A 72,089-nucleotide genomic window follows, 5' to 3' on the forward strand; every position below is an offset into this window, starting at 1 on the left:
TAAAGCTCTCAGTTGACTTGAGAACCAATAAACGTAATACAATAATCAACGCAGTCGTTTCACTCGGGTCAACCGTGCTCTTAAAAGCTTAGTACAAACGCCTGGCCGTAACAGGAATAGATCCTCCGAATGGACCCATTGTACCAATACATAAACTGTTCATGCCGACACTGTCCTGTGTATTTTAAGCGGAATCTTTCCATTCTACAAATTTAGTTAAAAGGATCGAGTGCATCATTTTGATTCTACCCGCTGCGGTACCGTAAAATGTGTCACCCATTGACTCACCCAAGCAAGTATAACTCAACAATTTTTCGGAATATTAAGAGTTTTAAAAGAATTTAAGAATAAAGCATTCTTCTGGCTTCTGGCACACCTCCACTAGAGTTGGTAATGTATCGTCTTTTACTTGCTGGTTATGAAAGAAACAATGTGTAACCTTTGAAGGGAACACAATTCTGATAATTTTTATGTGTCGAATTTCGTTGAAATGAACCTTGGCATTTTTTCTATTGAAACTTTACTTTCTGTCTTACCACGAATCGAGTGAGACTTCAACTTTAAACCTTTTTTATTTCAATAATTCTTCATTACATACTTTATAGAGAAAAAAAAGGTTTCTATAAAATCATGCATAATGAAAAATAAATAGAGAAAAGGCCACATTAAAAGCTCCCCAGAGTGGTAATAACTTCTAATTTGTTCTGACATGAAAATTGTGTGTGTTGGTGTGTTGATATAAAAGCAAAGGCTTTTCGCACTTATATCCTAATTTAAGTGCGATGTAGACAGAGTGCTGTGGATATGAAGTTCAAGATGACTTTCACAAGCACATAAAGATGAAAATGGCAAAGTGGAACTAACAAAAATAAAATTATGATTTTATTTTTACATTACACTGAGCGAGCATCCACCACACATACAGCATTATGAGGAGGTTTTTCGTATTCTGGGACATGGGGCCATAAAAGGATAATTTGTGATGGAACAGATTTGCTCTGTAGAGGAGGTGTCGCTGGTAAAATATGGAAATTGAGGATAACGGATTGATTTTAAAAAAATGATTAAATCTGTTCTGGAGATAGTCAGTTGACGCTTTTACGACTCGGATCGACAAACTTCACTCATTTCATTTGTCTCATTACGTGTACAGATTCCGGTCAAGTTATATAGGGTAGATTCACCTAGAGGGACACTCATTTCCGTTAAATAGCTGTATTAGAGAACAACGTTCGATTTAGTTCTTGTTGATACATGTGCCACTTCACAAGTAGACTTATGGAAATGGGATGGTTATTCACTTGCAATTTTTGTTTCCAGTACTGAATGACGCACCACGGTGTGCGTGAACCAAATTTAATCACTTTTTAGGATCATAACAAACCACTTTAGTTTGAAGGGTAGAGTGTCGCAGACAATATTCAATCGACAGATTTCATATGAGGAGATTTATTTTCCCAAGGCAATTCCATGGTGTTATCATGAGGGGATCGGCAAGTTATCTTGGAAGTACAGAAGCTAGAAAATTAGAACCAAAAAAGCTTTTGTTTATGAATCGAGTATCCCCAAAAACATTTTCGAAGATAAGAAAGCCGTAGGACACCGGAAATACTCCATACAAAACACAATTGCATAGTGCATTTGGTGACAAAGGTCTGAAAATTTGACCATCCATCGGTAAATATGGACTTTGAGAGTCTAATGCGATGTGGAGCCCAAAATTTTAGCCCCTCCCCTTCTCCTCACACCTCTTTAAAGTTTACGGTGCAGAGGTACGTTTGATGAATTATTGTGAAGCCGTCATGACTCCTACCATAGCTATTTATAGCTCAAATGAAAGAGGAAGGTCCAAAATTTTTTTGTGTCACTTTGGTTTTCCAAATTTTCCATTTTCATTGGACTTTTCCGAGCTTTTTCGAAATGTCAGAAAAAAAGTTGAGTTTCAAAATGAGATAACTCCTGAAATTTCATTTTTACAAAGAAACGATGTTCAGAAGGTTTGTTCGTCATTAAATTCTCTACGGAAATAAGGTATCACACTCTTTCCTATCTTTAACGGTGGCGGGTCTGGAACCGATTTTCCGCTTTCCTACCATATAATGCTAGAAATGAAAAAATAATAATTTTCAAGATTTTCACAAAAGTTAAATTTTTATTTTGTTAAGAAACTTGCTGTTGTGATACAGAAAGTTGTTTATGTTGTATATGATGTCCACAGTTCCTCATCCTGAGGGTTCTCCAGTCAGAACTCTGGAATTTTACGACTTTTCAATGTAATTTTTGATTGTGTTCTGGATTTGGAAATTTCAAAAGTTCTCCAGCACAAAGTACCCAAAATTTCATGATTCGTCAATAAACCCTGACATCCTAGCTTATTATTTTGATAGGATATAGCTAGGAACAGCGTTGGAAGTGTCACATGTTTTTAGTTTTTCAGGGATTTCTTGAAAGAACTACATTTGTCAAGTTAAATAAGGAAGAATTACAAACCAGTATAGTCCTGGCCTCTTTCTTCCGCTCCCAATTCTAGAACTGAAAGCTTTAAAGGACGTACCTGCATTTTTTTGGGTTTCCTTTGGTACTTTTATGATTGTTGTCCTGGTAGAGTACTAGTTCCTAAAATTCAAACACTCCACATGGTCCAGCATCTTCCCAGTTCTAGAACTCTGGGATTTTAATGGATAACTATGTATTTTTTGGATTCTCTTCTGGCCCAATGGGATCACGAAGGTAGTAGTTGGTTGGTTCCTAAAATTCCACCATTCTACAAGGTTCAGTATCCTCCCGGATCAAGAACTTCAGCATTTGCCGGGATCTCAAAAGCCTTTGAGAGTGTTATTTTAATTTTAGGAAACTTTAGAGTAATAGAAAGTAAATTCCCACAATTCCATGACACAACAGCTGCAACAGCACAAAAATTCAAGACGTGCGCCCATGTCTTCCTGTCAATAGGAACAGTAGGGGCTTCTTACCTACTTCCTTTATACCTTGGTTAAGTTCTCATTAAACTTTCAAAACTCAATTTTTTCAAAAAGGTGATTAACCGTTTGTTGAACCGAAGAGTGTGCGGTCAAACCACCAAACGGACATTTCCAATCATTACAACATTGCTCTCCTACTGACATTTTTCATCACATCTGAGTGAACTTAAGCTAAACAATCAAAATGAACACAGCAAACCAAAGTATACAAAGTAAGTAAATGAAATGGAATAATTATTTCCCCAATGGGCTTCCCACAAACTTTTACATGGACAATTAATAAACAATAGGAAACCATTTACCGAGCACTGAACGAAAAACAATTACATTTTTCGGTGCTGTTATCCACGTATATTTAGCAAAAGTTTTTCGTTTTACCCCATTTATATTTCTTTCAATATTTATACTCTCACGTTCGACAAAAAAGAGTGAAATTATGAACGATCGAATTTAATTAATTTTGATGAGTTCTTAGCGAAAAAGTTTTTGTCAATCCCACACCCCGTTTTTCAGTTAGACGAACTGGAATTGATTATAATTTGGTTGGAACATTGTGCGTATACCAGACACGCAATTATTTCGAAAATAAATGTTTTCTGCGGTTACAAAAGGAAACTTAATTGAGAGTTAATCGAAGATCAAAAGCTTTTGTTGTCTTTTTACCGAATATGTTCACACTTAAGCGGGGAAGTAATGTCAAAGGCGATGTTGTCGTTTTATTCAGAGCCGTAATTGGCGAAGTCTTCTCGAAATTCGAAGTTAAAGTTGGTTTTCCCGCTTGAACTTCTTGATAAGCACGTATAAGAACACATGTTGGAAATGAAATATTTTCAAAGTTAGAAAGACAAACAAAAATATTGCGGCGTGTAAAATTTGTAATCCTTCCATCTATGATTAACCCGATAAATGCGAATCTTAAACTCAACCGCCAGTCCTCCATAAGAGATTTTTACCAGGGATTGTTCACTTCAGTAAATCACATCATATTCGAAGTGAGTCGGACTTCGATTTTCAGGCTGAAAATTTCAGCTTTAAGGCCCCCGTCATTGGGAAATGACAGGACAGTTTCCCGAAAATGTATGGAAAATTTTATCACAAAAATTCACCGAAAAGATTCAAAGAAACTCACCCATGATGCTTTCCATTGCATTCGTGCACCGTCTCTTTATGTCCCCAAGGCACATTTAAACACTAAAACACTTTTTACTCGATGCAAAAACAAAATTTTGTTTTTTGTTTTGTCGCGATAAAACACAGAAAATATTTCGACACAACTGTGACACTCCGCTATTATAAGGACTAGAATGAATGTTTGCTGTGTTCACTTCGGCGGTAAAATATTTTCATTCAAAAAAGTGTCCGACACTTCAACGATGGTAGACATTTATTAAAATTGTAACCTGTCCCACTTCTTTAGTAAGCTAACAAGACTTCGCTGAGTCTAATTATGCCACCTCTTCGAACAAAAATATCGGCTGAGGTCGAATAATTCTCCGCTGAGCTTTAACAAACCTCCGCTGAACTCTAATAATTCTCCGCTGAGCTTTGACAAACCTCTAATGAGTTCTAATAATTCTCCGCTAGCCTTCAGTAAAAGTCCGTCAGACCTTAGCACGTTGCAGTAAGGCAATGAAGCTAAGCGAACACTCAATAAGCATCAGCGGACACCTAATAATTGTTGATTTAATAAGACTCCACTTAGCTTTGGCAGATCTCCGCTGAGTGTTCGATTCGCTCTATTAAGCCTTCCTGCAACTTGCTTAGGCCTAACGGACACTTCCTGAAGCCTAGCGGAGAATTATTAGAGCTCAGCGGAGGTTTGTTAAAGCTCAGCGGAGAATTATTCGACCTCAGCCGATATTTTTATTCAAAGAGGTCATAATTAGACTTCGCGAAGTCTTCTTAGCTTACTAAAGAGGAACGAACATTTATTTTCGCTCAGCGCTGTCTTACGAGAGGCTAAATTTTTAATAAATGCTCTCCCATCGTTGAGAGAATGTCCGCTGAGCTCTCGTAAAACTTTAAAAAATGGTCGATGAGCATTATTAAATGTATACGCTACCCTTTGTCAACCGTTTGATGATTGTTTTTAAATGTCCGACACTTTTTTGAATGAAAATATTTTATTGCCGAAGTGAACACAGCAAACATTCATTCTAGTACTTATAGTAGCGGAGTGTCACATTTGTGTCGAAATATTTTCTGTGTTTTTGTCGCGACAAAACAAAAAAAAACTTTCTGTTTTTGCATCGAGTAAAAAGTGTTTTAGTGTTCAAATATGCCTTGGCGACCTAAAGAGACTATGCCCGAATACAATGGAAAGCATAAGAGGTGAGTTTCTTTGAATTTTTTCGGTGAATTTTTGTGATAAAATTTTACATACATTTTCGGGAAACTGTCCTGTCATTTCCCAATGACGGGCCTTAAAAAAGAGCTTTTACATGCTATTGCTTTCCCTATGGTCGAAAGTGGCTTATTACACACCTAGGGAAAACAGAAATTCGGTTCATGTTTCAAGCACTTCTTTCGACGCCCTTAGCATGTAAAATCCATTACATAACTCGGGATAAAAAGATGAAAAGTCTCGTTTTCGTGTGTTTATTGACCTCGGCTTCGCCTCGGATCAACAAAATTCACACGAAAACTCTACTTTTAATCTTTTTATCGCTAGTCATGTAAACTTCATTACACAAGATAATAGTTGAAAAGTCTAATTTTTGTGTGTTTATTGACCTCGGCTTCGCCTCGGACAACAAAATTCAAATGAAAACTCTACTTTTCAACTTTTTATTCTTTGTTATGTAAATAACTATTGAAAACTTTCAAAGTATTTCCAATAGGTTTCTTCCAAGGTGAAATGAAATGTCAAACTGTCATGCATAGAGCCATAACTTCAAAACAATTGTCAAAATAACAAAGAAAAATAAGTTGTGGTTATGGTTCTATGGACGACATAGGTTCGTGTTCGGTTAATTTTGTTCGGCTTAACAATTGCTTGGACGAAAACTATTCTTTCTGGAACAGAACCTTTTCAAAGTTTTCTGATATAAAATTACTTAAGCTATTACGGCTAGAGACTAGACACATGGCTGCTTCCGTGTAGATTTGTTGACAGCAAAGCCTACTACAGTTAAAGAACCAAGGAAAAGTTTCGTTCCGTGTCGCTATGTGAAGCTGCAATTACCATGCCAACATTTTTAAAGAGGTTGTCGACAATGTTTGAGGATATATGATTGCTCTTAACTCTGAATCTCTTTTGCGTCATTTATTATTCATTCATAGAATCATGTTTGACACCACAATCGATGGTGTCAAGTGTGCATATCATTTAAGGGTTTTGTTCTTTAACGTATATTCACACACTGAAATGTTGTGTCGAAGTGTTAGTGCTGGCAGTAAGACAATATATCAGGGTATTTTCTCCGCTGATTTTTTTCCGCTCTTTTTTTTGGAAAATCACTTTCATAAATTAATAAGAAATTTTTCTCGGAAATATTTTATTACTTAGAGTTATTCGGATATATTTATATACACATGGATGGATGGATGTGTAATATTGTCTTATTCTTTTGACTTTGCTTTATTTATGAGCTATTTTGAACTTTTTATAGCTCTGCCTTTATATTATGGGAATCCGACATGTTTAGATTTAGTTAAGTTTACTTTTCGGTTCATTTTTGTTGCTTCGTGAACATATACGATCTGGGTGTGAGAGTGTGTGTATGTGTATGTATTTGGTAAACCAAAAATGGTAAAACAACTTTCTGACGTATTCTGATTGCATTAGTCAATTTATTTTCGTTTTAAAGCCACATGATCATAAATCAAGTTTTAATGAAAACATTCCGTTCTGTTGTTTGTTTTAGTTTCAAAAATTAATTTCAGTTATAAACTTCTGCTATATTATGTTAAGACCCTCACTTGGAAGAAATGTCATTTAGCATTTAGAAAAATGTCAGGATTTGACTCATTCCAAGTTAGCGTCTTAAGCAGACAATAAAAACTATGCCACAACATAAAATGGATTTCGGTAAGTGCTTCCATATAATATGGACAGGGCGTGGGATGTTGGATGGGCTGTAAAGAACGTCCGCGATTTTGGTGATTTTTTCGACACTCCCTCCCTCGGTGTACGCTCACTTTTAAACAAAATATATCCATAAAAGTAGTACATTATGGTACTAGGAACAAAAAGGTTTGTTTTTGACCCAGGTGGTGAAAACATTGAAAAAAAATGGAAATAATTGAAATCGAACAAAGTGAGGGCGACAAGCGAAAGTGCCTAAAATAAAACGTCCACAACAGATGCGTATACAAATTTTCATGCTGAAGTCCTAAATTAAGAGAGAAATTACGTAATTTATGCCCAAGGAATGAAAAAAAAATTACTTCTACTACTTTTTAGCCCCGTACGAAGTACGAAGGGGCTTATAGGATTACGATGCCGTGTGTAATTGATGGAATTCGAAGCAGACGGTAAGGGCAAAGTGTTTGCCTATGTTCATAGATAACGAATCCGCAATAAAAATTTTGTCTGTCCGTCTGTCCGTCTGTCCTTCTGTCCGTCTGTCCGTCTGTCCGTCTGTCCGTCTGTCACGTCGATATCTTGAGTAAATCAAACCCGATTTCAAAAAAAAAAAAATTCCCTGAAAGGTAGTTGAAATAGTGAGGCTAAGTTCGAAGATGGGCGATTTTGGGTCGACCCCTCCAGAGCTGGGGCCCCATAAGTGCTTTAACGTTTTCCAAAGATTTCTCTGGCCATTTAAAGGCTACACTTGTAAGTGATACATCAAATGAAAGGTATTTACAAAAAAAAAGTTTATGGAAATTGGATGACCGACTCGTGAGTTAGACCCCTTGGTGTGAACTAGGTACAGGGCGGCAATCCGTTTTTGCTTGTAGGTTAGTCAAATTTGAACGGATTTAGATAGATTTTGATTTATTAGATAGGTATTGACCGTACCAATCAGGGGAAAAAAAGTTTATGAAATTCGGTTTACCGGAGCGTGAGCTAGGTCTCTTGGAGTGAGCTTATATGTGGCTACTCGGCCGTACAGTGAAGGTGGTGTTTTTTGTTAATATCTCGAGTAAAATTTAACCGAATTTCATGAATTTTTTTTTGTTTGAAAGGTACTAACGAATGTAAAGCAGCCGTTGTACTTTCCACCTCCTAACAAAATGGCCGTCGGCCGCCATTTTGGATTTTTGTAAAATCAATATAAATAAATGAAAATGATAATTCCAAAATCACTGATCAGTGGGAAGTGTAGTTTGTGTTACTTTTGAAAGGAACGTCGTACGGGGCTTCGTAATTGCGCTATGCGCAATTTTTAAGACGTACACATTGCATAAGAATTTTACGACGTTTACGGGCGCAATAGGCTTACGGTAAGAGTAGGGCGACGGACGAAGTAGGGTCACGTGCGCAATAGATGTACGGGTTTGTACGAGGCTCAGTCGCAGCAAACGCTCCGACTGTTCTGACGGCTCGTTTTAAGTCAAAATCATTAATTTATTGTTGATTTCTTTGAACCTTACACACATTCGTCATGACATTAAGAAACGTCAATCTTCTCTGCGAACAACGCACTCCAATAGATCTCTTCGTTTGGTGAAACTGATGACGGAAACGTGAGGAATGGTGGGGAAAAGTGTGCAAACTAATTGAAACCAACTTCACAATTTCACATAGTAATGAATAAGTGAGTGCGTCCAATTCTTTGAAATGAATGTAAATGAACTAAATACGGGGAATTCCCTTAGAAGTAAAGTTGGTTGTCATTAGTTTGCACACAAAACCGAACCGTCGATCGTCACGCCAGCGGTCATTTTAGTGATCTATAAAAGGCACAAGAGCAGATTTTTTAACGGTCCTTCGGCCTCTTATTTTGTATGGAACATCCGTAACGCAGTGGCCTATATACCAACGTAAAAAACTGAATTTATATATGAGAATTTTGGACTACTGCGTCGTTTAGGTCGCTTAATTAAATTCTGTTCTTGGAGTGCGTCGCTTTGAAAGAACGCTCTAAGAAAGCTCAAGTGATACAATCAGAAAAATCCCGCTCTGACTCTATGCTAGTCGGTTTAGTGAGCAATAAACAATCATAAAAGCATTGTAACATTGCATAACTGTAGGTTCGTAAGGCAAAAACGATTTTTGACAAGCCGAAAACGAACGAACGTATCCACAGAGCCATTACCTCAACGCTTTTGCGCATATGTGACATTACCCCCGCCCATATGTGACCTTGACACTTACCTTTCATACATTTCAAAATTTGCTTGAAATTGGGTTCCAGCATAAATCTCACATCGCAAGTAAAAGGTGGAGTGTGTGGTGTCGTTTGAAAGCTGAACGTAGAAATGCACTGTTTGTAGATGCTTATTCAGCTGGTGCTTATTCAGCACATCGAAAAAACGGAAAATTCTTCATAATTTTGTGTGCACAATCTTTAAACCTTTAACTTTCATTTGAACCCAATATCACCTATGTAGCTTCGAAAGGGGTTAACAGAAATTTAACAGTTCCCTCTGTATTGAAAACTTCAACCGCATGTAGATGGCGCTAGAGGACACATTTTCAAAGTCTCCAAATCGTTTTGGAATCCTCAAACGAATATTCACCCATGGTAAAAAAATGCACGTTTCCATAAAAAATGCACGAAAATACATCTAGTGGAGTACCAGGCTTTGCTCGGCACTACTTTTATGACAAAATATTTAAATATTTTCTGGTGTCAAACTTCTTTCAAAAATGTTTTCACGCATCAGAAATTTTCACGCGTCAGAAATTTTTATTTGTCAGAAACTTTCACGCGTCAAAAATTTCTACGTGTCACAAAAATGTTTCTCGTTCAAGAAACACATCCACGACGTAAACAGTCAAACAAATTTCACGCGTCAGCTAACACATGAAAGCGACAAAAATTTCGCGCGTTCGTCACAGCTCATTAGTCCTCATTAGTCGGTATGTTCAGTTTCAAGTCTTTAGGAGTTTCCATCTGGGCTCCTGCGGAGAGACAAACAAACAAACAAACAAACTTTATATTATGGATATATTATAGATTATAGATGAAATGTAGAATATAATAGATGGATCAATTGTGGAATAAATCAGGAAGAACAAAAGAATGATTCAACATTATAATTGAGCTGTTCCACATCTGATCATCATCTGCATAATTTGCGTTACATTTAAGCAGTAGTATGTTTGTGTGCTAGTGTACTACAGACTAATAACAAGAATATCAAATGCTCACTTTCTCCTCTTACTAGATACTCTCTAACTTACTCACTTACAGTAAATGTGAGTACATGTTGTGACTTATCGAAACGATCATTTATATTGATGTCTAATATACACGAAATGGAAATGAATAAAATGAGTAGCAGCAGACATACAACGAATAAACCACTTAAAATGCCAGGAGTAATGAAGAATACACAGTCCTGTACATCGTTAAATTTCAGTAATGGCTCTATTGCACTACTATTAAAATTTGGTTGCAGTTGTAGGTCAGCCCAGGTTATTTGCATCGTTTTATTCATCGGGAATTCGATCAAATAATTCGTACAATGGAACGAGAAATTGGACGCGATGGATGTTTGTCTACTCAGAATTAGACTTTGGTTATTCCAGTTAGCCTCGTCAATCCACCAGTAATTGTTTTTGGCAACAATTTTAAATTGGAAGCAATTACGCTTTTCGGTTGCGATCATTAAAACATTCACACTCACGTCGGTGGAACTAGAATTCGATCGTGTAGCGTTTGTATATTTCGCTGTGACTACATCAAAAACCACCGTTTCTGTTACGTTACGGAGACCATCCGATACGTTGAAATAAGAGTAGTACAACAGGAAATGGGGGTTTCGACAGTATCTTCCAGAAATTGTTCCATTTTTTTTAGCATAAAAACATGACGTCCTGGAGCCCCTTCCCGTATAAATTACCAAAACGTTCCGATCCTTCGATGACAATTCCTTGTAAAGATTTGTAATCAACCGGTCGTGATGTGTGAATAACGTGGATCTTGTTTTAATCTTGTCATTATTTTCGAAATTAACGAACACATAGCCATGTAGAGTATCAAGTGATTTATTCAACGAACCATCTGCTAAAAATTCAACTTCAGTCGAATTCGGGCCTGCTTTATGCTCCAAAATCTGCATAGGGTCTTCAACGCTAGCAAAATACTGTTTGTTTTCGATCTGTTGGATTTCGGGGAAGCATGAACCAGTTTCAGTTTTACATTGTGTGATATCCTCCGTTGATAGCTGAAATGTTAAGTTGGAAGCTTAGGTAAAACATCTTCAATTTTAGTACAGATTTTTAGTCTGACATGACGTATGGTTTTTTAATTCATTTTTAAGAATTGCCGGTACTTCAGTATACCAAACACAGTAAAGTTAACATGATTCGGCATTCCCTTCGTAATCAAAAAACATAATTAAGTGCGATTATCACACACTTGTCAGACTGGCTGGCTAATTGCCGTTCAGTACGAATAGTCATTCGGAATTAAAAACAAGAATAGACCGGCTGAAGCCTGGTGAGGTCTTTTTTCATATTTTTTTAAATTCTGTTTACTACTAGCTTGGTACTCATTCAAGTACCACTTTGGTATTCAACTACCAAATTTTCGAATTATAAATAGGCAAGCAAGCCGCCTTTTTTTATCAGTCTGTGTGCAGATCTCAAACAGTAAACATCTCTACAACGTCCGTATTAGTTTGGTAGTCAACTACCACTTTGGTTGTCAACTACCACTTTGGTAGTCAATTACCACTTTGGTAGTCAACTACCACTTTGGTACTCAACTGCCACTTTGGTACTCAACTGCCACTTTTGTAGTCAACTACCACTTTGGTAGTCAACTACCACTTTGGTAGTCAACTACCACTTTGGTAGTCAACTAACACTTTGGTAGTCAACTACAACTTTGGTAGTCAACTACAACTTTTGTAGTCAACTACCACTTTGGTAGTCAACTACAACTTTTGTAGTCAACTACCACTTTGGTAGTCAACTACAACTTTGGTAGTCAACTACCACTTTGGTAGTCAACTACCACTTTGGTAGTCAACTGCCACTTTGGTAGTCAACTACCACTTTGGTAGTCAACTACCACTTTGGTAGTCAACTGCCACTTTGGTAGTCAACTGCCACTTTGGTAGTCAACTACCACTTCGATAGTCAACTGCCACTTTGGTAGTCAACTGCCACTTTGGTAGTCAACTACCACTTTGGTAGTCAACTACAACTTTGGTAGTCAACTACAACTTTTGTAGTCAACTACAACTTTGGTAGTCAACTACAACTTTTGTAGTCAACTACCACTTTGGTAGTCAACTACAACTTTGGTAGTCAACTACCACTTTGGTAGTCAACTACCACTTTGGTAGTCAACTACCACTTTGGTAGTCAACTACCACTTTGGTAGTCAACTACCACTTCGATAGTCAACTGCCACTTTGGTAGTCAACTGCCACTTTGGTAGTCAACTACCACTTTGGTAGTCAACTACCACTTTGGTAGTCAACTACCACTTTGGTAGTCAACTACCACTTTGGTAGACAACTACCACTTTGGTTTATTAATAAACCAGCAAGCCGAATAATTTCATCATTCGGTGTGCATCTCTCGAGTAAGAAACATCTTTGCTGCTAAATATTTTGGGGGTCCAACTACCAACAACTACCAAACTTTCAAATTGCAATGTCTGCTATGAGCGATCGGTTACCAGATAACAAATCATAATTGATTTGCCTGGTGTTGGTGTTGGTGCATTGCAATTCTAACTTTTATCAATCACATTTGTGACACAGACGCACGGACGGATGAAGTGCCCTAAAAAGGAAGAAACAAAACTGCACCACTGTAGAGTAAAATAAACCTGGCAGGAGCGATTTAATTTGGAAACGTCAAATAAGGGACCTAATGCAATGTATGAAAATGAACTCAAATGAACACTGAAAAAGTTGAAAAATTTGGATATCACAAGTCAAAACAAGCGCTACTGCCTGGTTTACCTTACTCTGCCGTGTTTGCACCGTTGTGAATTGAAGTAATAGCTAATCCACTAATGTAATTTGGTGGTTCTTATTTGTCAACACACTCACCTCATCTTCTCCAACAACAACAATAATTGTATCTGGTGTTGTTGCATTGCTTATTTTATCGTAGAAATCACTGCTATGAAGGTGTTGCAAGGCAATAGTTGGTTCGTATCTAAATTTATGAATAGACCACAGACCAGTTATTTTACACATAAAACTTACACAAACAAAAATCGGTTTCGATGTATTTAAATGAACTCACTTAATATTTGAACCCCAAATCAAAACGGGAACATTATCGGCAGTAACTAATCCACACAAGAACACAATGAAACACTCAACTGTTATTTTCGTCATCTTAGCTTTGAGATTTTTCCACAGAAATTGAATTGAATGAAACTGAAAAATGATCACCGGTTTTCTAATAACTCCATTGATTCATCCCTTCGAAATGAAATCAAATGAATAAGAACAGACTTTGCAAAAAAAATCGTGCGAACCGTTTTTCTTTTTATCCCGCAGACTAAACCCGAGTGAAAACTATATCCGTAATTTCTTAGACAGTTACAAGGCATTAAAATATGAAGTTTTTTGCTTTTTACTAAATATATCGAGGGTACATCACTAAAGGGCACTTTCAGGAAAAGATATAATTATCAAAATAGGCTCAGTAGTTCCTGTGATATCGGAGATATGTTCTTTAGTGATGTTGCCCTTGATATGTTGCTCTACGAAAAGTATCAATAAATTCTAGTTTCTTCGGAACAAAATATCGTCACTACCAAAGTGAGAATCAATATTGTGGGACTCGTTTGAACCGCATTCAGCTATAGAAAAGTGGATGACAGGAATTTAACCTATTGCCTGATGCAAACCGATGCGAGCCACAATCTATCCCATTTCTTTTTCTAGTAATAAACATCGTATTTTTTCACTTGGGAAATGAGGGAAATGGCTATGAACGCATACACACACGCGTAGTATGAAAAGTGAAAGTGCTGTCAAAAATATAGTCGACTTGAAGGCGCCACATAACAAATGAATATAATATTTAGGTTGAGATGCGAAACTACTGCAGAAGTAGTTAAACAACTGATGTTGAGAGTAAAGAGACGAGCAAATTCTTTGAAAGTCAGTAGAATGATGACCATACCTTTCAGTATAGGTTTGCTCAAAGGCCGTTCGAATTATCAATTTTTTGTCCGTATAGACTTAACCTCATCAATATTTATATAAAAGCCGATCTCTACTTGACTTGACTTGAAATTACCACCGTTTTTACATCCGCTTCGTGTCGCCCCATCCTTGGACGTTTTCATCACTTAGGTCTAAAACACACCTTTTTGATACTAGTTATGTAATATCTATATTATGTTTCATCTAAAATTCAAATCCCAACAAAAATCTCTTCGAGAAAAGTGTAACGCAGTCTTTGAAGTACAATTTCTACAATTATTTGGCAGATGATGAGAAAACCTAAGCCAGCTTGTTTGAACTAATTGGGTGTAAAATTTAATTTTTGCGTAACGAAGCTGAAAGCGTCAACTCTAGCGATATCATTCATTTTAGAAATTGTACTTCAAAGACTGCGTCACACTTTTCTCGAAGAGATTTTTGTTGGGATATCAGTCGTTTTAGAAGTTTTAGAACACTGCTTTTTATAACAGTTTATAACAGAAATTCGAAAATTTGACGAAAATCGAAAATTTGACGAAGAAAGTAATTCTCTATCTGCCACCATTCAAGAAATATCTACAAAACCCCAATTGACCCACCCATTTCCAACTTTCGACATTTTTCACATATGCCCCTCTGTTTTACTCGTAAAACTCAGAGACTTTGCCGAAGAAAGTAATTCTCTATCTCTCATAACCAAAAAAAATATTAGTCCTTTCATCCTACGCTCGAGTAGCTCAAAATTTGGTCACTCTAATCACTCTAGCTCAAACGAATCTGCCCCGATTTTTTAAATTATTTTTTTGTTCGAATCGTGTTACGAATACCTTTCATTTGATGGGTCGCACGCCTCTGTAGGTTTCAATACAGCTAAGCTACAGCCGAAAACGCGTTTCCGACCCTCGAAAACCACACTCAGAAACCACTTCGAGGCCAATAAAACAAAATTCTGGTTTTTCCTGGGGTAATGGCGTATCACATTTTCATTTTTATGCCCACCCTGAGGTTCCTACAAAATTTCATGGAGATTGGCTGATTAGTTTCCGAGATCGACCGTCGATAGATAGATAGAAACATACAGAGTAAGTTGAAAGATTTTGATTGTTTGGGAAAAGTCAAGTTGGTGTATTTTGTATGAAAAGTGACCAATTTCAAAACGATGTATCTCCGGCAATTTTAAACCTACATAGTCGAGTGATAGCTCGTTTTGCTCGTATTTGAAGCGAAAATATGATAGAATAGGTTTTGTGGGGATATAAACCAAAGGGTAGAAACTGAAGTGTTCGGCTATATATAGTTGCCGCGTCTCGAAAAAATTTCTTCGTTCTTTTTTTGGAAGTTAGACTGCGTCAAGTCCTCCGCTATCGCTCCGGACATGATTACCAAAAAAAAGTGTCGTTCGTCCTCTTCTCGCGTAAACTGTTTCCAATGAAAAGTCGTCTTCTTTCGCCATCTCGCCTAACTGTTATTTACGGGTGTGTCTTGAACAATTAATTTTAGGAAGTTTCGCGAGAAACTCGAAAAAAATCCAAAATTGATGTTATTTTCGTTACCGAAACATGAAAATGTCCTTTTGTAAATTTTACAACATCGATCTATCGGAACATAAATGAAATATGCAGTATTGCACTCTATGCTGCAATTCATCTGTTGTCGGTGGAGAGGACGAAAATAAGCAGTGATCTGAACCGCTGCATCATTATTATATACACAAAAATGTATGTTCAAACAAATGAAGTAAAAGATTTTCTATCAATCTGCAGTAAATGCTTAGATTGACAGAAGTAACAGACTCGCACGGTATATTGGTGCCATACGCTTGACAACTACGAAAGGTTAGTCGATCTTCTGTTAAATACTTTGAGTCTTTGCAAAGGCATGTCATACTTACATTTGCATCAGCAGCGCATACCCCAAAAAAAAGTGTTTATGCAAAGATAACAGATCGAAAAATATGCTTGAGCTCTATAAAACGTGATTGCCTGAAATGAGAATTGGTATATTTATGTTATATACTTAACTTATTTTCGAATGAGAATCTCGTATTATGTTAACCACTCATAAACATCCTACTATATGCAATGCCTGAAGAATTTTTAACTGACTACAGTGGGTTAATTTTCTACAACAGATTTTCTGGCGCCATTCAGTCCAGACTTGCGGGGGTGGTATGGTTGGATTTTCTATGTAAACTATGTGCTACATACGGAAAAGTAGTTATAGTGTGGATTTTCCGATGATATTTTCTCTCCTCTCTTCCGCATCCGCGTGCAATGCAACGTAGCATCTATGTCGGTTTTCGGGGGTATCTTTTACTGTTTATAAGCACACACATTACTATGAATTGTGTGTATACTTCTTACACAGACGCGAGATATCTTATTTTCTTTCAGCTTAAATTTATTGTACACCCGCGCTTACAATTTTTATTTAGTCATCTTTTCCATTTTAATATTTTTTTTTCCTTCATTTTGAATTTACATCATTTCCTTGTTATGTGCTGTTACCAAACAATATTTGTGAAAATAGTTATTTTTGCGGCGTGTTGCATTCAAACGTAATTTTATGCGCAAGACACGAAATTGCGAATGCACGAACATTTAATAGTTCAAAGATTATTTAGCGACTTTCGTTTGGTGATATTTTCTGGACTTTTTCAAAGACCTATAGCGTATGCGTAGACAACGATTTTAATGGGATTTAGGTCACTTCTTTGAATATATTTGCTTCGACTGCTACTGTCTGGCTTACTCATAGAGTTACACTCGAGAGAGGTGGCATGGTGGCGCTGTCGATCAAAGGAAACCACAAAAATATATGGGAAACCAGACATGTTCAAATAATGACAGCGCCACCTTGGCACCTCTCGAGTGTAACTCTATGGGCTTACTTTATCTTATCGTGAGTGAATTAGTAGATTTTTGTATAATTACAGTAAGCGTTAGTGAAATTTGGACATGAACTTGCTTCAGCTGTTTTCCAAAGAGTGGAATCCACTCATATCAAAAAAAAACTGTTCAGACGTCATTATAGGATTTTGCCAATACCACTCCAGTGCGTGAACTCACGCCATAAGACCGTCAAAAATTTAAATATTTTCAATATACAAAATACCACTGACTTCATGTAACAAATGACAAAAACTGTGCGTCAAAATGTCTTGATATGCGTTAGTTTTGAAATGTAATCCGCACTTACAGCGTGAACTACTTCACCCGTTAAATACGTAAAATCACGTTTTTCTGTATGAGTGAACAAGCTAGAAAAACAGTTGAATTCATGTCTATTCACTGACGTCCAGGTAACCAAGGTATGGTCTGGCCATACAAGCTTTAGGAAATAGCGATTTAGTCTCTACCAAAAAGAGAATACGCATTATTGATTTCAGTCAAAACAATGTAGATCAAATTGTTTCTGGATGCGCTAATTAATAAAATGTTTAAAATTTTAAATTTTCTGCAAGTGAGGTTACGTTCATTCATTTGTTGAACTCGATAGATTTGGTGAAATTTAAATGAAAAATGAGTTCGTCTGAGGATGAAATAAGCGAAATCTATATCTCCTCTGCTTCATACAATTGCTGACATTATCGCTAACTGTATGTATAGTTTCATTGATTTCGTGGATGTTTACCAGGATAGAGTGCAAACAATGAAGTACTAAAACGGACGTTTCATATCGCCGGAAACACCACCTTTCAGGGAAAAAAAGTTTATCAAAATCGGCTCAGTAGTTCCTGAAATATTGGAGATGATGCCCTCGATATAGTTGATCAATTGGTCTCTGCTAGTTAGTATTGGCGAAAAGAGTACTTGTAGCGCACTACAACGCATAAAACAATAAATGCACAATTTTGTGAGAGAACTTTATACGGGTGGCGGGACATTTCCACACCGTCAATATCGTCCAAAAAACGATATTATCGTTTTTTTTGGACGATACTAACGTCTAAAAAACGATACTATCGTCTAAAAAACGATAATATCGTTTTTAGACGATAGTATCGTCCAAAAAAACGATATTATCGCCCAAAAAATTTTCATCCAGGACGATAATATCGTTTAAATTGAAAAATTCTAAAATATTGTCTGGACGATAGTATCGTTTTCTTGTCGATATTTTCGTTCAAAAAACGATATTATCGTTTTCTGGACGATATTACCGTTCTAGAAAATCTAATGGATATTTTCGTTTTCTGTACGATAATATCGTCCAAAACGATAATATCGTCCTGGGCGATATTATCGTTTTTTTAAACGATAATATCGTCCAGGACGATACTATCGTTTAAAAAAACGATAATATCGCCCAGGACGATATTATCGTTTAGTTTTGGGTGGTAATATTGTCCAAAACTCAATTTTACTCAGAGGTGCAGCAAGAACCGAATTCTCCTCCAAAATATCGAAAAACAATTGTCAGAGGAAATCACCTACACATCAGTGTTTAAAAAAGGCGTTTAGTTCGTCCCTAAATAATTCATCTTTTTACGAAATGAATACCAACTTTGATTGTACATAAAAAGCGTTTTAACACGCCGAGCGATCCGGCCCATTGCCCCGGAGCGAAGCGGAGGGCCGCAATGCGAGCCGGGCGCCGGAACGGTGTCGGAACTTAGGAGTTAATTTTTTTTCTCTCGCATCGTCTCATAATTAGTCTGTGTAATTTTTCTATATAAAATTTAAATTTACGGAACCAAATGAACCAATTTTTAATATATATTTGCCGTCTATAAAAAGGTGTTTATCTACAAGATTTTGTGTTTCGTCTTCAACAACCATAACAACCGTCCAGAACGATATTATCGTCCCAAAAATTATCGCCCAGGACGATAATATCGTCCAAAATAACGATAAATTTGTTCAGAAAAAGAAAATAACGATAATATCGTCCAGCGGATATTTTCATCCAGGACGATATTATCGTCAAAAAAAACGATATTATCGTCTTTTGAACGATAATATAGTTTTTTAGACGATAATATCATCAAAAAAACGATAGTATCGTCCAAAAAAACGATATTATCGTTTAAAAACGATATTATCGTTTAAAAACGATATTATCGTTTTTTTAAACGATAATATCGTCAAGAAAACGATAATATCGTCCTGAAAATATTTTAAAATTTATAATTTTAGACGATATTATCGTCCTGGATGAAATTTTTTTGGACGATAATATCGTTTTTTAGACGATAGTATCGTCTAAAAAACGATACTATCGTTTTTTGGACGATACTATCGTCTAAAAAACGATACTATCGTCTAAAAAACGATAATATCGTTCCTGACGATATTGACCGTGTAGTTATGTCGCCTCATCCTTTATACGTCTCCTAACTCAAAATCTTGCATCGCTTTTGCACTAAGTTTTTTATGCGCTCTACACTACAAAAAAAAAAAAAAACAAACCACAATTCGTTTATTGTGCATCGAGCATCCAGCACTGAGTCCGAAAATAACTATTCGATGTACCTACCGTGAAAAAATCAACATTTTGTACTGGGATTGCAAAAGAAAACTCTTTTTTTTCAAGAAGACATTTAATGTAGCTTTCTCACCATTTTGCATATTGGAGACGACGCTATATCCTTAGCGCTGTCTCGTGGGGTTTTTTTTTGTAAAAGAAATATTAGCTTTTGACGATAAAGTGAAATAATAGATTTTATTGAGATGATATTTCACTGTTTGAAGTGTTTATTTTGGCATACATGAATTATGGTAAAGAAAAAATATTTTTATGGAAATGATATACGATGCAAGTGACTATTCATATTATATGTGTCCCTTCAGACGAATTGAAGCAGTTAACATTGACTTCAATAAATGAACTGAAGGAGTCTCTTGTAATTGGCCAACAACTAAGCTCAGATCTACAGCAATTCATTATGTCACAAATTTTACTGACCAAACCTTCAGGGCCTGGTATAACAGGCATTCCATACAATCTCCTATTATTCTGTTATTTCTACATATTTATGGCCTGGACTGAACCACCATCTTTATTCAAAAATCGATAAAATACTTGAGCGAAAGAGTTAAAAGTTAATGCATGGAATCTATTAACAAGCAATGTTTGCTCCAAACTTTAGATAGTTCCATGAATCTAAAAGTTTTCCGTGTATTTCCTCGTTATTTATTCACTACCCAGCTACTTCAGCATTACAACATGCAACAAAGTCCATATTTTAACACCCACTTGACTGCAATTATTTATTCAATGTCCCATATATCAGATGGGACTATACAATAATTACACGGCATACCCTTGCTTTCACATAACTTTAATCGGAAGTAAACACAAAATTGTTGTCGTATGCTTTGCAATGCACACCACAAAACAGTGAGTGTGTGTACAAATAACATCAAGCAAAAGCATAATAAGTAATTTCGTTCACTGTGCACCATATAAAGTAAAATGTTGTAGTAACAAATTAATGCGTTCGACTGTAATTATGTTCATAAAATGTATATTGCCTTAATTACTGTTATTGCACGTCGGGCAATATGTTTTTTTCTAAATAACAACTCGGGAAGCTATTGTCCCTGGCAGAAGAAATATTGTCCAATTAATTTGGAATTAATTAATTGAATAACGTTGTACGTTTACTAACACGAAACTGAACACAATTCGATCAAATTAGTTATGATGGAGAAATAATGAGCTAGCCCATTCAGCACTGTCTACAGCTATAATTCTCGAGCTACTATGACTTTGAGCGACAGCATTATTCTCACATGCTTCCATTTTCTCTTGTTCCCTTATCGGAAAGTCAGGGTCTTAGGCCAGAAAATACCGTATTTGTCCTGAAAGTCGTTTGAAAATTTTTCCACGATAATACGATAACTTAAGTAACTCTCAACCGATGATTACTTGCTTAAAATGCATGGAACTAAACTCCGAAGGTTAAGTTCGAAGATGTTGAAGACGCTATGCGGTATCAAGGATTCGTAAATTATTCCAAAAAACAGGATTTTCCGCTGGTGAAAATTGAATCAATCGGATACGACAACTTGGATTGAATTTAGCATCGTTATTACCATTGTTACTAAAATCACGGATGGTAGGTAATGAACATTACATCTCTAGGTAGGTAATCATGTCCGGAGCGATAGCGGAGGACTTGACGCAGTCTAACTTCCAAAAAAAGAACGAAGAAATTTTTTTGAGACGCGGCAACTATATATAGGCGAGAATTTAAATTTCTTTCTTTTGGCCTGTATCACCACAAATCCTATTCTATCTTATTCGCGCTTCAAATACGAGCAAAACGAGCTATCACTCGACTATGTAACTTTAAAATTGCCGGAGATACATCGTTTTGAAATTGGTCACTTTTCATACAAAATACACCAAATTGACTTTTCCCAAACAATCAAAATCTTTCAACTTACTCTGTATGTTTCTATCTATCTATCTATCTATCGACGGTCGATCTCGGAAACTAGTCAGCCAATCTCCATGAAATTTTGCAGGAACCTCAGGATGGGCATAAAAATGAAATTGTGATACGCCATTTCCCCAGGAAAAACCAGAATTTTGTTTTATTGGCCTCGAAGTGGTTTCTGAGTGTGGTTTTCGAGGGTCGGGAACGCGTTTTCGGCTGTAGCTTAGCTGTATTGAAACCCACAGAGGCGTGCGACCCATCAAATGAAAGGTATTCGTAACACGATTCGAACAAAAAAATAATTAAAAAAATCGGGTCAGATTCGTTTGAGCTAGAGTGATTAGAGTGACCAAATTTTGAGCTACTCGAGCATAGGATGAAAGGACTAATATTTTTGCGATTATGAGAGATAGAGAGTTAGTTTCTTCGGCAAAGTCTCAGAGTTTTACGAGTAGAACAGAGGGACATATGTGAAAAATGTCGAAAGTTGGAAATGGGTGGGTCAATTGTGTTTTAGAGGTATTTCTTGAATGGTGGCAGATAGAGTTACTTTCTTCGGCAAAGTCTCAGAGTTTTACGAGTAGAAAATAAGGGCATTTGTGAAAAATGTCGAAAGTTGGAAATGGGTGGGTAAATTGGGATTTTGGAGATATTTCTTGAATGCTGGCAGATAGAGAATTACTTTCTTCGTCAAATTTTCGAATTTCGTCAAATTTTGGATTTTCGTCAAATTTCGATTTTCGTCAAATTTTCGATTTTCGTAAAATTTTCGATTTTCGTCAAATTTTCGATTTTCGTCAAATTTTCAAATTTCGCCAAATTTCCGAATTTCTGTTATAAACTGTTATAAAAAGCAGTGTTCTAAAACTTCTAAAACGACTGATATCCCAACAAAAATCTCTTCGAGAAAAGTGTGACGCAGTCTTTGAAGTACAATTTCTAAAATGAATGATATCGCTAGAGTTGACGCTTTCAGCTTCGTTACGCAAAAATTAAATTTTACACCCAATTTTAGTTCAAACAAGCTGGCTTAGTTTTTCTCATCATCTGCCAAATAATTTTTACAAAAAAAAAAATTAGACTGGAAACAACCAAAATTTTACCAAAAAAATCTGCGTCGCAAAGTGGCAAATGTTCAGGAACAGACCAGCAAGAAAATTTATCTGCCACATGCGACGCAGATTTTTTTGGTAAAATTTTGGTTGTTTCCAGTCAAATTTTTTTTGGTAAAAATTATTTGGCAGATGATGACAAAAACTAGCCAGCTTGTTTGAACTAAAATTGGGTGTAAAATTTAATTTTTGCGTAACGAAGCTGAAAGCGTCAACTCTAGCGATATCATTCATTTTAGAAATTGTATTTCAAAGACTGCGTCACACTTTTCTCGAAGAGATTTTTGTTGGGATGAGAGTATTCCCTCACAATACTGTCAAATAAATATCCCGTTAGTGATTCACTAATAGTTAATGTTCTACTTCCAAGGGGGGCAAATTTGCATGTGACAACAATTTTCCGTATCGGACAAAAATATTTAAAAGTGTTGAGTAGTCTGCTGGAAATCATATTCTGGACTGGAATCTAGGAAACTTTGTCTCCATCGAATATTCTCTGACACAGCTACACTGAGAAAAAATATTGCGTCTGACACATATAAAGTGTGGTAAGGAAGTTATACGCCAGACAAGTATGCGTGCTAACGTACGACACCTACTGTTATACATACGTCTTGTATAAAATACGAGTGGCATGTTTCTTACCTTAGTCATCGTATATTATACAGTGACTATGTATGGAAATACGTGTCGTGTGTAAGTACACATTCGTGACTGGTGTATAACAACCTTACCACACTTTATACGTGAGACAATGTTACCTGCTACAGGTGAGATTTTCAACACTCCTTTGTTAGTGCTAACCAACCCATAAGTCTTGATACACAACACCCTGTCCATCTTCTCTATTGTGAAACGGAAAATTAAACATCAAATCGAATCGTTACCGTCTTAAGTCGAATGGCTCTATAAATTACGCTATTTTATTGTTACTGTCCAATAAAATAATCATCCATCCTGCGGTCACAGCCAACTGAATCATTTAGTTAGAATTCAATTTTTTTTTTCGTACGTACGACTCATCAATCCATAAACATACCGAAGTGAATATATAAAATTAATAATTTACAATTCAATGCGGCAAATGCCGTGTTCCCTTGTTTATTCGATGTTATACAAAATAATATAATCCCCTTGCACGCCAGATAGAAATATCACGATTTAATTCACTAATTTTCTCCGTCATAAAAACGTTGTTTAAACCAATAAAATCTTTATACATACACACAACAGATCCAATATAGACTCCATTCATAATTCCTGTGAGATATATAGTAATACACCAATAAACAGTGGCTTTAATATCTAAGAACAATATAACTCAAAAAGAATGAATGTCTATATTTTACAAAAGCAACAGCAACAACGCAACGTATTAAATTTGGTTATACGTATGTTAAGGTATAGAAAAAGCCCGAATTTTTCTTTTATGTATATCAACACATTACGAATGGTGTATAATGTTACATGTACAATGTGCGCACATACATTTCTATAGGATAGTTATGTACAAGGGAATATTTTACAACCCTCATCACGTACCTGATAAAAGTCTAAAAATAGAACTTTCAGGAGAAACATATACCTACACAGAACATAACTTTGTAAATGTTATATTTACAGGCCTAAACGAAAATATCAATGAAGCCGTTCATTGGTAGTGGTATAGAATGTTTAAGCTTAGAAAGCAAACTTCATATAAATGTGTGTCTGTGTTGTAAAGCTATCGTCATACTAAAATATTACCGTGGCAATGCGAACAGTGGCGTACGGGTGAAAAATACCGTTTGTCAAATAGCCTTTTTGTGATTTTTAGCGTATACAGTGAATGGGAAAGAGAAATGAATGAAACGGGAATGATTTTTAAGCTGGTCACGAAACAGTAATTCCGTGTGACTGTAAAACATTGACAAATATCACCGCCAACATCTTCTGTCGCAATGTTTTATTTATTATTCCAGTTGTAACCTAAGGTTGTCGTCTCAAAAATGTTTGTGTTTTACTCTGCACGCGCGACATTTTTATGTGCCATTTCGTCGCATTGATTGATTGATTGATAAGTCAGGTTTTTTTCGTTCTCTCTCGTTTGAATGTAATAAATAATTATCGCATTCAAATTTACAAAGGGTCAACAATACCGATTTTGGGTGGTTTTCGCCCCCTGTCTGGGTTTGTTACCTACTAGGCCTCTTGCATTTTTTTTCCGCCAAAATCTAAACTTTTTATGTTAGATCCTATTTATGCCTATTGCTTGCTAGTGACATTTTCGTTTTATTCCTTATTCCTCACACGCGCATTTCCTATACATTATTCGCCTCTGGTATTGTTCAATAGGTGAAAAGCTCGCATTGAATAGCTTTTTTTTCGATACAAGTAACGAAATGAATCGTTTTTTGCGCATTAGATGCGATATTGTTTATTGGCAATTTGCAACGAAGGGTGCGGCGCGTAGCGGAAATAAATCGATCATACCTATGTCCGATATTCAGATTTTTCGAACATATAAAGTAGTGTCACCTACATTAGGTGTAAATCGCGAATAGTATCCGAAAGCGACTCCGACATCACAAAAACTAATGCTCAAAACAAACGAGGCATTGAAAACGTGTTTTGGTCCCGTTTTTCATGGCGAAATTTTCGAAACTGTCAAATGAAGTTAGAACTTTTTCTATTCAAAATTGCGACTGCTTCATCTGTCAATGAAAACTAGGACCAAAACACGTTTTCAATGCCTCGTTTGTTTTCAGCATAACCTATTTTGTCACATGTATCGATTATTATTTTTTGTAATTCGATTACGACAGGGAGGGATGATTTAATCAACAGAACTTGATCACTCCGAATAAAAGTTCTAATGTCGAAAGGATCGACTAATTTTAGTAGTAATGTTGAAATAAGGCCTAAGGACACATTCCATAGTGTCCTAACGCATGCTAAAATGACTCTTCAGCGAGGAGGCGAGGTCTAGAATCGAATTTGCTAAAAAAAAACGTTTTAGGAACTCCTAAACGACGAAGTCACAGCATTTCAACTCAAGTTAGGAACAGTTCTTATTTTGAATCGATCTATTCTGCAAATTTTTACCTTAGGACATTCCATTTTGAAATGATTTCGCATTATGTGGTGAAAATAACTATTTCCACCGTCAGGGTAAAAGAAAAACCACCAACGAAAAAGCAGTGGAAAAAGTTTTCCTTTCTATAAGAAATTTACATCTCATTTATCGTTTCAAATAAATATTTTGGCCAAGAGAAATGTTGTTTGTGGAAACTTAGATGATTTAGATAGAACAGACAGCATTATTGACATTCATTGTTTTTTTTTTCGTTGACTTTTGTCGTGTTAATAGTGGTGTATGTTATTGGAACGTCTTTATATACGATGTCGTCCACCCATAACAGATTAGATATGGGAATGATTCTTTGTTATTTGATATTATCGTCGAACATAATATATGGATCTATCCGAATCTGATGGAATTATGTTTATTTCCAGTTAGAACGGGGTGGGGGGTGACTCACAATAATAATACAAAAAATTGAAGACGAAGAAGCAGTAGCAAATACTCCGAATTCGATGTTATTGTATATCCAGTAAACTGAAGCAGACAATTTCTGAAAAATTATTTCAAAAGTTTAGAATTTGTTTGGGAAACTTTGATGAATTTTAGTTGGAATCTCTTTGCATAAAAATGCTGAGTAAAATATGACGCATGAAATTTTAAATTAAATATTGTCAACCGTTCACGAACATCAATGAACTAAAAAAGCGTAAAAAAAAGAAGAAAAGAAAACAAAAATTCACAAAAGTTTTGATTGTTTTATGCGTTACGGGTAGTCCCAAAGATAAAGCTATTTTGAGAAAATAAAATCGAATTGGTCTATTAACTTGCTTGAATTTGAACTCCGACCTGACTGAATGTATCACAGAATTGTTTCGATTTAAATTTCCAATACAGCTGAGCTCTGCGATATTTTTGTACCACCTATCAGTCAACAATGTTAATTGCGATGTTAAAATATGAAATACACGAGCAAATAGAAGCGATTAGTACGCTAGAGAGGAAATCGAACGGCAATGGAAATAGGTGAGTCAGGACTTGTTTTGCGGTCGTTTTATTATATTGGTTTGTTCATACCACCTCATGGTTCTGTTCGGATACATCTGTTTTAGTTCGGATTTATCTGCAACGTTTTTTAACCTGAATATCTGACTTCGTATACTGAATTTTCGATTTGACCTGAAATGAATTCGTCAACCCAGGTTCAGGTAAGCAGATCAGATTTTCAAAAAGCCTAGTCGGGATCAGATTTGCTTCTGTCTATAACGGTGTCTCTATTTACTCTAGGGACAGAATTTATTCATTTTTATTTTTATCGAGGGCAACTAATGAGCGAATGAAGGGAGAACATGAGCGAATGAAAGGAGAACATGAGCGAATGAAGGGAGAACATGAGCGAATGAAGGGAGAACATGAGCGAATAAAGGGAGAACATGAGCGAATGAAAGGAGAACATGAGCGAATGAAGGGAGAACATGAGCGAATGAAGGGAGAACATGAGCGAATGAAGGGAGAACATGAGCGAATGAAGGGAGAACATGAGCGAATGAAGGGAGAACATGAGCGAATGAAGAGAGAACATGAGCGAATGAAGGGAGAACATGAGCGAATGAAGGGAGAACATGAGCGAATGAAAGGAGAACATGAGCGAATGAAGGGAGAACATGAGCGAATGAAGGAATAACATGAGCGAATGAAGGGAGAACATGAGAGAATGAAGGAAGAACATGAGTGAATAAAAGGAGAACATGAGCGAATGAAGGAAGAACATGAGTGAATGAAGGGATAACATGAGCGAATGAAGGGAGAACATGAGCGAATGAAGGGAGAACATGAGCGAATGAAGGGAGAACATTAGCGAATGAAAAGAGAACATGAGCGAATGAAGGGAGAACATGAGCGAATGAAGGGATAACATGAGCGAATGAAGGGAGAACATGAGCGAATGAAGAAAGAACATGAGCGAATGAAGGGAGAACATGAGCAAATGAAGGGAGAACATAAGCGAATGAATGAAGAATATGACGGAATATTATCCGAATGCGAATAATGGGATTTTCAGTTGTTGTTTCCCACTCGCTTTGGGATCATTCAAAAACTACGTGAAGCTTTTTCAGTGCTGCCATCAAAATGATGACAACACTGAAAAAGCGTTGAGTACGGTTACGGTCATGTTATCTGTTATAGAAAGATACGACGAAAGTAAACAATGAACTCTACAAATCTAAAACAAATGTGCGAAATGTGCACTCGTATACCTGTACTATCAATCAGTTGAAATAGTTATTTACGTCACAAGGACATTTCATTTTCGCGTGACGTATTAAGTTTTTCATGCTTCATAGGAGAGCCTCGGCTCTCGAATGAAGCATGAAAAAACATTTTTGTGCTTGAAGACTGAAATTCGATGGATTTCGACACGCATTTTACGATCGAAAAGTTCAATTTTTCTGTACTTCTCAGAGAGACGTATTTGCGGCCAAAAAAGTACTTTCTCGGACGCTCTCACCCAGGGACTAAACTAAGGAACATCGCAGGTGGGAATTTTCCCACCTGCGCCCCTCTAATTCCCACCTGCGAATCCAGATCTGCCCACAAGAAAAATTACAATTATCTAACTTGAAATAGTCAAATGAATGTAATTTTATTACAAATTTTGCCTGCGGCGCATTGAACCTAGTTGGAAAATGACAATGGCATTGCCGATATCAGTTTTTTTTTTAAATTTTTTATCATCATTTAGATGGAGATACAGATACAGAATCAAAGTATTTCACATTTGTAGCTTTCACTTTCCTAAAAACTAAAAAAAAATGGAAAGAAAATAGGGTTGGCATGTAAAAAGTGAAACTAAAGGAACTAAATTATTCGAAAGGTCTTGGCCTAGAACTACTTTCAGTGGAGTGGCGTATGAAACTCCAAAATGGAGTTATTAACAAAAATGTGAATTTTGTTTCTCATTTATTTCTCTCTGGTGTGTTAACGTAAAAATCGGTAGAAATTCTCAAAAAATGTCTGTAAACATCCGAGATTTTTTCAGATTTTTTGGACCCCTATTTAACGATGAAAAAATTCAATGATTTTTTTCCATATGCTAGACAAAAGTGCTACTACCGTTTTTGGTCACTTGATTTGTCTTCATGGAATGTGCCTACATTATGTAATTTACTCAGATTTTTTTTAAATGGCGGAACACACCCTCATTTAACGAAGAATATTTGAAAAAATATTTTTACCTTTAAGTAGGGGTCCAAAAATTCTGCAAAAATCACAGATGTTAAAGACGTTACTTGAGAATTTTTTCAGAATTTTCAGTTACATCCATCGAGATATATAAATTATAGACAAAACTCACCCTCATACCCAAAAACTCACCACTATTGTGATTTTTAGGGCTGATATTCTACCAAAAACACCTTTTAGTCCAGTAAACCGATAATTATCTGCAATTTTCTGGAATTTGATTTTTAGGTCATATTGTGGACGCATTTTCCACAGGTAAAAATACACCCCTAACATGACCGAAAAATTAAATTCCAGAAAATTGCAGATTATTATCAGGTATGATCGGCAACTTGACTAGACTTTCCATTTTGACATTTTGAATGATTTTTTGGATGAAAGACCCCAGACTTACGGTCAGGGGAATAATTCCCTTTAAATCGTAATAGTACATTTCGTACCTAGGACCTAGGTCTTTTTTAGCGTGTGAGAAGTTTCCAGACAGAGCCGAAGGCGAAGACGAAGTCGCACGTTTCGGGTCCTAGGTATCAAAAATATATTTACGTCAACGTCCTGAACGCATGATATTATTTTTGGATAAAAATTTTTACTTTGGCGCCCAAGATTTTGTGTTCAGGCGCCCCTTCGAAAAGTTTCCCACCTGCACAGAAATCCTTATTTTAGTCCCTGCGTCTCACCGGCCGAAAATGGATTTTCAAAAGTATTTTTCCGGTCGCGATCAAGCGTGCATGCTTTGTTGTTGAAATGGCTGTAGAGTGATTTCTATGTTAATGGTGGTGTCGGCTCCGCCTCGTTAGGACAAGCTTACGACGTGTACCGAAAAATTCAGCTTTCATCACGAGTCACAAAATGTACTATAACAGACTTGATAATTTATGCTGGTAATGTGATTCCTGTCGGTTAAATAGTAAACCAATGGTTTACTAAAGCATACGTGCCTCAAAATTTTCAGTCTTTTTTTGTCAATTCACCAATAGTCAAAGCTTTAGCTACCCAATTTAAGTAGGGGAAATGGTATATTGAGGGTGGTAACTCCATAAATTTTGTCTTTTAATCAAAATTTGCCTCATAACCAGTACATTCCAAGAAAACATGTAAATGACCCAGAGCAACCTTTAATGTTATTCAAAGAAAAAATGAACCCTGTGAAGACTAAACTAAAAATAAAAAAAAATATTTTCAACAATTTATCACCTGTTTGAATATGTACGTCGTATACCTACACCGCACTCCGGATTATATGTGGAAATTTTGACAAACTATGTACTGTTAAAATGCATCACGAAAATTACTTTCACTTGATTATGATAAATGTGTTTTCGTGTCGCTATATTATACACGTAAATATTTCCAGCTAGAGCGAGACCCATCAACCATTCAAGTTTTTTTTTTTATATTTATATTGAGCCAAAGGGAAAATTGTGTGAACGACAAAAAAATTAATTCCAATGAAATAAATTTTCATTGCGTGTGTACACCCGTACAGCTTGAAAGCTCGTTTGATATATGTTTTTCCTTCACATACCTATATTACATGTATGCTCTTGTGGTGTGCTCGAACACGATATGTACATATTGTTATATATGAAGTGGATGGCGCTGCCCATTGACTATGGACAAAGCGGTATTTTCTCATATATTTCACCAGAAACTTTGAGTATTGTAAATGTCCGTCTGTGATAATGCTGAGTGACACAATGCGCAAAATAAATATCACACGATGAGAAAAAAGGTAAAAAAAACCAGAATGGAACGTAGTGTACATCAAAATTAAATTATTTTAATTGAAATTTAGCTCTCTGATGGGTTCATGTTTTTATCACATGGTTGAGTTTTTTTATTTGTTAAAGTCTACAGCATAATTACATGCGAGTTATGTATCGTTTGATCTGTTAATTAAAATGTTAAATTTCATGCAGAAAAAAAATTGACCCCAATCTAGGAGGTCACGCGGTTCACAAGTCTCTTTTCTATCATTTCTCATAAATAAGAAGCGGCACCATTAGCTCCATTAGGGATATTGCGATTTTCACTTATGCAAAGATATTCTTTTTCGCCAGCTTAAACAGTATATACCAGATAGATGCTAGACGACTGAGTCGTTTCGACTGATAGAAGGACTATGTATCGAGCGAAAGTGGTCGAGAGAAAATGGTCGAGAGAAAATGAATAGATCGATGCAAAGAGAGGATTCGCTCAGTTCCGCTGTATATTTAATTTTTGTCGCTGTACGGTATTATTTAAATTTCCATTTAACACAATGGAAAAGAATGAGACACTCGCATATTATTTTTGCCGTACATCGGCAAACACGCATACATCTATACGAAAATAGCTCTTTGCATCGGTCTATTGAAATCTCTCTCAAAAAACCAGCTGCAAGGGCTCTATACCAATATCAGGACGCACAGGGGTTAGGGGATCTAGAGGGTCTTAAAGGTCTGAGAATCGTTTTAGTTGCCATTGCTATCCTGGGTACGAGCAGCCTGACAATCCATTCACTCGCTTCAATTGCTTCTTGGAACACACATAACTGAAATGCCTAGCAAAGTTAAAACTAAAATTGAAACGGAATCCAGTAGACTCTAACAGAGAATCGTTACTCTTCCCTTTCCCACATAAGTCACGTTAAGTGAAGAGAGAATTGCCGTTTCGACCTCCGAATATGATGGTGGTCACAGGACAGAGTAGGACTGCCCATCGTTAGTTGTTTCCATCACATTCGTTCACAAGACAGTTGTAAGACTTCAAGTTTGAACGAGTGGTTGAAGTTTACTGAAAAACTGCCATTTTTAAATGGAAAAGGAAAGACATGACGAGGTGTTGCTGCGAAGAGCCCCATTAGAGCCACTCGTAGAGAAAGTCTACGCAAAAACAGTTCTTTCACAAAATCAAATTCAATTCAACTCAAATCAAAAACTCACAAAACCAACCAAATCCAACAATTCACTTACAAAACCAATTCCGATTGTGTTCCCCAATTCATTCTCGTCGTCGTCATTCTCTCCATTCTTCAATGGAATCTCCAGTGTCGTCAGCAGGAAACATTCAGTTTCGTCGACAGCAAAACAAACACGTCTGACAGAAAGAAAGAAAATCGTAAGATCTTCTCTTCGCCTTCTATGCATGTGACTATGAAGTCTGGGAAACAGTGAGTGGAAGAAACGACATGCAGAGGCAATTGAATCGGTCCGAAGTGTCAACATGGATTAGAAACAAGTTACATCAAAATGTGCGAAAGCACTCATGGATAAGCAGCGGATGTAAGGAACGAATCCGACGTTTAAAAATCGGTCAACTTTTGCCTGGTATAGAGCCTTTGCCAGCTGTCATCATGGCCCTACGTTAGTGAAGGGCCGTGACGCAAGTCCGTTCACACTGAAAAATGTGACAAAAATTTTTCCGCAGGACTGAGGATCATGGCCCTACGTTAGTGAAGGGCCGTGACGCAAGTCCGTTCACACTGAAAAATTTGACAAAAATTTTTCCGCAGGACTGAGGAACATATATACACGAACTTTTTGACTTTTCCCCCTTTGCTCCTACTACCCCCAAAGTATTTTATTCGCAATCTGGGCGTCCATACGAGTTCAACGAGATATCACACGCCTCATAAGGTTAAGATTTGGCCGAGATATTACATTTCAAAACTTGGAAATTTGCAGAAATTTGTATGAAGAAATTAATTTTCATACATTTTGAAATTGATGAATTTTACCAACCTTTGTTACTTTGTCACTTTGTTACGGCGAAACTTTTTAATTTACCGGTGAATTTGGTTGAAATTTTCAGGGTATGTTAAGGACGTAATTCTAAGAAACTAATTTGAAGGAATTTTTATAAAAGCTTATAATTTCGGAGTTATGAGCGTGTTAAGCTATTGAGCTATGGAACCTATAACTCGGAAAATATGGCAGATAGAAAGTTCGTTTAAAAGACAAATTTATAGAGTTTCAGATTTCATTCGACACGTGTTTCATGGTTTACCTAAAAAGACGTCTATTTGGAAGCTATGAGCGTTTTAAGTGCGAGTTATGTCAGCCATAACTCGGAAAATACAGCAGATGGAAACTTCGTGTAAAAGACAAATTGATAGAGTTTTACATTCTAGTCGACACGTGTTTCATGCTTTTCGATTTTCATCAAATGTTTGAATTCCGTAAAATTTTCGATTTTCGTCAAATGAAAGCTGGAAGGTTGAGATCAAAGAGACAGGTATACAGTTTTGTAAGAAGAATATTTTCGTTCAAACTGCACAGTATAATTGTCTATTATCTTCGACCCAATTCTAAAAAATCACAACTTACAAAGGAGCTGATATCGCCCAAAACCACTTGCAGTGGAGGTGTGACGCAAGTCCTGTTATCCACTTACAAAAGAACTGATATCGGTGTAGGTGACGCTTACAGATTCGACACGCAAAACGATATGCGTCACAAATGGCAGCTGATGAGGAAAGTACGCGAAAGTTTTATCAACAAAAATCTTACCAGAAAAATTTTAGGAAGAAAATTATAATAAAAAAGTTTGCGTCACAAGTGGCAGATGTTGAGGAAGGAAAATTTTTATAATTGTGAAATATATTGCTTTAAAGAATGGAATTCAAACGGAAGAAAGCCGAATCATCTGCCCCTTGTGACGCAAACTTTTTTTATTATAATTTTCTTCCTAAAATTTTTCTGGTAAGATTTTTGTTGATAAAACTTTCGCGTACTTTCCTCATCAGCTGCCATTTGTGACGCATATCGTTTTGCGTGTCGAATCTGTAAGCGTCACCTACACCGATATCAGTTCTTTTGTAAGTGGATAACAGGACTTGCGTCACACCTCCACTGCAAGTGGTTTTGGGCGATACACATACCAATAAACATTTCGTATTTCATGTTGGGACCACGTATTTTACGTAATTTTGTTCGACATTTCCTCTCTAGGTATAAGTACTCTTTATTACTAACGCATTCACTTGAAATGTCATCTTCAATGACTTCATCCGTTTGTTTTTAAGTCGGTTGATAAGTAGATGCGCTTTGTCGCGGATGTCCGAAACACGATAGAAAAAATATTGTTCCTAGTTTATACTAAAAAGCTTTTTGGCGAATTCGATTGCACAATTTCCCTCCAGCCTCGTGCTGGAAACATTTATTTTTTATATATTACAACAAGATAACAAGGACAGAACCGCAAGCAAAATCTTGTACTTCATTCGTTGTAACATATAATTGATTTAATACCCGTACATCACCTAATTCAGTTAAATGTGCAAAATCGTACCTGCCATCATTGCAATTTTACATATTTATGGTAAACAGTTCGATTCAGTGAATAGAACATAATTCGACTTCAATTTATTTGTTTCCACATTGCCTCATTCCCATGTATGTATTCTTTTACGGTAATTATGATTCCAAATAGAAAGAGAGGGAGAGAGAGAGGTAGAGACAGCGAGAGGATAATTTATTAATTACGTATTGTGGTGAATTATAATGTAATTGTACGTACACGATGCCGTGATGTTTTATCTATTTCGGGATATAAATTATTAATGTTTTGTAACAACACGGAGCAAATATTTGGATGTTCAAGAAGTTCAAGGTGAATCCTTAGAATTTCGAATTTTAATTAGAAATATTTGAATATGCTCCCTGCGGTGATGAATCTGAGTGATTTTCAAGAAAATTAATGGTAAAAATAATCAAGGTAAGATTTTTGTTGCAAGCAAAATAAACACGTGAATTGTGTGTCGGCGTTGCGGCTCGGATATAAATATAACGGAGAAAATAACTTCACTGTTTTTACTACGCAACGAAATGATTAAAAATTTGAATTTGGTCTTATACAATAACTTAGAGGGACGATGTACAATGTGAACGCGTCATACATTACGATAAAAGAAATGAATTGAATTACAAGACCTGCAATGGTGCCCAAACAGCAACGATTTGTATTGATGTTTTCATAAACGGCAAGAATGTCAGTGGGTCCATTACTTCTTTTGAGACATCAACTTTTATCAATCGATCTGTGAAAAATCACATATATCGAGGGCAACATTACTAAAGGGCGTCACTACTGTATCTTTCTAACGAAATTTCGAAATTTTTTGTTCTGCGTACCCGTGGCATCTATTTTTGAAAGCTATTCGAAATTCGAACGAAAAATTGCGCTCTGTCAGTTGTTGCTTTCTTTTTGACAGCTGAAGACACTATTTAGTGTTCCAGTTCGAATTTCGAATAGGTTTCGAAAATGGATGCCGCATGTACGCTGCTGTCTACTACTAGAACCAACGCACTTCAAGCAAAAGTGGTACTCTAAATAGGGTACTGAAACTTGACAGTGCTTCATACAAAATTTTACACTGTAAAAAGAGTGAGGATAAAATTTCATACAAAATAGTACTCTATTTGACAGGTGTCAATCGAAGCGTGAGTGCGTTGCTAGAACGAAAAATTTCGATTTTTTGGCCGTTGTTGGTTTGTTTTTGACACCTCGTTCCAGCGGCATTCATTTTGGAAAGCTATTAGAAATTCGAACACTCTACACCGACTAATAGAAAAATATGGTCGCATACGATGTGCTGTCAACCTCGGCTTCGCCTCGGGTTGACAAGTGTCATATCTATTGGTCATAATTTCCATTTAGTCACATGTTAGCAAAATGGCTATTTATATGAGAATTTTAGACAATTTCGTCGTGGAAGCCTTTTGTTTAAATTCTGTTCTGGGAGTGCGTTGACTGAGTCGAAATCAGAGAAACATTTTTTTAAATGCCGTTCCACATTGCGTTATTAGTCTCGCGTATATACCTGCTTCTCGTTTTTAGAGAACTTTAGCAAATCACACAATAATGACAAAACCAATAATTTCCAACAATAACGAAAACGATATTGACACGGAAAAATTTTATCATTGTGAATGAGGCGGGATAGGTAAATATGTTCACAAATCATGGTGTGTTATGTGGTGGTAGAATTCAGACTTCAACCAAAATTAAATTCAAAAAGAAAAAATATTTTTTCGGGTGTCTATATAAACTGTGGCAATGCGATAGCTAGTAATTTCGCGCCGCGCATTTTGTATCACAAATGCCGGTATCCCAACTGAGATACACGCATTTTCGTATCAGATATATACCGATTTCCCGACCTAGAAAATGCCGATTTTCCTTTGACTTATACCGGGATACCGGTATCCCAATTGAGATACACGAATTTTGTATCACAGATGCTGGTATCCCAACTAAGATACACGCATTTTGTATATCACAGATGCCGGTCTCTCAACTGAGATACACGCATTTTGTATCAGTGATACCGGTATCCCGAACTGGAAAGTCTCGATTTTCCTTTTATTTATACCGGGATACCGGTATCCCAATTGAGATACACACATTTTGTATCACGGATGCCGGTATCCCAACTGAGATACACGTATTTTGTATCGGAGATACCGATATCCCGACCTAGAAAATGTGGATTTTCCTTTGACTTATACCGGGATACCGGTATCCCAATTGAGATACACGCATTTTGTATCAGTGATACAGGTATCCCGAACTAGAAAGTGTGGATTTTCCTTTTATTTGTACCGGGATGCCGGTATCCCAACTGAGATACACGCATTTTGTATCAGTGATACCGGTATCCCGAACTAGAAAGTGTGGATTTTCCTTTTATTTGTACCGGGATACCGGTATCCCAATTGAGATGCACGCATTTTGTTTCACAGATGCCGGTATCCCAATTGAGATACACGCACTTTGTATCACAGATGCCGGTATCCCAATTGAGATACACGCACTTTGTATCACAGATGCCGGTATCCCAATTGAGATACACGCATTTTGTATCACGGATGCCGGTATCCCAACTGAGATACACGCATTTTCGTATCAGAGATACCGGTATCCCGACCTAGAAAATGTGGATTTTCCTTTTAGTTATACCGGGAGACCGGTATACCAACTGAGATACACGCACTTTTTATCACTGATGCCGGTATCCCAACCAAGATACACGCATTTTCGTATCAGAGTTACCGGTATCCCATACGGCAGTGTATAGAAAAGTTCAACCCGAAAGATTATATTTTTCTATTTGAATTTAATTTTTGTTAAAGTACTTTCACAAGAAAGTTGGAATTCTACCACTACGTAACACACCATGATTTGTGAACAACTGGCCTCATTCACAATGATAAAATTTTTCCGTGTCAATATCGTTTTCGTTATTGTTGGAAATTATTGGTTTTGTCATTATTGTGTGATTTGCTAAAGTTCTCTTTTATACCGAAGAGTGCTCGCGACAAAAAATCAGCCTCCGTTGATAAAAGTAATCAGGACTGTCTTCGGTAAAGTAAAAAATGGATTTAAGGTCCTTAAGGTTTCTCGAAAGATTTTGGTTTTTCGACTGTACCTTCCAGACCTTCCGGTGTGAAGCCACCTTTGGTTCCAAAATGTTCCAGAGATATGGTAGTAATGCTGCCCTCGATATTAGTAAGATATTTATTTTTGTTGGCGTTGTATATGATTCATGGAAGACCATATGAAAAATATAAGGAAATGGCTGATTACTCATGACAACTTTTACTTTTATGTTAGCACGTCGTATCATATCAAATAAGATCTTCTATCTCTGTTGATAGCATGCATAAAATCTAAAAAAACATTTACTTTAATAACAATGTTTTCGAATATAATCCAAAAATTCAATCTAATATTTCTAATTAACATTCTCTCTTCCTAATTGAATTGGCCAAAATGACATTTACAAAATGATTAATTAACTGTACGCGAGACCAGTAAAAATAAACGCAATCAACCTAATTATGTTTGATGGTGGTTTGGTATATTGAAGTGACTGTGTGCCGTATAATATCTATAAGCGGCGGTTGTGGTGTATATTCACTCGTGTTGTCAGTGTTTATCTAATCGCACGCTTAAAGCGTTAAAACAATATTGTATTGGTTCTGGTGCTACCTCCTTCGTCACATCTCTGCACCGAAATATTTTTTTTTTTTTGCTTTCCTTCCTTATGTGTTCACCGAACTGACACGTTTGGGCTGATTATCTCTTTTTAACTAATTTTCTTTGTAGACATTAGGGGAAATTAGATGGACAGCAGTTTGTTATTAGTCGTGTTCTGTTCGTACCATCATTTATTTTGTTTAAATTGAGAATGGATGGAACATTTTTACTGGACATTAGATGTGAGAACGAATGAATGGCAGACCCGACATTTATCTACCAAAACATCTATCAATCTATGATGATGTGTGTCTATGGTGTCCTCGTTGTACGTCTCGATTGTCATTGCATAGTATACTGTGTACAGTCATTAGAATGTCTTTCCAAGTTCATACGCAACAATTACAGTAGACGAAAACTTTCCAAAAAATTTCTGCAACGAGAGCAGACCAACATGCAGTCCAAAAAAAAATCGTAATAAACGATTTAACCATCACTACACACGTAAAATTAGCGAGGATGCCTTATAGGAAAATGTTTCTTTGTATTTTCCACTTTAATGTCAAAAAAAGATCGTGGGAAACATGCACCACACTGCACTTGCCCTGTACTAATATTTATTTTCCGCCCAATAAACTTTCCCACTTTTGCTGTGATTCCATAAATGCTTCAAAATTCTACATTATACATTTCGTTACAACCTAATTTATAATTTGCTACGCCATAAAACACTTTTCTCATGTATGACTACCATAGTATAATATGTATGCCATGTGTGAGAACATAAAACAATATCTGGGTGCTCGTGCAATAATGTAATCTAGGAAAATTTATTTATTTTTACATTTCACAGTCATACAATGAATTGTTTTTACACCACCATCATTAAACCATTTAGCGGAGCAGTGTCAGTTGAAGGAAATGGCGTTGCACGTAATGGCAGTTACATGTTAATAAGGACGAATTGAACCACTTTTTATTGAATTTAAACTAATTTTGAGTATCATGAGGTCATTCGTATTGAATCAAAATAGAGTTTTGTATGTTCCCATGCCACTTCGCAAACCTCCCATACCTCCCACAGAGAATGACGAAAGCTCAAATATCTGGAACATTTGCTTCGCTTTATGGTTATAACAATTACAATTGCACTATTTACATAGGAACACACTCAACACGTGTCTGGCGCTTCAAATTGCTGGTAAAATAGCGAAATCGTTTTCTCTATAAATACACCTACAGTGGATGGTTCGTTTTCCGTTTTTCGATTTCTCGTCATTATGGTGAATTTACTATCGTATCCATATGCGATAGATTTAATCGCTTTACCAGCCATCCGATCAATTGACGATTTGATTTATTGTCGCATTTAGATTTATTGCTCAATCTTAGCTAGACATTTAAGTGATCGATAGCACATGAATGATTTCGTGAACTCAGTCAGATTTAGACATCGTATTGGTGGCATGATTCTTGGTGAAATGTGTCGACCACCGGCCGTTGTAACTGGTTCAATTTACAAGAGTGTAATTTTGCTATTTTCAGAATTCCGATATAGGTACCAAAGGTTAGTGCCACCGTTATCAGCATTATTCGCTTCATCGTAGATTAGCCAGCATTTGAAAAGGATAAATATGGACGTTTGATCAAAATCAATAATCTCTCTAGCAAACAAACTACTTTTATTAAGGTGGTCAAGTAGGCTTTGGAATTTACATGCAAATTACAGCGTAGTCCGTCAAAATGTAGAATAGTGTGTGTAGAATACATAGAAATAAGGTGTGAATTTGACACAGAGAGCTGACAGTTGGTTTGCTAGAGAGAGTATTGGCAAAATTCATTAGAGGAATTCCTTTCATTTTATTTATACTCGCCCCTATATAATAGGGTGGGTCGTATTTTCATTTTGTTTTTATTTTAAAAGACCTGGCCCCAGGCTGTACTTAGAATTGACCAAGGAATCCGAAACAGCAAAAAAAAATGTTAAACTCTTCATTTCTCTTACTTCATTTTCTTCTCTGCTGAAAAGCTATTCGCGCTTTAAAATCACTTGCATTATCCACTCTTTGCCTTGCTATCATCAACAAATAAATTGCCGGAGGCAATATAGACAGCCCCGTACGAAGTCAAATTTCATAAATTCCTATTTAAACAGCTATATACCGCTATATTTACCTATATTTCACTATAAATAAACATTTCACAGATAAATATATGCTATTATATAGCTCTATATGCCTGTATATTGCTCAATATAGCTGTATATAAATATATATAGAAGTCCACATATGGGATTTCTAAAACCCCCCACACATAACCAATTACTTCCATGTTAACAGAAACTCTCTAAGTACCATTTTTCCCAAGATATTTCAATTTTACTAAAATCCAATATGGCCGCCGGAAGCCATTTTGTTAGGAGACCGGAAATAGTACCGACGCTTTACATTCGTCAATACCTTTCAAACAAAAAAAAATCATGAAATTCGGTCAAAATTTACTCGAGATATTGTCAAAATACACCACGTTCACTGTACTTCCGAGTAGCCAGATAAGAGCTCACTCCAAGAGACCTAGCTCATGCTCCGGAGAACCTAATTTCATAAACTTTTTTTTCCCTGATTGGTACGGTCAATACCTATCTAATAAAGCTAAAACAGACGAAATATGTTCAAATGTGGCCGACCTACAAGCAAAAACTGCTTGCCGCCCTGTGCCTGTTTCACACTAAGGGGTCTAACTCACGAGTCGGTCATCCGATTTCCATAAACTTTTTTTTTGTCGATCGGTATTGTAAATACCTTTTATTTGACGTATCACTTACAAGTGTAACGTTTAAATGTCCGGAGATATCTTCGAAAAACCGGAAAGCACTTATTGGGCCACAGCTCGGGAGGGGTCGATCCAAAATCACTCATCTTCGAACTTAGCCTGTCTTTTGACATTACCAAACGGGAAAAAAAAAAGAATTTTCAAAATCGGATGCGTTTTACTCAAGTTATCGTGCAGACAGACAGACGGACAGACGGACATTTTTTTTCACTGATTCGGCATCTCTATACAACCACAATAGGTTTCCCCTTACTCAGGGAGTCCAATTCGACGTGTTACAAACGTATGCGTAAACCTATAAGACCCCAGTACTTCGTGCGGGTCTAAAAATTTCAAAAATTAATTTTTCCCTTGACTCTAGGCTGATTTTGATTTTCGTGGTAGTAGCATGAAATTGCACACATTGTTGGCATCTCGGGCATTTGGGAACAGAAGGCATTACTGCTAACTGTAGCCAATAGCTGAGGAGTCCAGCTATGAAATACCATAAGAACGTTGTTGACCTTCGCCTTCACTCGAGCAGAGTAACTCTGTCAGTGTTCGCGACTAAGACGTTTCGACAAAAAATTTCAACTTTATTTGCAAAGAAGTTTGTTGAAAACGAGTTTCTCAATTTTTTGTTAGAATGAAAAAGTCAAATGAACAAAAATCGACGAATTTAAGTTAATTTGCTCAGAAAAGTGTTATTTATGGTGAATAGGTAATATAACTATCAATTTCACTAGATTAGAACCTTTTAATTTGCATTTTTTGTTCATTTGACTTTTTACATTCTAACAAAAAATTGCGAAATTTGGGCTTCGAAAACAGAGGTCCTATGAGTTTTTTCAACTCGTTTTCAACAAACTGCTCTGCAATGGATTCTCTATGAGATTACCTGTTCAGACATACCTCACACGACGTATTATGCCATGATTTGTCGATTTTATCTGCAAATAATGTTGAAATGTTTCGTCAAAAAGTCATGGTCGGAAACATTGACAGAGTTACTCTGCTCGAGTGAAGGCGAAGGTCAACAACGTTCTTATGGTATTTAATAGCTGGACTCCTCAGCTATTAACTACAGTTAGCAGTAATGCCTTCTGTTCCCAAATGCCCGAGATATCAGTCAACAATGTGTGAAATTTCATGCTACTACCCCGAAAATCAAAATCAGCCTAGGAGCAAGGGAAATATTAATATTTGAATTTTTTTTTGCTGTTTCGGATTCCTTGGTCAGTTCTAAGTACAGCCTGGGGCCAGGCCTTTTAAAATAAAAACAAAATGAAAATATGACCCACCCTACTATATAACTGAATTTATTGCGTTTAAATCGCATAGCTTTGACAACTGTCACATGAAATAATAAAATTTTACCTCGACGGATTTTGGTCAAACAAACTGCCAGTGTGTAGCGAACGATCTCGTGAATACGGCAACTACATTAGTTTTTTAATCGGACCAACATCTGCCAAGCGATAAGACTTTGGAAAAAAGTTTTTTTTTTCGTATTGATCCAATACCCTCTCTAGCAAGCAAACTTCGTTTTGTCGCTGTCATAATAACCACCTTATTACTTTGTTTGTAGAATTATCAAATGTTGACTAAGTTCTAATTTTACATGTAAAAAGCATAGGCTCCGTTGCATTTTAACCACCTTAATAAATGTAGTTAGGTTGCTAGAGAGGGTATTGATTGATAACATCATAACTTCAAAGTCATATATTGGTCTGATTGAAAAATGAATTACTGAACCGGAGTCCTGAGATCGCACACTACACACTGGCAGTTTGTTTGACCAAAATCCGTCGCGAAAATCCGTTCCTCTGCGTTTTTTGCGAGTGTACATGCAATCCTTACTATCACCTGTTTGCAACACTGCGCACACTCCACAAAAAGTCATTTTCTTCTTGATAGTCTACGATTTTAATAGCGCTCTTCTTAACTTTCATTACACAGATTCATTACAACCGACAATAGGTTTTCAAGATTGATGAAAATCTTTTACTTCACTTGTTTTAACGTGCAGTTTTCCTATAAAGGATGGTATAAAGAGAACATAAATACAAATTTTAACGTTTGATACTTTTGGAAAATGGCACGCTATACTATTATTATTATTATACTATTATACTATTATTATAGATATTATAGATATAGGTATAACCTGCCGTACCGAGTATATGACTGCGTGTTAATTTATGATTTTAGTTTGAACATGTTGTACTATTAACATAGAGTCGTTTGATGTTTTGAAGTGGTGTTAAGATGTCATAAATACGACTTCACAATGTTTTCGCCCTTATGCAGACGACTTTCTTAAGAGTTGCTTTGTACTTTTTCGTTCCTTTTTAATAAATTTTACAAGTTACACCTAGATTTGCTTACGTCTCTTTATTCTGAAGTACTAGATTTGATATTTAAAAGAAAATTTTCTGTGCACTAAAATTGGATGTGGAATATATCGACTGAATCGTTCAAATTTGGGTGCCAGCTGACTTTGCAGATCTCTTCGCCTGTTCTCAGATGTCAATCTTAATGTCAGCGATATAATAATACGTCTGTATGTTCCAGCTTAACTGGACTCCGGTTCAATATAAATCAATTCATCTAATTACACGAAAAGTTCAACATCGCTTCGCCGGCAACAAAATGTCTAATTTAATATGCCAGGGTCCCATATATTATATGATATCCGCTCTATCTGCTCGATTCATACTATCCACCTATATTTTCTCTGAAATGTTATTTTAAGCAATTTAGTCACGCGCCCAACACAAAATATAATAATTTAATCCCATGACATTTATATCCAGTCAAAGCTTCTACAAAATCATCCATTTACGTGTTTCGCTTACTGTATCCAAAACGATACGTTTACACTCTTGTTTTCATATATATAATGTAATGCTTCAGCTATATCGTGTGTTATACTGCGGCGACCTCGGCTTTAACTTCAATAACTTTATTGAAAATGGTGTCGTTCTGGCTTTTATGCCTCCCGAACTGAATATGAATATGTAGCATACTAATTGGATAAGGGATTTCATTTCTCTATAAATTACCAAATTATACAGAGATGTACTACACGATCAAAAAACGATTTTGGACATTAATTTGGTGTACAATTTAATTTCGATGGAAATTATTGATGTGCGTGGCATTTTCACTTTGAATGAAATTCTCTCTGATTATTCATTCGATTTCGTTTTTTTTCTTTTGTCAAAGCCAAATTACAAAAGGAAAAGAGAATTGATTTTAATTAAGTTTATTTAGGCGTTTGAGTTTCAATTACGTTTCATGTGTTCTGTAACAGTTGAGCGATGTTACTGTTTCACGATGTTGTATCCACGAGCATGGCATGGACGTTCGAGAAATAGAACTGATTAATTTTCGAAGAGGTTACAGTTCTCCCCGAACTAACAAACAAACAAAGTTGGTGTATAGGGTGGATCTCCCGCCCTTACTTGGAAGGGCTGACATTTAGGGTTTAGCAAAATGTCAGGATTCGGCACATTTCAAGTGAATGTGTTACATACGGCAAACATATGACCAGTATTAATATCGGGTCTATTACTTCCATCGATCAAAGTATTTTTAATCGGTTGATTTCAATTTTCAAATCTAGTACTTCAATTTTTTTAACATGCATTTTCCTATTTAAAAGGCTGTATTACCCAGAGCTTGTCATTATTTTTATCGTCGTTATCGATAACAGATGGATAGCCGTATGTGAAAGGTTGTGCCAATACTTTTTCAAGATTCTCTCACACTAGTTAAACAACCACTATTTTGGTGTTTGTTATTGAACTGATTTTGTTACAATGAAAGGGTAATTAACGCACCTGATGTACGTTTATAATTACCGTCAACCATCTAGCAACATAAATAACTATTTCATCAGTCAAACGTTATAAGTTTAGGACAGTTCGATAGTAAAAACAGCTTAAGGGGTTCTTCGACAGATAGAACAACATGTAGAAATAACGGCGTTGCTTACAAATAAATTTTAGTTTAGGCTGGTGTGCCGCACTTACTTATCTCCGGATTTTATAAGCACGTAATGCAGATATAAAATAGTATTTTTCGTCACAAGTGACGAAAAGTAGAATTTTAAGACGTGTCCTGAAAAAATTCTGCTTTCGTCACGAGTCACAAACTACGTTTTCTGTGCCGTAAGGATCATAATGAGACGAAAAACAAAACAAAAACATTACAACAAATTCAGCTTTTCTTAGCAATCACTTTTCGATCGTAGGTGCAGTGACGAAATACATCGAATTATGATTCTAAGGCACAGAAAATTATTTGTTTCACAGTGCGGTTCTGCAAACATTTTTGTTCTGGGAGTCAGTTAATCTGGGCAACCAAGTGAGTGCTTGAGAACTGATTTAAGGTTTAAACGTTGGAGGTTGTAATTCTAATAGTAGTAGTCCAAAAAATTAGTCCCATAGGCGTAAGATAGGCTAGTAGAGACTCGTCCAAGTTTAAAAATGACGATTTCCAGAAGGTCGTCGCCCTGAAGAATCATAGTTGGTACACTTAGTAGCAGTCATACCCCGCTATCAGTGCGAATAATTAGCATATGTAACCAATGAATCTGCAGTGACCTTCCAAAAATTCACATTTTTAAACATGCCTCCACCAGCTTCCCTTGCACCCATGGAACTACTTTTTTGTACCAATCAGCTCTCCAACACTCACTCCGTAGCCTACGTGCCCTGACTTCTAGTGAACCGAATGGTGTCAGAACACAATCAGAATTTTTTGCAGAATCTTGTTCAGGTCTCGAGGAACAACTTTCGACTATCTAGCAGTACATGCAAACCGAATGCAATGAAAATCTATGCATCCTTCACTCTGTTTATTTCAGTTGCCGTTTCTGGCATTCATATTTTCGAAATTAGCATGAAAACTTTTTTATTAATTTCCAACCAACTGGGAACTCAATAGCCTGAAACCTATACACACAACGTATTATAATGCATGAGTTTAAATAATTATCATCACCAAACCCAGCAAAAAACGGACCTGAAATCTGTAAATCAACCAAAACAAATCCAATTTTCTCCAACAAGCAAAGCCCTTACCTTTTCAATATACGTCATCGCACAGAAAATGATCAAAATTCTATAAAAAGCAACACGCAATAAGTTATTTTTACTAAAAAAAACACATAAAACCCATAAAAAAGCAAAAAAAAAATATTTTTATCAACATCGTTACACTTAATAACTGAAATTATTGGCCAAATATCGTGTTGTTAGTTACGTTAGAAATATAATGTGCCTAGACTAGCCTATATTTGTGTGTATCCATAGGAAATATAGTTGTAGAATGTGCACGTTAGATTTGAGCAACCTTTCTTCTTAACTAAAAAGAATACCAAGCAAAACACAGCACATCAACTTTTTTTGTTTGTTTCCATTTCCCTTGCCGGTACTATAGATGGTTATGTACGTTCCTAGAATACTTGCCCCTACACATTATGACAAGCACACAAACAAATATTTTTGCGGTCAAAATAATAGTTCTGAGCTTTCATTCCCATAAAATTAGTAGATCAATAAATAACATTGCTAAGCTTGTTATTCGTCAACCGTCAATGCCGTTCACACGGATTTCATGGTCTCACAGTTGCCCTGGTTTACATTTTGTAGGGAACATATTTCGTTGAGCATACGATAAGGTTACAGTGAGATTCAACGGTAAGACTACACTTTTTCGTTTTGCTATCAGCTGGTTGTTTGCTCTGTAGAAAGCTTGGAAAATCAAAATCAAAAGCTCCTTGTTTAGGAACAAAGGGAAATTGTAACTCCCTTGGTAATATTGGGACGTAGGCGTAATGCCTCGTCAACCTTTGTGGAAGTCTCTTTGGATGGTTCATAAGAACCAGTAACAGAACACCTTATCTGAATACTCTCTGAGAATCATTGGATGCCTAATTCAGTATTCATCGTTCACAGTTTCTGCTTAATTTCATTTTGCTTATGATTTATAAAAGTGGTACATGACGAAAAGTATGAGTAATCTTGTCGACAAAGACAACAATGAAAGTCTATAACAGGTATGGTCGATCGGCGAATTCGTCTTAAACGCACTCACATTTTATGTCAAAATAATATGAAAATGAGTGCGTTTAAGTACGAAAATCAAATTTTTATGTCCTCCGGGCGGACAATAGACCATACCTGTTTTACACTTTCATTGAAAGACAATACCTTGTATCGAAAATAATTCAAAGGCAAACTTTCGATTGTCTATTATACGAGTAAAGTATATTCGTTGATCAGCTGTTGCTGATTCTGCACAAGCTTCACGTTTAATAATTGTACATTATTGTTTTCATTGAAAGAAACTAATGGGTAAATGGCCCAAAAAACCCTTACTTGTTCATTATTCAAACAAAAGGCACAATGCATACCGACCACATAATAATACGAAAAAAATACTCATATCCATCGTCGCTTATTATTATATACAACACGAACGAATTGCTTACACACTAAAAAAGGAATCTATTTTTAGGCATTTCGCCTTTCCATTCATAAAACCGAAACATCGTAGAAGAACTTTAAATGTTAGTTTATACGATGCGAATCCATTTGCGAAATAGTTTTTATTTCTTGTTCAAATGATAGGGGTTGACATAAAGCGGTTGTGATAGCCTAAATAACGAAAGGGACTAGAATATGTATAGGAGTTTGGGGTGATTGCGAATGAATTGATTCTGGAAATTGAGTGAAACTTGGTAAAACTTATTTTTGTTTGATTTGTATAATGTTGTGCTCACCCAACGTCTAGAAATTATTATTTTGGTGGATGTGATGGATTTTTAGTTTTTTATTTCTGTCTGCCGACATCATTTTAGTACAAAAAAAAATTTCGTTAGCGACGATACGAATTCATCGAAGTCAACATTTTACGAAAATATACACACCAGCTGGTTTTCTTCAGCTGGTTTATCTTAGAATGTAGACATGTCTCCTACTGCAAACTTTGTCGTAAAACATTTATGATCTTTCTTTGGAACCTTCGTTTTAATTGACGAATCGTCTACCAGTGTGAATTTCCATCCTATACACATAAAGCCTAAGTAAATATTTAAACTTTCAATTAACCATAAAGTTCCATAAACCTTAGGTCAGCCTATAAACCAACATCCTAAAACGTATTTAAACGGCATTTCATTATAATCCCCCCTACTACTCTCTGATTATGCGAATTAATACACCAAAAATACGCATTAAATTCAACTTCATTAAGATTTAATCAGTCTGCCATTCTGCCAGTTGGTACATTATATATCTTGTATTAAGCTTTGACTACAACACCGCATATCAATCACCGCACACAGCATGGGGTGCAATGTAATTCATTCATCAAAATATATACTAACCGAAAACATAATTCCATTGTCATTATTGCGAGTCAGGATCATTATAATAGATTTGCAGTAAATTTGGAGACCATAAAATCGTTGGTTTAAGAGAAGCGCAGAGGCACGCCAATTTTAATATGAGGCAGGTGTGGCAAAGATGTCGGCAGTAAAGTAAATGACATTATTGTTTTCTGCTTTAATTAGGTTGGAAGGTTGGAAACTTCAGTTTTGAAATTGGTTTGTTAGCTTCAATCGCTCAGTTCACGTTATGTTTGCTAAAGAAAGGACCACGAAAATCAAGAAGTTCAATTGAGAATGGTGTGACCGTATTTTCTTGGAATATTAGAGGATTGCATTGTCCAATTTTAGAATTTTTTGTCAGCTTTTGAAAGTTTTAGGTGTTTTAAATAACTTTTAAATAACTTGAAAATTTTCCATTTTTTTAAATGAATTTTCATAAGAAATCAGTCTTAATTTTGGAAATGGCTAAATGAACATTTGTTATCGGCAACAACTGTAAATCTGTGATGAGCTGTGGCTGGAGTACTCTCATATAACAGAAGATTTGTCAAAACTTATGAAGTAAAAGATTTGGCGATGAAACACCAGGCGAAAGACAGAAGTAACAGATTTAAAGTTGGTTGCATGACAATACAGTTGTCGTTTGCCAAAAGTTAACTGAGTAAACTTTGACCGAATTTTATGATTTTTTTTGTTTGGAATGTATTAATATATCGTCAGTAATATTTCGGGTCTCCCAACAAAATGGCTGCCGGCTGTCATATTCGGTTTTAGTAAAATTTGAATTTCTTATGAAAAATGGTACTTATAGAGTTTCTGTTAACAGAGAAGTAATTGGTTATGTGTGTGGGGCTTCAGGCATCCCATGTGTGGACATCTTATACAGTCATATTTAGCTATATGAGAGCTAAAGAGAGAGAAAATATTTATTTATTTTACCGACATTCACAATAAATGTCAGCCTCATAGACTCGGAATACTTGTCAAACTTCATGAATTAAAGTACGGTTAATTTTGGCTAGTTAGTATAAGAAAAAATCAAGAAAAAAGAAAAAAAATTCAATCGAGTGAATGTGATAATGCAGAATTTTGACTGAATAATCCTATTTTAACAATTTTATCAGATAGCAATTTGGGTCTTCGAATTTTTTCATGAGCCAAATTAACTTCTTCGTCTTGGTTGATTCCTGTTTCGAAACGGACAGTTAGATCCAGGATTTTGCCGATTTTAGTTTTTTCGTTGATGGCAATCATATCTATTCATCTTGTAGTTCCATCTTGTGCAATACATTCATTCTCTTCATATACTAAATATATTTATTTACTTATTTATTTATTTGTTGGTTTTGAGACCGTTCTAACAGCCTTTTACAGCCAATAACAAGTTCAGTCTGGACCACCGGCTTTACGTGACTTCCGAACCACGCCTCGAAGTATGTAATTACTCTCTGAGGAAAGTTAGGTGCGAAATTGATATCTCGCCTTAATGTAGGCTAGACATATGTACACAAATTCATCGTATTTGGGTTACGTCATACGATTCATTCAGTGTGTACATCGTTGCAGCCACCAAACACACCGCAACTACCCAAATTATGAAGCTTGAGTGAACTAAGGACGTTACCAATGCGATATAATCGCTAGAAAAATTCCATACGGAATTTGTCTGTCACGGGAATCGAACCCGGATCATTTTGGTGGAAGGCTAGTACGTAACCACTGAGCCATCCCGTCACATAATATAGTGCTATATCGAGGGGGAAACCACTATTTTGTGATTAACATGGTTAATCAGTTAATCTGTTAATCACAAACGTAAGTTTTGTGAATCCAAACGGTTATACGATGATTAACATTGATTAACCGCTATATTTCACGTTTTTTTTGTAGTTTTGCGACGATTCCTCCGGTCAAATGCTGGTAAATCACCAATTCATCATCATGTTTATCACTGGTATATCATGTTAATCATGTTAATCACATCAATAAAAAAGAGTGGTTTCCCCCTCGTGCTATATTGAGCTGTATAATAGCATATTTATCTGTAAAGTCTTCATTTATGGTAGAGTATAGGTAAATATGGCGTTATATACTGCCGTACGTTAAAATAACGTAAGTCGATTGTGAGTTAGCTTTGAAAAGCTTCCAAAAGCTTTCTAGGACTTTATAAATCTTTCAGGAGCTTTGTTGAGCTTTGAGTTTTCTTTGAAGTCCAATGGGAGCGTTCCATTTATTTATTGGAATTCAAAGAAAACTCAAAGCTTCCGAAAGCTTTTCAAAGTCCTAGAAAGCTTTCGACTTACGTTATTTTTGTCTAGCACGGCAGAAATAGCGGTTCATATAGGAATTTATTAAATTTGACTTCGTACGGGGCTGTCGACTCGACATTGCCTCCGGAAATTCTTTATGCATGACAACAAGGCAACTAATGCATTAACGGATAATGTAAGTAATTTTATGGCTCATGGCTTTTCAACAGGGAAGAGAATGAAGTGAGAGAGACAATGAGTTTCACATTAAAGGCTTTTGATACGAATAGGTGTTTCGTACGGGTCGGCGTAAGCTATGTTTGTTGTTGAACATTTGCATTTTGGCATTTTCTTGTAGAGATGTGACGCCATTTCCCCAAGTCGGTAACCGACTCGGGTAGGAAAGATTAAAGTGCAACTTATCACATCTACTTAGGGCGTTAAGGGTCGTAACTGTACTTACATGCGGAAATGTACTGAAACCAAACTTTTGTACTTACATCCACTAACAATTTTTTGGAAAAACATTTTCTCAAATTTTCAAATAATTTCCACATTTTTTCATATTTTCCAAAAAAAGTGAAATTAAGTTAAAAAATCGTAAAATTTTATAAAACATTGAAAAACATTTTTCCAGAGATTAATAGTCCCTGCTTAAGTGTCATCGCTAAATTCATAGCCTTTAAGGTTTTATTCTTGGTTTTATTCCTTATAAATCCGAATAATTTACCGGTTAACTAAAATGTATTTTGAGATAAAACATACTGCTCACAATGGCGCAGCCAGTAAAAAACGATCTTTTCGTCAACAAATATCACAATAAATAAAGAAAAAATATATTTTGAGATAAGGCTGCTCTTAAAAACTAAAGTGGACAGGTACATTGAGTGTGACCAATTGTCCTTTAAAGGCTTTTGACCTACACTTCTTGCATCATTTTTCTCCCTTCAAAGTAGACGTCAAATTCAATTTTTCCATCGGTATCCTAATCTCTCCTAATCGGTTTTAAAATTTCTCTGAACATGTCATCAATTCACATTTATGATTCAGAAAAAAAAATTTCTCCACACAAACACTTCCAACACCATCTGATATTGGATGATAACCTTTAATTTTCTTTCGTTCATAAATCACATTTTTGGGACGGAATTTTTGTCATTTTCTAAAAATAACCCCCATACATAAATACGAACTATGAGTCCCTTTCTTACAATAGTTTCTTATATTCTATAATAAGATCTACCCATTCTAAGCCTCCTCCGTATATGAATCCAATAAACCAGAAAATTGATGTAATCCCTCTAGGTTCAATTTCATTTGGTTATGAGCTAGTTTATAGGTTTGAGATATAGACACCATAACCATATATACACATATATATCTAACCTCTTTAACCTCCCTGTGAGAGTGAATTTGTGTTAGTATGCCCATCGCCTAACGCACATAAATGGATTTATACTTCAGCTCAAACCGTCATATATACAACCATATACGATAATAGTTCACTGGAAAGTTGCGTCTGCCGCAAAAGTTAACTCAATTGTTCAGCCACTCTTCCACAGTAGAGATCGTAAAAAGCCATTTTGGTGGCACCAATAAATAAAACGAACAAATCTATTGAAGTTATATGGTTTGTACTAACATATCTTTTAAATTATATACGACTTAGAGCGATGAGAGCGTAGGTTTTCCATTTTATTATCAATTCGCATCGTAGTAATGTTTATCCAGTATACGTGTACACTGTACCATGTGTGGATTGTATACATTTATGGATAGGTATATTATACATATGGGGATGTGCAGTAGTTTCGATATCATGTCCTCGAACGGAATCCAGGCAGTAAGTAAAACATAAATAACGTAATTACAGTCACCTTTTTTTATGTCCACTGCATTAACCTACACTAGGACTTCTTGAAATATAGAATCATTTACTCACTGTGCTATTATCGTAAATGGTCACATATATGTTATACCTATAATAATACCCATCTATTGATCAAAATACAGTTCGATATGCCATATACTATACACATACGAAGTGACGAAAAGGAAAGCTTAAAAAAATCCTCTGCACAAAATTGAAGATGTGTTTAGGATTATTCCGTTCGGTAATCTTATACGGTTCAGATTTAAGTCGAGTTCCAAATATCTTTAACAATCAAGAGCATTTCCCTTTCGTTTATGTATAAATGCCGGTCTCAAACGTAATGTCTTGAGTAGGCTCAAAGCCTGTAACGTTATTTCGTGGTACTTATCCAAAATGATTTTAAATATTGAAAATTGATGCAGAGGTGGAAAAGGTCGATTTCTTTTTCAGACAGAAATCCTAAGCTTCTCTTGCACAGATTGGAAGGAAAGTCGGACGAATTAGGACATGATAAAAAAGATTACATGTGGCGGGGAGCTGCTGGCGTGTGGAAAATTCAAATTACTTGTTTCGCTGGGAGAAAAAAAGAGAAGTGTTCCAGCCTGCACGCCACAGTTGGTTCTGTCATCTAACAACCAATGAAAAAACTGTCGCAAATACATGCTCGAATTGTGTTGACCTGACCGGATGTGGTCAGTTTTGACCTGACCTGAAACTATATTCATAGTCCGCAAATTTGACCTGAAACCTGACAGGTTATCTGAACAATTTGTGTGATAATTTTAGATTACCTGAAACCTGACCTGAATTGACGGTAACCGCGTGTGGAAATTCACGCTATGTGCGGTATCTTGGATACTGGGAAGTTTTCAGAAAAATTCTTTAGATACCGGGAAATCGAAAAAATCTTGAAAAATATGTGGCGAAAAATCAAATTTACGATTTTAGATACCGGAAAATTTGACTTGGATACCGGGAAGAAAATAAAATTTCCACACGTGGCGGTAACAATGGAGGAAAACTGAAGCCCACATCCAGGAATCGTTTTTGTGAAAAACTCACGACTTTAAACAAGACCCCATTTCTGTCGACTTTAATGTGAAATTCTCGGAAAAAGGTCACGAAAATATGTTCGGCTGCTACTCACTCAAACGCTTAATCGAACAAAATTACTTCTACATACTGCATGCGTCGAAAAGCGTACTTTTCATGTTTCAAGCACTTCTTTCGACGCCCTCAGCATGTAAAATCCATTACATAACCTCGGAATAAAAATGAAAAGTCTCGTTTTCGTGTCTGCCTCGGATCAATAAAATTCACACGAAAACTCTACTTTTCATCTTTTTATCCCTAGTTCCCTTGACTGTAAATCATGGGTTTTACAAAAGAAAATACACCGTACGTAACACGTTCACTATGATTAAAAATGTATGGAAATGTGATGAAATAGTTATTTATCTACCACGGTAGGTATGCCGGTATTTTTTCGCACACGACGTCTTGTCGACCTCGGCTTCGCCTCGGATCGACAATCGACATCTAATGCGAAAAAATACCTTCATACCTACCGTGGTAGATACAACGTTTTTCGCAATTTCGGGCCATAATCACCTTTCCAATGCAAAATATTACCAAAATTTCTACCAAACATGAATTCATTTGAACGATCAAGCAACCTGCACTATACACACATTGCAATGTGATGTATAGAGACGCGCTAAATAAAATCAAGTAGTCAATGCTTAGTATGTACGCTTCAACAATACGTTCCTTATAATTGTGTGACTCTGTAGCCGAATGGCTATGGTCGTTGCTTGGTGTTTGGAAGAATTTTGGTGTTGGATGTTCAAATCCTGGTCTGTGCAAAGTTTTTATTTATAAAATTTAGTCTTTCTTAAAGGTACTGAGCTATGTAGAGTGCGAAAAAAATTTGAAAAAGCCCAAGTGCGAAAAAATAATCAAAAACGCACTGTGAAATAAATACCTTCAAAACGACATTAAATGGATGCATGGAAAGGTGATGATTATGGACCGGAATTGCGAAAAAACGTTAAGAAGGCAGACTAGGTTACAGAGAGCCCTCTGTTGAAAGCTTCATGTAAACACTCACTTTCGTATGAAAAATATTTGGAAAATAACTCATTTTGGGAATCCATTTTTGCGTGTAATTTACGTTGGGGCACTTGGCGGCTTAAATAGTCTTAAAGTTTGGACCTTTATCTACAAAATTGCTGAAAAAAATGTTTTAAAAATTGCATCAAACGAAAGACATTACGGTTTTAAAACATCGCTTCACTGGACACAAAACATGAAGAATTTCACTTTATTTACACATCTAAACACACTGCCTCCAACTTTTTATTATAAGAATTGATAATGCACACACTTGTCTACCAAATTCCAGAATTAATTTGACAAAAATCACTTTTTATTAATTATAAACAGAAAGTAAAACCCGAAATTGTTCAATAACTGCCATTTTTTCAATTGTTGAGCTTTGATTTTGACAATTGTAAATATGGTATGCAACACATTTTATACCACACCATGTTATACCATACCAGCTGTATATACCATTAGTTACTGTCAAAATCAAAGCTCAACAATTGAAAAAATGGCAGTTATTGAACAATTTCGGGTTTTACTTTCTGTTTATAATTAATAAAAAGTGATTTTTGTCAAATTAATTCTGGAATTTGGTAGACAAGTGTGTGCATTATCAATTCTTATAATAAAAAGTTGGAGGCAGTGTGTTTAGATGTGTAAATAAAGTGAAATTCTTCATGTTTTGTGTCCAGTGAAGCGATGTTTTAAAACCGTAATGTCTTTCGTTTGATGCAATTTTTAAAACATTTTTTTCAGCAATTTTGTAGATAAAGGTCCAAACTTTAAGACTATTTAAGCCGCCAAGTGCCCCAACGTAAATTACACGCAAAAATGGATTCCCAAAATGAGTTATTTTCCAAATATTTTTCATACGAAAGTGAGTGTTTACATGAAGCTTTCAACAGAGGGCTCTTTGTAACCTAGTCTGCCCTCTTAAATGTTAAAATTTTGTGGCCTTTGTTAACACGATAACTAGAGCAAAGTTCAACCGATTTTTAAAAAAATTGGTGGGAATGGAATTAATTCCTGAGGTTAGGTTCTAAGATAGATTATGTTGGTCTAACGAACAAGCTGAGAATTAAATCATCAATTAGAGATTTATTAGACCGTTCTAGTAGTTCTTCTTCTAAATGCGTTTTTGTGGCCATCAACATACAAAATTACATTTCATTGAAATAAATCAATAAATCATTACCAATAAAAATACTATTGAGAAGCTCAGACACACAGTCAAGGGATCTGATCGACCCAACAGGTGGGACTTAGTCATGTAGATAACTGTTTCACAACGCAAAACACAGAAAATAGTCAATTTTTCCACTTCATTTACTTTACCCTTTGTTTTGAAAAACATTGTCTACAGTGAACGACATCTCAAATGTCTCACTGTCAAATTTTTCTGAGAATTTTATTGTGTCATTGCAAATTCACAATGACATTCTCTGAAAAAAATGACAGTGAGACATTTGAGATGCCGTTCACTGTACCTCTGGAAAAAAGTTGAAAGTTGCATTTTCTCAAGTGACGTGTGGCCAGAGCGTAGCGACCCTCGAAATGCAATTTCCAACTTTTTTCACTTGTTGAACGAATAACTATAACATTCTGTATGCGTCCGTACTCATGCATGTAATTCGTATATTTTTCATAACTATGATGGAAAAGTAGATTTTTCGTGTGAATTGTGTGGATCCGAGGCGTAGCCGAGGCTAAAAACACACAAAAACGAAAAGTACTGAGTAGCATGTAAAGTAAAATCCAAAATGAAAGGTCTCGTTTTTGTGTATTTATTGATGTCGACTTTGCGTCGGATCAACGCTATTCACATGAAAATTCTAATAACAAAAAAAAACTTTTATTCGATTCGCGTCCTTTTCCGCATACAGGCTTCTTTCGCCACTACCTCACCTCACTCTACTCCATTATGTGCGTGACAGTCACATTGACTGCCGGACCGAACGTCCATGTTCATGAGAATTTTGCATAGTCTGAATGAAAACAACATTTCAAAGGCAAAAGTAAAAAGCATAAAAAATAATGTTTTTCGTTTGACAAGAACCAATATCAATTTTCATCTGTTCCATATTAAGTTCTCCCATTTACCAAAAGAAAAAGGGAAAAAAATTTGGTTATCGTGCCCCTTTCCTTTCTGTTCCGTTAAAGGCAAAGAACGAGCTCAGAAGACGACGAAAAGAAAGAAGAAAAATTGGTGTTAACAGAAAAATAACAAAATATTAACATAACAATTTAAAACAAAAGGCTGACATCATACGGCGCCCGCCGTACATCCATTCCATTCGGTCTCGTTTGTTTTACTGACGTCATGATGCGTGGGTGTATTATGGCGCACCCAAAGCTATACAAGCTGTACGCATACACACATATAGGATCTTTCAAACGCTCTGATGCCGTACAGTGAAAGAGAGCCCGACCAAGGTTATGGTTTTCGTATCAAGGGAAAATTCTTTTCAAAAGATTTGAAATTAATATTTTTAAGTGAAAATTTTTTCGGATGATTAATGACCGTCGACTATTCGGATGCAATTTCCGAACCGAAAAGAAAAACTAATTTACCATTTTCTCAACTCAAATACGAAGCGATTCAATTCGCATCCATGCCTGCGTCGACTGAAAGGACTAACGTTTACCGTTATGCTCCAAACGGTGTCATTGTCGTAAAATTAATAGAGAAACACATGTAAACAAACACGGTCATTTATTCGAAACGCTGTTCCGTTCGAACATTATATATGAATTATATTTCCCCTCAATGCTTTGTCACATGCGTGTTATCGACGCAAAGCTCCCTGTTTACTGGTTGTTGTAGTGGAATTCAGTGAATTTTCAGTGAAACAGAGGAAAGGAAAAAGGAACAAAAAAAATCGTAATTTTCTTGTCGGCGTTCGAGCGCTTTGATGGTATTTTTCGCTATATATAATACATATACGTGCACACGCAAAAGATACTCTTGCAATTGCCAAGACCCGAGGTAACTGTTGACGACATGAGTCGGGTCAGGGCCAATAAACATAGCCTTCTTCTATATCGTCTGAAATTCTGATGTTTTGTTCACTTACTTTAGACATAATGAATTTCTTTTTCCACTATGCGAGACATATAGTAGGAAATAATAAATTTGTTGATTAAAACCATTTTTCCGTAAACACAGTAAAATTGATAGCACACGTGTTGTTCAATGTAGCAAATTATTTATTTATATGCTTCTGTTGATGGAAAGCTATTCGGTTTAATCTTCGAAATTTCAGTTCATGGATGGAGAGGTTTACAGGGAAGGAATTCAGCGAAATTAATTGCAGCTAAGAATTCAATATTGAAATGAAGAAACCTAATATAATATCCACAAGGGACAAAACATTCGCATTTTGTACCTGAATCGTTGAAGCACTTGGCATCAACAGACCATTAACATAAAATAAAAAACCGTAGATAAGATCCGAGAGTAGGAGCAAGTAGCCGTGGACGAAACACTTTGAAAACTAAAACTAAAGAATTTTCGTCAAATTTTAAGACCACCGAGACTATGGATACTTTGCTGAAAAACGTTCTTTTTAAGTATTCAATTTTACAGGGAAATTTGACATGTTTTCTGATGTGGGAGTTGTTGTGGTCTGTAAATTATTACACACAAAATTTGTTTAGCGAACAAAAATCTAGTTTTTCATTTGTTGAACAAAATTGTATGGCAATTTGATAGGGATTACGGCATCCTCTTTTATCAATTATATCTGTAGAAGATTCACTATTTCACTCAAAGATGTCACTGCAAGCCAGTGTCAACAGAAAAATGATTAATTTTTTACTCGGCAGATTTTAGTCAAATAAAATGCTATCGTATAGCACATGACCTCAGGACTCCGGAACAGTAATCAGATTTTCAATAGGCCCTATATTTTCTTACAAGAGGGTTTAAAGAAACGTTTGATATCGTTTCATCATATCATATCATCAAGAGTGAATCGTACTCTATCGGTAGAATTGAGAAAGTATGTAGAACTGATGTCGTAATAGAGAACGTTAGCTAAACGGCCGCTAACGCTAATTTCCAACGCTAAATCCCCCGCTAACGCTAAAATCAACGGTAATGCCCTGTCAATAAATGGCACCATTGTGAATGCATACACATGGACGACGCAATTTTCGGTTTATTTTTCATTTATTATTTTAAAAGGTCATCCGGATCAATATTTTATTACTGCAATCCGTAGATCTAATTTGCAGGAAGGCAGCGACACTGTGCTGGAAAAAATCTATAAACTTTACAATGTGCTGTTCGACGACAAACATCCTCAACTACACAACAAACACGTGGTTAACCTGCAATTGAAACACATGAAATTAATTTTGTGATTATTACTTCCACAATGTGATCGGATCAATATTTTATCGATGCAATTAGTAGATCTGACTTGTAGGAAGCCAGCGGTATTAAGCTGGAAAAGTTTTATTCACTTTTGATTGCAATAAAACGTTTTACGAATCACATTTTCCAACTGCATGTTCGTCGTGTGGAGGATACTATTTGTAACATTAAAAAGAGAATAAAAAACGTTTCCAGCTTAATACCGCTGGCTTCCTACAAGTCAGATCTACTAATTGCATTGATAAAATGTTAATCCGATCACATTGTGGGAGTAATAATCACAAAATTATTTCAGGTGTGTTTGGGGCACGGTGTGTTTGGGACTAAAACTAAACCTGTCTTGCCCGTTTCTCTTCCATATGCTCATTGAAGAGTATAACCTGAAGTGAACCATAACTCGCCGATCCATGAAGCAATCGTCTTCTTCTCGTCTTTTCTACCTCTTAATACATTCATTCCTGAACCCAATACCACATCTGTATATAGAAATACAGTTAAAACAATGCTCTGATCTGATACATCTCGCAATGAGAATGGAATTTTTTACCTGTCGTATTAAGAAAGACGCATAGGGGTTTAGAGCGTCTACGGATTATCTGTGTAAGAAAAGAATCTCGTCCATTGATCCACCGTTCACTCAGTCTCAGCGTCAGTTGTTTACCATATTCAAGACTTCAACCGAGCTAAACAGAACAATAAAAACCACGACAGAAGGGCCATATTCTAAGTCCAAGTCGTCCGAGTCTCGTTTACCCTAGAGTACCCAGAGACACCGTTTTGTTCCGCTAAATTCAAAAACTTAGCAGTTCATCTTTACAATTCCAGTGAAATGTGAAGTAAAGACAAACACATTGGGGGACTCATCAGGGACGACTCGGTGTGTTTGTTACCTGTCTTGCCCGTTTCTCTTCTATATACTCATTGAAGAGTATAACACAGGGCCTATTTTAAGGAATTTAATTTCCAAAAATTTCACAAATTTCACAAAAATTCTTAAAATTTCTAAATTTGGTTTTCTGAAAGATGTCATTCCAAAGTAATCAGTTAAGCTCAAAGACATGAAAAACAACTAAAAAGGCAGTAAAAACAACATTTACGATGCAATCTGTTGTGTTTTTAGATAAAATGACGAAAAGTGATGGAAAAATTGGAGAATTTGTGGGAATTTAATTTCCTTAAAATAGGCCCAGGTATAACCTGAAGTGATTCATAACTCGCCAATATATGTGTTATTGACTGGGCATTACCGTTGATTTTAGCGTTAGCGGGGGATTTAGCGTTGGAAATTAGCGTTAGCGGCCGTTTAGCTAACGTTCTCTAATAACTCTCCAGATCTGAGTCAACTTAGCACTTTTTGAAAATTTCGGTAAACTGCTGACTTTGCTCGAAGCCAACACATTAATGGCCGTTGTTGCGGTGGTACATTTTTCAAAAAGGGATTTTAATGGAAAGATATCATCGGAAATAAAATAAAAAACGCACAAATTTAGGCTGCAATTTTAGCTAAGCATGCATGCCTCTTGAGTACAGAGTACTGCCGTACAACGGTAAAATGACCACATTTGAGGCCATATCGGTCAAATTTATTTATAATTACGACATACTTGTTCTACCCGTAGGGCGGAAGGAACGCCATATGTTGTCGTTTCTCTTCTCAAAATATGCACACAAGAAACAACCTCATTTCTGACAACTTTTACAACGATAAAAAGCTTCAGATTTCCAAAGTATGGAAATAACTTGACTAATTGCATAAGAAGCCTTCAGAACTTCATTGACTGTCATTCACAGTCATAGTCAATTTTGCAACGATTAAGAAGCCTGGAGGCTTTTAAAGTTGTACGGCAGTGTACTGTACAGTTGGAAATTTGTTCTGTCCTGTTCGAACATTCCGCGGTTGTGATCGATTGGCGAATAATTGCAATTTTCATGAAAATGTACGGACATTTTATAGATTCTTCTTCTGATCGATATTTCGCTATACCAGAAAAATCAATGAGGTAGAATTTTACAGATTTTTCAAATTGTTTTTCATTTTTACTCCCGATTTCTTGTGTTGACCGAATAGCAGAGACGAATCACCATAATTCTCTCGCCCGACAGATTATTTTTTCAACCTGTCCGAGTTGAGATGCTTGAGAAATTGGGTAATCTGCTGCAGGTTCACAGTTAACCTTAACCATATTTGCTGTTATCCTCATGCAACTTCACTACCTTATACGTGTTTATGCGAGATTAATAGTGAGGTTGTATGAGTAGACCAGCTGAATCAAATTGCGTCACACAGATTTGATTCGAGTATTTGAATTGCTTAATGGATTAATTCCGTTATTTATTATCACCTCTGGTAATTTGAAATCAATTCCAAAAAAACCTTCAATTTGGTAAACAATCAATCATCCGATCTCTCTAATTTGCCATTATTCGTATAATTATATAATTCCATCTGCATCAACTAATCACACATCAACACTCTCGATGGTGCTGGTGGCTCTTCAACGGAACAGTGCACAGCATTTAACCACAGCATAATTATTCTTCATACCATTCTACTTCTAACTGATACTTATCGATACAAACCGTACAATTCATATAGCATCAATAACACTGACTAGTCTATGGCACCATCACATTCCATGACTCATGGTTTTAAAATCCAGCAAAAGCAGATATGGCAATTCGTTATATCGTTTTACTTCCTTTTAAACACAAGTGCAGACGAACCAAAACCAATAACAAGCCAAACGTATGTTCATCACGCATTAATTCGTCCAGGTTGTTGTACGGAAATTCATATCTGTCTGTCTAAGTCTGGGATTTGCCATTCTCCATTTTTGTTGATAAAAGTTTTTGTCTCGGAAAATCAGAAAATATACCAAAACATTTTTCGTATGTGGGATAGATAGAGAGAAAGTATCTGGGAAAAGTTAACGATGTTGTAAAGTTTTCTTCTTCTTTTTCGTTTTTTTTTTTGACAAAAGTTCATTGATCTTTATGCATTGCATTGGATATGGATAGTATGTGGACTGTGGAACGGGAAAGATTGGTTGGTGCAGTAGAGTAGATATAAAAGTTTTCGGAGAAAAATATTTTGTTTTCATATGAAAATTGCTGGGGTGCATATTGTGCTGTTATCATCTATTATTTACCGACATTTTATTCGGGGAAATATTTTTGTACCAATTACTGGTGTAAGGGAAATCGAGTCTTTTAACTTAAAAACAAAGAATAAAAGACAATTTTATGTGGTCTTTGGTTTCTATGTTAAAGCAGCTCAGTATAAATGATTTCTTTGAAACAGAATTACAATTATCCGTTATGTGGCAATAACACAATGTTTTGCGTAGAACAGACGATATTTGAATTAGGAAAACATAGAATCGAGCTAACGCAGTAAATCGAATATTTCTGACTGACAACACTGGTCAACCAACGCACTGCATGCATAAGTGATCGTAATGACAGCTATCAAATAGAGTACTTTTTTGTATGCAAAAAAAAATCCATTTTTTAAAGTATCGCCCATGCCTAGAACTATCAAAAACGATGCAAAGCTTAGTGCTTTATTTCAACTGTGAGTCTTTTCATCAGAATCCTTTTTAAAAAATGTACGACAGCAACAACGACCACGAATGTGGCAGCTTTAATTAAAGATTAGTTTTAGCGTTTTCTCTAAGAGAAAAGTCTGCAGCTTAACGACATTTTCATAAACTGCTCGGTTTTCTCAGAGCTTGTCAAACTGCAACAACCAAATCTATTTTCTGTTGAGAGCTACCGTAGTCGTTATTGCGGCCCTATATTTTTAAATAAGGATACTAGTGGAAAGATATCATCAAAAAAAGCAATCGAGTATTTTCAAAAACGCCCAAATGTATGCTTTTCAGCAAAGCATCGATGCCTCTTAACTATAAGTTAAACCGGCTCTGTGTGAACTTGAACGAATTTGTGAACTACAAATGAACCAAAAAATATATTTCGCTCTCTTTTATTTATGGTTGATGCTATTTGCACACGGTGCAAATAGTCACTTTATATTACTTTGGCTATTTGCACACTGTGCAAATAGTCTCTTTATAATACAGTTCCTATTTGCACTGTGTGCAAATAGCCAAAGTATTATGAAGAGACTATTTGCACACTAAAAGTAAGCTTCACTCACTTCGTTAATGTTGTCTTTCGAAGAATTTTGTAAAATGAAATATCACTCCTTGTATAGAAGGAGTAACACTCTTCATTGTTACATTTTGTAAAAGGAAAATATCACACCTTTTTCGGAGCATTTTGTAGAAGGAGTAATACTCTTCATTGTTACATTTTGTAGAAGGAAGTATTACTCCTTCATTGTTACATTTTGTAAAAGGAAAAATCACTCCTTTTTGAAGCATTTTGTAAGGAAGGAAATATCACTTCTTTGTCGTAGCATTTTGTAGAAGGAAGTATTACCCCTTCATTGTTACATTCTGTAAAAGGAAATATAACACCTTTTTCGAAGCATTTTGTAGAAGGAGTAACACTCTTTAATGTTACATTTTGTAAAAGGAAATATCACACCTTTTTCGAAGCATTTTATAGAAGGAGTAATACTCTTCATTGTTACGTTTTGTAAAAGAAAATGTCACTCCTTTTTCTGATGTACTGGGTAGATTTTGTAATAGGAGGCATCAATCTTTTTCGAAACATTTTCGTAACGTTAACTATTTCTTGAACTATTTATCGATTGAAATTGAAAGATACTTGCAAGCTGATTCACTTGTATTTTTTTTCAATCGTTGTAAATTTTCTTGCAGCCTTTTCAGTTGGCTGGCCGAATTATTTTTTTTTTTTTCATTTATGGCTTTTTCTTAACAATTTTCTTACCGAAATATATGTAATATGAAAATGTTTCAATAATATAAGTTACTAAAATTGTCAATTTTCGGTTTCCGTGAAATAAATACAGTTTCTGGTACCAAGTTCTTCAGTGTGCAAATAGTCACTTTGGTCAACTTTGGAACAGATTCAGTTTCTAGAAATGGTTAAAGACTTGGAAAAGGCTCGCTGCACACGGTGCAAATAGTCACTTTATAATACTTTGGCTATTTGCATACGGTGCAAATAGCAACTGTATTATAAAGAGACTATTTGCACCGTGTGCAAATAGCCAAAGTATTATAAAGTGACTATTTGCACCGTGTGCAGCGAGCCTTTTCCAAGTCTTTAACCATTTCTAGAAACTGAATCTGTTCCAAAGTTGACTATCCTCTCTGATGTTCTTCTTCATCACGAAAACTTTTGTCAGAACGTGAAGGACAGTCGTACTCAGCAAAGGACATGCGATTTTAAGCGTAGGTTCCTTCCACACAACAGAAATTTCATGCGAAATACCCATTGCGAGAGACAGTACAATTTATAAATGCCTTTGCTGGTGCGTCACATTAGAAACAACGACACTTGATCCAAGGCTGTATGCTTTGAAGAGGTCACGCGGACCGCCATTTTATTACATACGCGGGAACACACCACTTCTGAAGATTTTACATGTAAAAAATTTCACCACATCATCAAGACGACAAGAATCATCAGTGTAGGTGAATTTTTGTATGAAATCGGCCCAAAGTATAGGTCTGTTCCACGGCCATACGAATTGTCAAACTACTGTCAAATTTCATCCATAGAGACATAACCTCATCAATATTTGTATGAAAACCGAGCTCTGTGGATGAAATCGTGTTCGTGCGGCCAGTCAAATTTCGTGTTTACAGTTACTTGGAACAAACCTATACAGCCTTGCACTTGATCGCGATAATCATTTGCATCATTCGGCTTAGAGTAGCCATGAAAAATACCGATAAAAATGGCTCGTAGCCAACTCCCATGAATTTGACCGATAATCGGCCAAAATTGACTCTTCGAACTTTTACTGATCGGAGGACTATCCAACATGGGCTCAATTTCTTTTGGATATTTCGTTTTTACAGAATAAATTAACTCTAAATTGATTCCATTGTGCCAGTAGCTGCCACCACAAACTTCAACAATCGATCTATTTTTTGGTGTTTTTAATAGAGTTCATCCTTCGGAATGTTTGTGGTGTCACGAGAACGTGGGATTTTGAACAACAAATTGTTTGTTTGATGGTTTTAACTTTAAACGTAAGAGCCTAGGCACATATATCACTGTTCCACGTGCTTAAATGATAATCGTCGTTATCGGACTCGAGATCGCGCTCATAGTTACTCCAATGCCAATTATCGTCGTTCGAAAAACTAATAATTGGAATATTAATTGTAAAGAGGTTCATTTTGCACGATATTTTGCAAATGTTTATTTTTCTGAACTTCTCGATTGACCACGATTTCGTAAATCTGATGTAGTGGCGTAATTCGTCCCCAAGTTTTCTTTAATTACAAGATACACTTTCTTCGATCGGCTCATGTTTTTCGGTAATTTACAGCGGTACATTTTCAATGTGTTCTGCATAAAGGTTAGGGAATGCACAATGGAGACTTAGAATTTTTTGTAGGGATTTGTAGGGAAATGTGTTTACCTTCTTGTTGTGTAATACACAATGTGTATTGAATGAAGGTGAAATTGTTACTTTGGCACAAAACTCTGAACACTTTGATAAAGCCGACTTAAATTTGGCTGATCTTTTCAAAAAAACGAGCCGTCAGAACAGTCGGAGCGTTTGCTGCGACTGAGCCCCGTACAAACCCGTACATCTATTGCGCACGTGACCCTACTTCGTCCGACGTCCTACTCTTACCGTAAGCCTATTGCGCCCGTAAACGTCGTAAAATTCTTATGCAATGTGTACGTCTTAAAAATTGCGCATAGCGCAATTACGAAGCCCCGTACGACGTTCCTTTCAAAAGTAACACAAACTACACTTCCCACTGATCAGTGATTTTGGAATTATCATTTTCACCGATTTATATTGATTTTACAAAAATCCAAAATGGCGGCCGACGGCCATTTTGTTAGGAGGTGGAAAGTACAACGGCTGCTTTACATTCGTTAGTACCTTTCAAACAAAAAAAAATTCATGAAATTCGGTCAAAATTTACTCGAGATATTGACAAAATACTCCACGTTCACTGTACGGCCGAGTAGCCACATATAAGCTCACTCCAAGAGACCTAGCTCACGCTCCGGTAATCCGAATTTCATAAATTTTGTTTTCCCTGATTGGTACGGTCAATACCTATCTAATAAATCAAAATCCATCTAAATCCGTTCAAATTTGACTAACCTACAAGCAAAAACGGATTGCCGCCCTGTACCTAGTTCACACCAAGGGGTCTAACTCACGAGTCGGTCATCCAATTTCCATAAACTTTTTTTTTGTGGATTTCATTTGATGTATCACTTACAAGTGTAGCCTTTAAATGGCCAGAGAAATCTTTGGAAAACGTTAAAGCACTTATGGGGCCCCAGCTCTGGAGGGGTCGACACAAAATCGCCCATCTTCGAACTTAGCCTCACTATTTCAACTACCTTTCAGGATAAAAAAAATTTTTGAAATCGGATTTGATTTACTCAAGATATCGACGTGACAGACGGACAGACGGACAAAAGGACAGACGGACAGACGGACAGACAAAATTTTTATTGTGGATTCGTTATCTATGAACATAGGCAAACACTTTGCCCTTACCGTCTGCTTCGAATTCCATCAATTACACACGGCATCGTAATCCTATAAGCCCCTTTGTACTTCGTACGGGGCTAAAAACCGTAGGCTACTAAGATTAACCGCCCAAGTTAATTTAAACCAATTTTTATTAGTAAATTTTAAAACATATCAGCGTTGCAATAATGTTGCAAGAACGTTGCAGCAATGTTGCAAGGACGTCGCAGGAAAGTTGCAACAACGTTGTAGTAATATTTCATTTTTACTTCGATGCAACGTTTAAGAAACCTTTCATCGATGCAATCGAAAATATGTCACGAAACAGAGAGAGATGCATTTATCATCGAGTTATGGTATATATTTAAAGATCATAATATATCCCGCAGTGATCGACTTGGGTCATTCCTTCCTCTTTCAAGAGTTATTTCCAGTTTTTGTGTGATTAAACAGTAACACAAACTGACATTGACCAAATGTTTCAATTATCTTTATTGTAAGGACACATTCAGAACCTCTTGAACAAAAATGTAAAATTATTTCACTAAATTCCGGAGAACGGCAAACATGCTGTAAGATCTGTTGATCACCTATGGAAAAATCAATCATTTTAATTGTATCAGACACTGCCAACTTCACTCATAATGTGTTACCGTTAAAAAGCTGAATAGAGTCAGTGTGAATATCTTTCCGGTTTTCATTACCTTCGGCCGTTTCAGGTATTCGAGAAACAATATCATAGTTCTCTTAAACGACTGTGATAGATCGGGCCAGTTCGATGAATAAAGTGCAACGGCAGGCCTCTCACACCTCCTTATTTCCTTGATTTTCCTTATTTTTATGAAAACCTCCTTATTCCTCCTTATTTTGATAAAAAAAATCCTTATATTCCTTAGTTTTCGCAAATTTAACTGACAGAAAATCAAAAATTAATTTAAAAAAATTCGCTGCGCGGCAAATATTGATTTTAAAATTACTTTTATTATTCAACACAAAGAACTCTAATAGAAAAGTGAAGTGGTGGCGCATTGTCATTCCAATATGATTGATTTACTGGACTTACCATGTTTTTCTGTGGTTTCCTTCTCGAGTATCACTTATAAGACAAAGGTTTTTAAAATGGAATGGAATGACTCATTTATGCGCCTTTCAATTCTAAAAGAAACTGTTTCACATTTTTTTTAAATTTCTTATTTTCGGACTTATAGAGGCCAAGCCAAAGTAAATGGCATTCCCTCAAAAAGGGGTTGCAAATTTTTTTTTTCGATATAATTGAAGGAAGAGACACAAATGTTGGTTATGATCACCGGTTAGTACGGATTAACCTTAGGAACTTATATTCGAAAATAAGGTCGATCTTCAATCGAAATTGGAGGCTTGCAATAAAAGAGTTCTGCGAAACAAAAAAGTAGACAATCGCATCATATGGAAATAAAACCCCATGACTGTTTGTTCTATTGCAAGCTTAGTAGCATAGTGCCTACTGAGTTTTCCATACAATAAGTGACTCAAGTAAGCTTTCAGCAGGATTTCTTAGATAAAAATCCGCTGAACGTATTCAGTAAAGATCCCATCAGAAGGTGTCGGACAAAATATATAAAAAACGAGCCATCAGAACAGTCGGAGCGTTTGCTGCGACTGAGCCCCGTACAAACCCGTATATCTATTGCGTACGTGACCCTAGTGCGTCTGTCACCCTACTTTGACCGTAAGCCTATGCGCCGGTTAAAGTAGTTAAAGTAAAATTATTATGTAATGTGTACATCTTAGAAATTGCGCATAGCGCAATTACGAAGCCCCGTACGACGTTCCTTTCAAATAAAACAAAAATTTCAAATAGCCCTAAAATTTTAATTTATTGCGTATAAATACACATAGGGCCTAGTATCGGCCTCAGTCCGAGGATCCAATTTTTTTTTTCAACTACATTCTATTCGGCCTTTGATTGCCTTCCAAATGAAACAAAAAATACGAAAAACGGATGAAATTTGCTCGAGTTATATGTAAAATACACATAGGGCCCTAGTAGCGGCCTTAGTCCGAGGACCCAAATTTAATTTTTTTTCAACAACATTCTATTCGGCCTTTGATTACCTTCCAAATGAAACAAAAATTACGAAAAACGGATGAAATTTGCTCGAGTTATATGTAAAATACACATAGGGCCCTAGTAGCGGCCTTAGTCCAAGGACCCAAATTTAATTTTTTTTTCAACAACATTCTATTCGGTGTTCGATTATCTTTCAAATGAAACAAAAATTACGAAAAACGGATGAAATTTACTCGAGTTGTATGTAAAATACGCATAGGGCCCTAGTAGCGGCCTTAGTCCGAGGACCCAAATTTAATTTTTTTTCAACAACATTCTATTCGGCCTATGATTACCTTCCAAATGAAACAAAAATTACGAAAAACGGATGAAATTTGCTCGAGTTATATGTAAAATACACATAGGGCCCTAGTAGCGGCCTTAGTCCGAGGATCCAATTTTTTTTTTCAACTACATTCTATTCGGCCTTTGATTGCCTTCCAAATGAAACAAAAAATACGAAAAACGGATGAAATTTGCTCGAGTTATATGTAAAATACACATAGGGCCCTAGTAGCGGCCTTAGTCCGAGGACCCAAATTTAATTTTTTTTCAACAACATTCTATTCGGCCTTTGATTACCTTCCAAATGAAACAAAAATTACGAAAAACGGATGAAATTTGCTCGAGTTATATGTAAAATACACATAGGGCCCTAGTAGCGGCCTTAGTCCAAGGACCCAAATTTAATTTTTTTTTCAACAACATTCTATTCGGTGTTCGATTATCTTTCAAATGAAACAAAAATTACGAAAAACGGATGAAATTTACTTGAGTTCTATGTAAAATACACATAGGGCCCTAGTAGCTTTTCACTTCTAAGGCCCTAACTCACGGTCCACTCACCCGATTTTAAAAAACTTTTTTTTCCTGGATTATTATTGACAATACCTATCATTTGCCGTGTCATTTACATTTCCATCGTTTATTTTGCCATAAATATCACCAAAAGACCTTAAATCACTTAGGTGGCCCTAACTCACGAAGGGCCGACCCGAATATGCCCATCTTCGAACTTAGCCTCACTATTTTGACTATCTTTCAGGGAAAAAAAAATTTTTGAAATCGGATTTGATTTACTCAAGATATCGACGTGACGGACAGACGGACAGACGGCCCAAATTTTTATTGCAGATTCGTCATCTATAAACATAGGCAAACACTTTGTCCTTACCGTCTGCTTCGAATTCCATCAATTACACACGGCATCGTAATCCTATAAGCCCCTTCGTACTTCGTACGGGGCTAAAAATTGTGCACCCCCGTGAAACAGTTCGAACCTAAAGCCTCTGCTAATCAAATTGGTATGTGCAAATATTGATTGCAATCTTTAGTCTATAGACTACTAAACTTTCGAACGATACCATACACACCCTATTTGGTTCGATAAATATCAATTTTCGTTGCCCGAAGTCGAGTAAACTCGGTACACTTCAAAAACATGAAAAACCGATTTTGTACTTTTCGAACAGACAATACCCTCTCTAGCAAACAAACTGCTTTTATTAAGGTGGTGAAAAAATCCAGTCGCCATTGGAATTTACATTTAGATTACAGCGTAGTCAGTCAAAATGTAGAATAGTGTTTGTAGAATACAAAGAAATAAGGTGTAAATTTGACACAGAGAGCTGAGAGTTTGGTTGCTAGAGAGAGTATTGTTACAGTTCATGACAAATTCGTTAAATTTGTAAAATAGCGAAACTTTTAAGTTGAAAATTTTGTATTTTTCTCCTTATTTTTCCTTAATTTCAATTAACAATTTCCTTATTTCTCCTTATTTTTGAGCTGAAACCTCCTTAATTCCTTAATAAGGAGTCCAGAATTAGAGTGAGAGGCCTGTGCAACGGTCATACCATCATTTGTTAACGTTAACAGGGTGCCGAAATTGTTGGAGTTATACAATTAATATACTCATCAAGTGAATCACTGGACAAACACAATAGAGAATAGTAACCTAATTGAATGAATGTTAACGTAGTAGACGTAGCCTTAGGGTATAAATACAGTGTTCTGTTCACTTCACTCACTAATAAACGGTCAAAGTGTAAACATGTCGTTTTATTAGTAGTCCGGATTGGAATCCGTGAACTTCCAACAGGTTATGGGGCCCAGACACATTGAACTGTGACAATTAATCTGCAGCGCCAGTTTGCACTGGAAGGGGTGTCAATAACACTCGCTGTATGATTAAATTGTGATTGTGTGTTCTGCGGAAAGTTTCGGCGCTGATTCGCGCTATGGCAGTGGTGGCGGTAACTCCAAGTATGGCGGTTGGTATGGCATCGTTTCGTCTGAGGAGGTAGTCACAAAGTGGTGGCGGTAACTCCAAGTATGGCGGTTGGTATGGCATCGTTTCGTCTGAGGAGGTAGTCACAAAGTGGTGACGGTAAACTCCAAGTATGGCGGTTGGTATGGCATCGTTTCGTCTGAGGAGGTAGTCACATGGCAGATGGTCGCGTCGATGATGGTCGATGGTCAAGTCAATGGCAGACGACAAAATTGGTCGAGTCATGGCAGATGACAAATGGTCACTTCGATGACGGTCGGTAGGCGTAATACTGGGTGAGCAGTACAATCTCACAAACGGTTCAGCATCAAAAAAAAAAAGATGGCAACAGTGGTCAAGATGATAACGGTGGTCAAGATGGCAACAGTGGTCAAGATGACAACGATGGTCAAGATAGCAACAGTGGTCAAGATGCCGAGGGTGGTCAAGATGACACACGATGGTCAAGATGACACACAATGGTCAAGATGACGCACGATGGTCAAGATGACACACGATGGTCGTGATGACTACGGATTTTAGTCATGGAAATAGCTAAATGCTATTCGTGGCAACTACGGATTAGTTGCAATCGGACATAAAGGAAAGTCGCTGCATCACAATTGATGAATGTTCAAGTGAAGGGCAGACGACAAGGTCGATTGGGAAAGTTGAACGGCAGTATCGAAGGTCAACGACAAGGTCGATTGGCAAGGACGAATGGCAAGTTCGGAAGTACCGAAAGTCGATGGCAAATCGTTTAAATGTCGATGGTCGATGGTCAAATCGTTTTCAATGGTCGGTGGTTCGATGGTCGATTATACATCGTTTCAATGGTCGATGGTTGTATCAATGGTGAAAAGAAGAAAAGAATGGTCGATGGTAAATCGTTCAAAGAATAAGAATTGGTATACGTAATGCTCCAATTGAGTGGGAGAAATGCAATTGAAGCGTCGTTTTTTGAATTGGTCGAACTGTTTTCAATGGTTAGTGTTTGGTGAAGCATATTTGTCGAATGTCAAATCAATGGTGGAATCGGTTCAATGGTCACTCGCTCGCAGTACAAACAAACAATTGCATTATCTGATTCAGTGGGAGTTTTTTGGAATTCAAATTCATCTATGAGTTATATGAATTGAGTGGGAGTGTTGGAGTTATACAATTAATATACTCATCAAGTGAATCACTGGACAAACACAATAGAGAATAGTAACCTAATTGAATGAATGTTAACGTAGTAGACGTAGCCTTAGGGTATAAATACAGTGTTCTGTTCGTAGAACACTTCACTCACTAATAAACGGTCAAAGTGTAAACATGTCG

At 36.2% G+C, this 72,089-nt stretch overlaps 1 protein-coding gene and 3 long non-coding RNA genes across 4 annotated transcripts in view; 1 reads left to right on the top strand and 3 right to left on the bottom strand.

The window, feature by feature from the left end:
- Positions 1-5,514: 5,514 nt before the first annotated feature.
- On the bottom strand, positions 5,515-28,270 carry LOC119072622. Its single transcript, XR_005086888.1, has 3 exons — positions 28,160-28,270; positions 25,764-25,767; positions 5,515-5,661 (listed from the first exon to the last, which is right to left on the bottom strand). It is a non-coding gene; the product is annotated as an uncharacterized LOC119072622 (long non-coding RNA).
- On the bottom strand, positions 10,069-13,519 carry LOC119072594 (V-type proton ATPase subunit S1-like). The gene is made up of 3 exons (XM_037177849.1): positions 13,306-13,519; positions 13,107-13,215; positions 10,069-11,261 (listed from the first exon to the last, which is right to left on the bottom strand). The coding sequence occupies exons 1-3, from the start codon at positions 13,398-13,400 to the stop codon at positions 10,272-10,274; spliced, it is 1,194 nt and encodes a 397-aa protein (XP_037033744.1). The 5' UTR covers positions 13,401-13,519; the 3' UTR covers positions 10,069-10,271.
- A 35,055-nt stretch (positions 28,271-63,325) lies between the features above and the next one.
- Positions 63,326-72,089, bottom strand: part of LOC119072628 — an 18,735-nt gene continuing 9,971 nt past the window's right edge. The window contains exons 2-3 of the long non-coding RNA XR_005086893.1: positions 72,010-72,014; positions 63,326-63,429 (exon numbers count right to left, since the gene is read on the bottom strand). This is a non-coding gene — a long non-coding RNA (uncharacterized LOC119072628). The remainder of the gene's footprint in view (positions 63,430-72,009; positions 72,015-72,089) is intronic.
- LOC119072627 lies at positions 70,522-71,107 on the top strand. The gene is made up of 2 exons (XR_005086892.1): positions 70,522-70,866; positions 70,935-71,107. It is a non-coding gene; the product is annotated as an uncharacterized LOC119072627 (long non-coding RNA).

The sequence above is a fragment of the Bradysia coprophila genome, assembly GCF_014529535.1.
Source record: "Bradysia coprophila strain Holo2 chromosome IV unlocalized genomic scaffold, BU_Bcop_v1 contig_84, whole genome shotgun sequence".
NCBI classification, from domain to species: Eukaryota; Metazoa; Arthropoda; class Insecta; order Diptera; family Sciaridae; genus Bradysia; species Bradysia coprophila.

Excerpts from the sequence above, each read along its gene's own strand:
- LOC119072594 (XM_037177849.1), bottom strand. The coding sequence starts at position 13,400 with ATGACGAAAATAACAGTTGAGTGTTTCATTGTGTTCTTGTGTGGATTA. Across the intron at positions 13,216-13,305 it reads ATTTGGGGTTCAAATATTAA|ATACGAACCAACTATTGCCT; the intron begins GTGAGTTCATTT and ends TCATAAATTTAG. Across the intron at positions 11,262-13,106 it reads TTGTTGTTGGAGAAGATGAG|CTATCAACGGAGGATATCAC; the intron begins GTGAGTGTGTTG and ends TTAACATTTCAG.